Source organism: Lepus europaeus, chromosome 6 (genome assembly GCF_033115175.1).
Source record: "Lepus europaeus isolate LE1 chromosome 6, mLepTim1.pri, whole genome shotgun sequence".
In the NCBI taxonomy this organism is placed as follows: domain Eukaryota; kingdom Metazoa; phylum Chordata; class Mammalia; order Lagomorpha; family Leporidae; genus Lepus; species Lepus europaeus.
The window spans coordinates 37185690-37257778 of NC_084832.1; the positions used below are offsets into that span (position 1 = coordinate 37185690).

The following is a 72089-nucleotide window of genomic DNA, read 5'->3' on the forward strand; positions in this document are numbered from 1 at the left end:
AATTATAAATAGATGCTCAGCAAATGTTTTCTAATAAACATGTTAACATTTATGATACAATACAAATTCATACTATGCAGATGAAAACTGTGCCTGGTGTCCCAATACATGACCTTCCATGAACCTGAAAAAGAATTAGAAAGCTATTGCTAGTTATCAAACAAGATAAGCTCTTCACAAAAAAGAGGGAAGAATAGAACTGCAGCTTTAATTTTGGGCAAAAGTAATATAAAACACAAGTTAAGTCAAAGTTTAATCCACATAAAGTTTAATCAGGTTAATGAAAATATCAAAATTTTTCACTTAGTGTATGGCAGCAGAAATTTAATGTTTGTTGTAAGTAATACAGTATTTGGTGTTTCCATTATTGACAAACTATGCTGCAGAAAGAGCGATCGCGTTAAATCTTAATTCATCAGGGTCACGTTCCATAAACTTCTTGCAAACTTCTATGGCATCCTATGGGGAAAAAGTATAATTTTTCATTTATAAACATGTATTTTATTTACAAATGATAAATAACAGTTCATACTTTTCTAATTCATGCTGATTTTATACTGCAGACTTCTTTTTTCCGAATGAAAATAACACCAAAAATGTGAAAAGTTGGTGGCCTAATTTTCCTAGTACCAAAGTATAACTAAGTGTTTTTAAATTGCTTTTAGGAAACTTTTAAACTGAAAACTACATATTTCACTGATTCTGAGCCAAACAACTTGTCCATATTTTAATATCTCTAAAAACAGGATCAAGGTACAATTGATGATATTTTGAACTCAATGAAACATGGGGTGTAATGAGCAACTTTTTCAATACTACTTGTCTTTTTCCAATTTGACAACTGTTCACATAAAGAGTTTTCTGGAAACTCCTCCAATTATTGTAGATTTCTAACATCAATTCAGATTTTTCTCTTTGGGTTTTCTAATAAGAATGAGGACAAAGAAGCATCCATATAAAGAGAAAGGATCTTTACAGATATTTCAAAGATGACAAAGAATATTAACAATACTTAAAGTGAGCCAACAAGTTTTATTGTTACCTCTAATAAAGTTTCATCACTAGTTTTTCCATGGTTAATTGGAAATGGTTTCCGCCCATCTGTGGAAAACAAACAGTTGAATGCTTAGCTGTTTTGACAGGATAATGTACTTTCAACTTGCATTTTTCTCTTCCCAGAGTGAGACAAAAAAAGTTCAAAAATAATTTAAATAATGTCCTGCAACAAATATTATAAATGTGCCATTAATTTTTACTATTAAAGGTTATCAGAGCTCGGCTTTCAAGTCTGAAGGCCTCTGCTGTCCTCATGAATAGAATTTTTAATAAATATTTGCTTTAATTTCCTGGGAAAAATGTGCAAAATTAGCATAAGTCAATTTTTTAAAAGTTATCACCCCAGTTTTTACCCTGAGAAATATAAAAAAAATTTTTTTCACCTTAAAAGCTAAATCGGAAGATCTTAAGATTGACATGCTTGGTGGAGTAGCAGGTTATGCCTCTACCTGCAATTCTGGCATCCCATGTAGGCACCAGTTCACATCCTGGCTGCTCCACTTCCAATCTAGCTCCTTGATAATGTGCCTGGGAAAGAAGTAGGGGACGGCCCAAGCTCCCTGGACCCACTCGAAAGACCAAGATGAAGCTCCTGGCTCCTGGCATCGGCCTGGCCCAGTCCCTGATGTTGCAGTCACTGGGGAGTGAACCAGTGGGTGGAAGATCTCTCTCTGTTTCTCCCTCTCTATTTCTGTAACTCTGCCTTTCAAATAAATAAAATCTCAAAAAAAATTTGACATTTTTACCCCAATAAAAGATAGCCCTGCTGTTGTGGTTTACATAGTACTACTATATATCAACTAAGCAGTTATGTAGAGCAACAATACAAATAACCTAGAACTATTTTACTAATTTCTAAAACAAATAACAAAGTTTACAATCACCTTGATTAACTAGCATTTTAACGTCGAAAAACATCTGAGTTTATATAAATTCATGCTAACTGAAACTGATAATCTATCTGATTCTAAAATCTCAGATGTTTTATATGAGGTGCTGCATCAAAGTCAATAAATAAAACATACATCTTCTGTAATTCCATGGTTTCCAAGCATAAAAAAAAAAAAAAAAACTTTTAAATCAGCTGCATACATGGTGATAGAACTGGATTAGTGGATACTACTTTATTTATTTTTTTAAAGATTTATTTATTTGAAAGGTAGAGTTAAAGGGGGAGACAGAGAGAGAGAGGTCTTCCGTCCTCTGGTTCACTCCCCAAATGGCTGCAATGGCCAAAGCTGTGCCGATCCGAAGCCAGGAATCAGGGGCTTCTTTTGGGTCTCCCACATGGGTGCAGGGGCCCAAGGACTTGGGCCATCTTCTACTGCTTTCTCAGGCCATTGCAGAGAGCTGGATGGGAAGAGGAGCAGCTAGGACTAGAACTGGTGCCCATTTGGGATGCCGGGGCCCCAGGTGGAGGATTAACCTACTGCGCCACAGCACTGGCCCCAGTGGATGCTACTTTAATTTCTATATATTATACAACCAAAGTTTGGGATCCCTGTTTTTGGGCTAACGTTGAAATAAATATTCAAAATACTAAGGAAATGTATCCATAAATTATAGTGCCTGGGACCTAATACTTAAAGTTTTATGAGAACCATAAAGGAAATAGCTTTCTATAACTAAACATTACCTAAGAACATATACTTGCAGGTATTATCTTTTTAAACTGCATATTTCTTGGTAACATGATAAAGCATATCCTTAAATATCCATTTGGGGGGTGGGCCAGCAGAGGGAAGACCTTTCTCTCTGTCTGTCTCTCTCACTAACTCTGCCTGTCCAAAAAAAAAAAAAAAAAAAAAAAAATTCCTTTATGGGGTTTAGCATTGTAGCATAGTGGGTTAAGCTGCCACTTGCTATATCAGCATCCCATACAGGCAACAGGTCATGTCCCAGCTGTTCCACTTCCGATCTAGCTCCCTGCTAATGTGCCTTGGAAAGCATTAGAAGATGGCCTCAATGTTTGGGCCCTTGCCACCCACTTGGGAGACCTAGAATAAGCCGCTGGCTCCTGGTTTCAGCCTGGCCCAGCCCTGGCCATTGTGGCTATTTACAGCAAACCAGCTGATGGAAGATTTCCCTGTCTCTCCTTCCCTCTCTGTAACTCTTCCTTTCAAATAAATAAATAAAGCTTTAAAAAATATATATCCTGGGGCTGGCATTGTGGAATAGTGGGTAAAGCCACCTCCTGCAGTGCCAGCACCCTATATGAGCGCTGGTTCGAGTCCTGGCTGTTCCACTTCTGATCCAGCTCTCTACTATGGCCTGGGAAAGCAGCAGAAGATGGCCCAAGTCCTTGGGCCCCTCTACCCGCATGGGAGACCCAGAGGAAGCTCCTGGCTCCTGGCTTTGGATCGGCACAGCTCTGACAGTTGCAGCCAACTGGGGAGTGAACCAGCTGATAGAAGACCTCTCTCTGTCTCTCTCTGCTTCTCTTTGTGTAATTCTCTCTGTGTAATTCTGACTTTCAAATAAATAAATAAATCTTTAAAAAAATAAAAAATAAAAATATACATCCTTTTTGTGGCAAATGCTTTTTTTCAATATCCTATGTATTCTTCATTTATAAGAATTTATTACACTCAAAATATACACCCCATTTTGTACTGCTGCATTTTAGTTTCTGCATGAAAGCAAAAGTATAAATAAATAAAGGTTTTTTACCTCTTTAACCAAATTATAAAACAATATATACTTATGTTTAGTATAATTTATTATTAGACTCTAGAGAGCTAATCGACTCTAGGTTTTCCTTCTTATGCAAGCTACTCTTAAGTAATGTATAATTAATTTCAAACATGAAAGTATAGATTAAAATTACTAAACAATTGATCTTAAAATGTCAAAATAGAAACAAAATTAAACTGCATACTATTTCATACATAGCAGCTTAGAGCAAAGATTATCATTTGTATTATCATTGTAATACTGAGGATGGCTAACTATATCTTATGGGCCAAATATAACCCTCATCAGTTTTTACATAACCCTTAAGAATGGTTTTTTCAAGGGCTAGTGTTGTGGAGTAAAGTAGGTTAAACCTCTGCCTGCTGCACTGGCATCCCATATGGGTGCTGGTTGGAGTCCTGGCTGCTCCAATTCCAATCCAGCTCCCTGCTGATGACCTAGGAAAACAGCATAGGATGGCCCAAGTCCTTGGGCCCCTGCACCCATGTGGGAGACCCAGAAGAATCTCCTGGCTCCTGGCTTTAGATTGGCCCAGCTCCAGCTGTTGCAGCCATTTGAGGGATGAATCAGCAGGTGGAAAATATCTCAGTGTCTGTCTCTCCCTCTCTCTCTGTAACTCTGCCATTAGAATAAAATAAATAAATCTTTTCTAAAAGTGTTTTTTTTGTGGGGGAAGGTGTTGTGGCATAGGGGGTTAAGCCACTCCTTGTGATGCCTGCATTGCTACTGGAGTGCCAGTTAAAGTCTCAGCTACTCCACTTCCAATACAGCTTCCTGCTAATGCAGAAGATGGCCCAAGTACTTGAGGGGGCCTGCCTCTCATGTAGGAGACCAGGAGAGAGCTCCTGGCTCCTGACTTCAGCCTAGTCCAGACCTACAGAGGGGGTGAACCAGCCGATGGAAAATCTCTTTTTCTCCCCATGACCCTGTGGGCTCTATCTTTCAAATAAAAATATAAATCTTTAAAAAGAAGGAGAAGAAGAAGGAAGAGGAGGAGAAGAGAAGAACAACAACAACAACAAGGAACTTAAAAAAGAGACAAGTGTCTGGCCTACCAGTTAAGACACCCACATCTCATATTAGAGTGCCTGGGTTCAAGTTCCAGCTGCACTCCCAGTTTCAGCTTCCTGCTAATGCACACCCTAGGAGGCAGCAGGTGATGGCTCAAGTGGTTAGGTCCCTGCAACTCACGTGAGAGACCTGGATTATTTGAGATCCTGGCTTTGGCCAAGCCTAGCCTCTGTGATTGGGAACATTTAGAAAACGAACCAGTGGATGAAATCTGTTTGTCTCTCTGTCTCTCAAATGAATAAAAAATTTTTTAAAAATATATGATGGAGATGGTATGTGGCCCATAACACCTAAAATACTTACACTTGTTTTTACATAAAAGTTTTGCCAAACCATGAGACCAGAAAGACTAAACACTACCACTGTACATTTAAGAAAATGCAGGCCCTGGAGAAGAATCCTTGGGGCTCACAGACTCACCACTACAGGCTCCTTCTAAAAAAGGCAGGGAGGGGTGGGCGTTGTGGCACAGCAGGTTAAGTGAACATCACACTGGATGCCTATATTTCATATCAGAGTGCCTAGGTTTCAGTTTCCACTCCCTTACTGATTCTAGCCTCTTGCTCATGTGTATCCTGGGATGTCATAGGAGAAGGCTCAAGTACTTGGGTCCCTGCCACCATTTGGAAGACCTAGATTGAGCTCCTGGCTCCCAACTTTGTGTTTCTCTCTGCCTTTTAAATAAGATATAAATAAGTATATCACCACCACCATCATCATCATCATTATAAAATGTCAGACAACTTTGGAAAAAGAAAGATTCTAGAAGTCTGTAGGATTTTAGGGGAGGAACAGGTCACATACAAAGAATCAGGAAGCAAAATAACTTTAGAGTTCTTAATGGCAATTCAAGTAAGCTAAAATACAACAGAGCAAGACCATCATAATTTGAAAGAGAATTATACTCCAGCCTAGAATTTAAAGCTCAGCCAAGTTATACAATGATAGACTTCAAGGTCTGAGAGTACTTACTTTTTTCCCATCTTTCCTTTTGGTAAAGTACTGGGGGTGGTATTAAAAAAAAAAGTGAGTGAGCAGAAAAAAGGATGAGGGCGACATGGCATCCAGGAACAGGTGTTTCAACAGAGGAGTGAGTCAAAGGGCACCCCCAGGATGATGACTGAGACACATCCCATGATGACAACTGTATGTAACGCCCAGGGCACAATCTGCAAAGACTGGAGCAGAAAAGGCACGGAGAAATGTCTCCAAGGAGATGCAGTTAATAGAAGGACAGATGGTCTGAGACATTGAGAGGAGATTTAGATTGTGGAAAAAGAACCTGGGAGAGACTTAGTGTTATGTTACTCCCCAAATTAAGTCCTCCCCGACTCGCCCCAAAACAAAGCCAACAGCAAAACAAGAAAATTATTAACTCTGGAGAAATAAAAAAGTTAAGGAGAAAAGTACATTGGTTATGGCTCAATTGAGAATAATGTTTCTGTGGTCAGAATAAGATAAACAACTCTTAAGTACATTTAGGAGAACAGGAAAAGGAAAGTATGTATGTTGATGTATTTTGTAATTGGGAGGGAGGGGTAACAACCATAACGGAAAGCTTAAATCCTCAACTTCCACATGGAGAAGTCAACAAATAACATTTAAGCAACTTCTACCTCCAACCATGGCACAGAAACTGGCATTGGACTAGGAGTCCTGCTGGAAACAACTGAAAACATGAGCAAAACATATGAAACAGTTATTTGTCAAGAGTGGGAAACAGGTGGCCCAGAACTGTAGGTAAGTCCTACAATAAGACCAGCTTTCTGCTGGCAGACATTACTGGATCCCGGTGTGGAAAGAGAAATCTGAGCAGAACACAATATTCTCAATGTCAATGATCTGAGGAGGAAAAGAGTAGAATTTAGAGACTGGGGTAGCTGGAATTTGCAAAAGAACTGGAAAAAAGCAAACCAGATACTTTGGAGAGCTATTGCTTCCTCTAGACCAGTGCATGATCAGTGTGCCAGGTGGGTGTGAGGAGTAGTGAACCTGGGACTGAACTTTGGATCAGTGTGGTCAAGAGACTGTTCATTTACAAGGGGAATGGGTAAACCAGAAAATATATGAAGAATAATAGGAACCAGATTTCTCACTTTCAGGAAAGGGAGTTAAATCATAAATATGGAAAGAATGCCAGAATAAATTCATTGTACTATGTTAGAATTACAATTTAATTTTTAAATGTATTTGTATTTATTTGAAGGGCAGAAAGAGAGAAACAGACTTTACATCTACTGGTTCATTCCTCAAATGCCCACAACAGCCAGGCCTGGGCCAGGCTAAAGCAAGTCTGTTTCTCTCTTTCTGCCATCTTCCGCTGCTTTTCCAGGTGCATTTGTAGGGAGCTGGACTGGAAGTGGAGCAGCTGAGACTCAAACCTGCACCCATATGGGATGCTGGCACTGCAAGCCAAGGTTTTAATCCACTGTGCCACATCACCAGCCCCAGGGTCCTTCCTTCTAACTGCCCTTTTAGCCCTGGAGTTCAGAGAGCTATCTAACCAGCCAAATTGAGTTTTTAAAACAACACTTTCCTTCCCATTGAAATTAATGGATTTTTTTTTGATCCCAGTATCTTTTAGATGTTATTGTTTGCTCAATGAGTCTCTCAATCCGAAAATCACCATCACTTTTATAATCTCTGGTTATGGACTATATTTATTTTTTATCTTGCCTTTTATAAATCTACTTTTTTAAAGTTTAAAAAAGTTTGCTTATTTATTATGTTGTCTAATGTGAAGTGATGCTATAATTAGTACTGAAACAGTATTTTTACACTTTGTGTTTCTGTGTGGGTACAAACTGATGAAATCTATACTAATTATATACAGAATCGATCTTCTGTATATAAAGATAATTGGAAATGAAAAAAAAAACTGGTGTTAAATTGGAAATGGCATAGACAATTAATTTTTAAAAAATATCATGTAGGATCTCTGTCTTTAATGTGCTGTACACTCTTATTTAATGCTATAACTAGTACTCCAACAGTATTTTTTCACTTTGTGTTGCTATATGGGGGCAAACTGTTGAAATCTTTACTTAATATATACTAAACTGATCTTCTGTATATAAAGAGAATTGAAAATGAATCTTGATGTGAATGGAAGGGGAGAGGGAGCGGGAAAGGAGAGGGTTGCGGGTGGGAGGGAAGTTATGGGGGGGGGGCATTGTAATCCATAAGCTGTACTTTGGAAATTTATATTCATTAAATAAAAGTTTAATAAAAAAAAAGTTGCTTATTTATTTATTTTAATTTTTACTTGAAAGGCATAGAGAGAGAAAGAGAGAGAGAAACACACAGACAGGTCTTTCATTTGCTGATTCACTCCCCAAATGATGACAACAGTCAGGGACTAGGCCAAGGCTAAGTCAGTACCAGGAACTCAATCTGGTGCTCCACAGAGATGGCCAGGATCCAAACACTTGAGCACATTAGCAGGAAGGTGAATGGAAGCAGAGTAGCCAGAGCAGTCAAAACTGGAAACAGGCAACTCCAATATGGAATGCAGGCATCCCAAGTGGTGACTTAAGGCCCACCCCCAAATCTACTTTCTTGAGTCAACAGAATGTATCCAATAATTCTCACTAGTCTCTTTACTTCATTTTCCACTTGTTATTCCATATTTACAAAAAATTCAGAATAGAAACTTTGCTTCCAGCAGTTAGACATTTGACATCCCCAGTCACTGTTATGCCATTTGTGCATATTTTGTAGACAGAATTAACAAAGTATAGCTTCCAACTGTTCTGTGAATCTATTACATACTCCCATAACATTTTTCATTTTAGTTTTGACTCCTACTAAAATTACTCAACTATTGCAGACAACAGGGCTGTGCATTTCTTTTTTTTTTTTTTTTTTGACAGGCAGAGTGGACAGTGAGAGAGAGAGAGAGAGAGAGAGAGAAAGGTCTTCCTTTGCCGTTGGTTCACCCTCCAATGGTTGCTGTGGCCGGCGCTGATCCGAAGCCAGGAGCCAGGTGCTTCTCCTGGTCTCCCATGGGGTGCAGTGCCCAAGCACCTGGGCCATCCTCCACTGCACTCCTGGGCCACAGCAGAGAGCTTGCCTGGAAGAGGGGCAACTGGGACAGAATCCAGCGCCCATACCGGGGCTAGAACCCGGGGTGCCAGCGCAGCAGGTGGAGGATTAGCCTAGTGAGCCTCGGCGCCGGCCAGGGCTGTGCATGTCTATAAACATTTTTCTTTTCCTTTTCCCCATTAATAGAGCCATTTATTTTCAATGAAGTATATGACCCTGTTGCTATATTCCAAACACAAAATCCAACTCTATTTTATGGATAAGTTTCAGTCAATTTAAGTTCTTTTGGAACTCTTGTGCATTTAAACAAGTTAAGAAAAATCAAAGCGGCAAACTAACACAGAGATAGCAAATGAGAGGTAAGAGAACAAAAAATCATGGTATCTAACATTACTGAAAGGGACTTCCCTCTTGTTTCTTTATTTGGCTTTAAATGCAAGGAAGCTTTGTGGAAAAGGATGAGAAGTACCTATAATAAATACTGCCTATCAATTATGAAAAAAAAAGTTAGACTTTTCCTCTGTCTGAATACATTCATTAAAATTATGTAGTCTCCTCTAACATGCCCTGAAATAGTCCACATATAGCTAATCCTAAAACAAAATAGGATAAAGTGAAATAGGAGCAGATATAGGCCAAAATCCCAAGTAACTAATCTTGGGTACTCTGACATATGCCTGAGGAAATTACTACTAGAAAACAGAAGCTTTTAAGACAAAATCTTAAAAAAAAAGAGAGAGAATACACAGTGACAGATAAGAAGCCTGAAAATTGGCAATACTCATTACTGAATTTAAAAGTTAATCATTATACTGCACTGTTTTAAAATTAAAGGTAGTTCTTCCAAATGTTGATGCGTATTAGCTCAATAATTGATAGTGACTGCTAAAGTGACTTACAGAAGTTTCCTATAATGGTTTCTACTTTTCTGCTTTGCTAAAATGCAAAGGTGGTATGTAAGCATTCTCAAACTGTAAATTGCTTAAATGTCAAAAAAATTACCTTTTCTAGAAAAATATCTTGGAAGGAAAACATGTCAAGTCAATTTTATAGGGCAATCAATTAATTTAAATAAACATAATAAATAGTTCTTACCTAATTCATAGAGATGCCCATCTACATGAACTAATGCAATAAAATGAAGATCTACTTTTTCATCTATATTTGGTGCCTGGAATAGGAGGAAAAATACATATTAAATACACTAGTAGTCAAATAAACCAACCAAGTCCATATAAATACATACAAGTAATATGAAATAACATAAGAGAACATTTTTGCAACATAATTCAAGGTTTTATCATTGATATAGTGGTCAAAGGGTGGCCATGCTGATGTTTGTGACAATGTACTCATCCATCACAAAATCACCCCTTTCTTAGTCTCTACTGATTTAAAGACCAAAAGTTGTGTTCACCTTGGAAGCCACGGTATCAGGCACAATACCTGGTACATTATATATGTACAACACATACTTGTTGAATGAAACAAATGTGTTAACTGATTTGTGTAATTTAAAAAATTTGAATAAAGTTTGAAAATTTTTAATAATGTATAAACAGAGTTAAAGAAATTCCTTTTGGTTAATTTTTAAGACATCAAGAACATGAGTTACTCCCTTGATGATCTGAACTTTTAAACAATGCAGAGTTGGCTTAGAATTAACTAATTATCTTAACTCATTCTATATTCAAAAAGTTTAAACATGAACAGATGTAGGAAAATAGCTCAGAAGAGCAACAGGAAGAGAAAAAGGTTAAAAGTGAATTAAAGTATAACTAACCGTGGCTTATGATTTTTTCCTTTACCATGACTCTCAATGAACAATTTGAAGTTAAAACTACACCTGGGTTTTCTTAGCTTATCATATTCAATTTGGATGAACAAAATCTGTTTCTTAGTTAATTTTTGTAACATTAATGCATTAATTAATTAGCACTTTCTATGATATGCAGTAACCATACAGCTAACACTACATAGTGTTACTGACTACTAGATGATTCTGTTATCCCTCAAATCTAAATGATTTGGAATAATATACAATCACAGTTAAATCCAAGTTGAACACAAATTTTAGAGGGAAAAATTTTTAAGAGGCATAAACCAAATTATATCTCATACTACTTAACATCCTTTAAGTAATACAGATTTTATCTTAACTCAAAAATTATACTTTTCACCCTCAGGTAATGATATATTTTTAAACAGCTGTGATATGAAGTCTTCTTACAGAAATTCAGTGACAGAACAAGCATGACTATCTTAGATTTACGGAATACTTCTACAAGATTTATAGGTAGTGGCTCATCAAATTGTACATTATTCCTTAGAGATTATTACTCTGAAACTACGAATAGAAGAAATTCAATATAAATTAATGTGGCAAACTAGCACTTTAATCCAGAACTACAGAATGCCAGAGTTGGTAGGAATCAGTTATCCAGTTTTAGTGTTGCTCCATTACTGCACTCCTCTCTACCACAGCCCCACCTTGTGGCAGCCCCTCCTATGACAAGGAACTGCCACTAGGTTTTGAGGCAGTTCATTCTGTTGTTAGATCATTCTGTTAGAACTACTCTCCTCATCCTGAAGCTAAAAGATGGATGTCTCCTGGTATTTTCCCATCATCATAGAAAAAAAAAAAAGGTTAATAACTTGAATTTGATATTTCTTCAAATACTTAAAGACAATTATAATGAGTACTTTTTTTGTTTTGGTGAGGCAATCAAAAAGTACTAGTGATTACTCAATCCAACACTCTCATTTTTGAATCAATGACCACACCAAAAGAGAATCCAATTTGTGAAGGCTGTTGGCAATTACATAAACTGTAAATTAAGTTCTATTACAAAAATATTAAAAAGAGTTCCTTATTCAGCTATGAAAAGGCTTTGTTTTACTCATTTTAAGATAATTTTCCAACAGGATATCACATATTTTAAATCTTCTGACCTAATATGTTTTCATGAAATATGAATTTCATATCCTCTCTCCTCAAAAATGAAACATCTCCTATCGTCTGTTTTTATAAGTTGCTAGTAACTACAATTGTGCCAGAGGTAAAAGCAGTACAGTTGGAATCAGAGAACTGAATATGTTCCCAATCCCTGTGAATCTCTAATAAATGTTTAAGGTTTCTAAAAACCTCAGTATCTATTATGAGCTTTTTCCATTGGTCAGCTTCAGTCAGTCAGAGTCTAAAATTTGCAATTATTCAATTGCTTAAAATAGTTCTATGAAAAAAATAAAAAGCAAATCACAGCATGTCTTCTGTTTCAAAAAAATGAACAAAAAATAACTAAATAAAAGAGAAAAACAGAAGCTATAGATTAGAACCCTTTTGCCTATATTTCACACAAGAGCACTTTTAAAAATTTGTGGAAATGGAATTAAAAGGTATATTTGTTTTGGTGTAAAAACTTTTGAAATCCATGCCTTTGAGGGGTCTTATTAACTGTTATATAAACCCAATAAGGTAGGCAATCTGATCATACCCATCTTACTCTCAAGAAAACACAGCACAGAGGTATTAAGCAACATGCTCTAGGTCACAAAGCTGTTAAGTGATGGAGTCTGGATTCACATTCAGGTAGTGTGGTTCTGGAATCCATGACCTTAACCACTATGCACTGAAAATAATAGAGTTTTTTTAAGGCAATGGAATTAATATGGAGCAAAGATCAACATCACATAAAAACAAAACTGAAAATGTCAACATTTATGACATGTTCATTTATACTTATAATATTTTAGGTACAAAAGAAATTATTCATATTTAGAATTAAATGTGCTCAGTTCAGAAATGACAGAGTTAGGATTTTACTTTGATCATCTAATATCTTTTATCTCTCACTGTCAAACAGCACATGGCACAGTAAGGATGCAACAGATATCAAATGGATGAATGAATAAAAATGATAGATGAATACTGTGATCCCATGAGAATGAAATACAGAGAAACACCAATCTGTTGATACTCAGCACACATGAGAGGCTATTTGATGACCATACTGATATCTGGTGGAAGCAAATGTCTAAAGAAAACTATCAAGACTCCATTTCACAGTTTGAGTATAGCTCTAGAAGGGTAAGTAAGGAGGGAAAAAGAATGTTCAGCACTAATTTGTGTTTTTAAGTGCTAAATGTTTGTGTAATCAGACTTCCTCTGGCTTCAAAAGTAATGATGATTTAAGAAATGTCAAGTTTCTCATAAATGTATGACACACACCAAATTTTTCAGGAACTGCAATTCTAGGTAGGCTCTGCCAAACCAGTTATTGCCTTTAATATTCTAAAACATAGAAAAACAACAGCTGCAGTTGCTTTATTGTGTAGTTTGTGTCAATTACGAGTAGAAACCATCATCAATCTCAACATTTTAGAAAATGAGCAAGATGATGAGAACTAATGTACTTTTTAAGAGTTTGCTGATATTACCAGCCTACTAAGAGAACACATAAAATTTGTAGGAAGGCCACATCAAAACACAAGAACATCTTCACTTCCTACTTGGAAAAGATCTTTAGAAATTGAAAAGTCAGGGAAGATCAGATCAAGATTACACCATGTACCTGAGCCACCTCAGGGAATAAAATAGCTGAGATGAAACACCCTACACCATGAAGGATTTAGATTGAGGATAGAGGAAGTAAAGTGAATCCAGAGCATGGCAAGAGACTACTGTCATGCTCAGAAACATGAAAAAAATAAAGTAATAGATGGCAAAGAACTCAGGATGCACACAGCTTTTGTTGACCTGAGTCAACTAAACGAAATCAGAAAGCTGAAGGGCAAGAGAACACATAACTCATTTTAAAAACTGACAGGAAGTTAAACATTATTATGAATGTCCATAAGTGCTCATCAAAAGCAGGCGCCCTGATGTTGGCAGGATATGCAGTGGAAAGATGGATGTTCACCACAGTACTGGCAAAAGTCAAGCTAGACTGCAAAGCATTGAAGTATGCCTGCAATCTTACTGGGGGAGAAAAAACTAATGGTTGAGTGAACCAAGAGAAAAGCACTTTGAAGACTGAGAGTTTCAAGGAAAAAAAATGGACTGCCCTTGTCACTGGGAGAAGAGATGGAAGATTGACTACACTTACAACAGAATGGAGACCCAAAGATGGTAGGCGTAAGAAGGGTCGCCAGCGACGAAGACGGAGAGATGGACTGGTTGCCTTTGCAGGGCCTACATGGTTACGTTTGACCCAGGGCAGGGATGCATGGTGACACAATGATGAGGCCTTCGTTCTGCAGTGGCTAGAATGAGGCTGTGATGAGGATGGCGAGGACGACTACATAATTAAAAAAGAAAATATTTTACTTAGACCACGTTACTGAGTGATCATTTATTCTTAAAAGCAACGTATGGTCATACTTGTATTCCTATGGTCTAGTAATTTTAATAGCTCAAATCTAGTACAAAAGTCATGTGAATATTGGTTAAAACAGAAATGTGTAAATATAAAATCAAGTACATCAGGTTATATGGCATAGCTTCTATAAGTGCACATCTGAAATATTTATACATCCTCATTTGCATAGCACAGACTCATGGAACTGAATATTTAAAAGCCACTAAAACGGGATTGTAAAACAATTTTTTTAAATGCAACACTGTGTAACGGTGTTTTACTGTGTAACACATGTAAAACAATGGATAATGAATAGGCATAGGAAAAAAGTAACGTGATGGGCATTGGTAAAAAGAATTCCTTTAGAGGGCTTAAGTTCTAAAGAGAAAAAAAACTTTAAAAGATAAGCAAGAGTGAAATTAATTTCACTGAAGCTGATGACTTGAACAAACCATACTAATACTTGGGCTGACAAGATAAGTTTTATGGAGAATATGATCTATTAGGCATCTTGTAATGAATATAACATTAGTTAATATATGTACCACTTATTTTATACTTTATTTTATACACTATATATATATAGTGCTTAAAGATACACACACACATACACACACACACATATATATATATATGAATTCATTTAAGGGTTGGGATTCAAATCCAGGAAATTGAGTTCTTTTTTTTTTTTTTTTTTTTTCAGTCTAACGCTCTCCCAGCTGAGTTATTTCAGCTCTAGAAAATCAAGTTCTATAGTCCAGTGATCTTAATGACTATGGTGTGAAACTCAAGTGACAAAGATTTCAATGCGAACTTACTAGAGCACATTCTAATGAATAGAGCAGCAACTCTCACGAGGTCTGATATTTTCAGATTCACTTTATTGAACACTATTTTACCACAAAAGCTAAATGTGGTTCAACAATTTGTGATAAAATACATATGGGTGCAATAACTAACTTATTAGTGATAAATGAAATGATTTTATAATTGTCACTTTTACTAAATTAGTACCATTACATGAAACAAAAAATTTAAACCATGACAAAATTATAATAAACATGAGACTAAAAAGAACAGTAGTATATATCTTTGCTTAGTGATAAGATTTCACTATGACCTATTCTCTCTTTTTTTTTTTTTGACAGGAAGAGTGGACAGTGAGAGAGAGAGACAGAGAGAAAGGTCTTCCTTTGCCGTTGGTTCACCCTCCAATGGCCGCCGTGGTAGGCGCGCTGCAGCCGGCGCACCGCGCTGATCTGATGGCAGGAGCCAGGTGCTTCTCCTGGTCTCCCATGGGGTGCAGGGCCCAAGCACTTGGGCCATCCTCCACTGCACTCCCTGGCCACAGCAGAGAGCTGGCCTGGAAGAGGGGCAACCGGGACAGGATTGGTGCCCTGACCGGGACTAGAACCTGGTGTGCCAGCGCCGCAAGGTGGAGGATTAGCCTATTGAGCCGCGGCGCCGGCCAACCTATTCTCTTTAAGAAAATGAGGTTAGTCTTCTAATCCTGAAGTTCTATGAACCTCCTTAGTATTTTCAATTTATGTAAACAATACATTAAACTAAAGCTATGATTTCAAAGTTAAAAAATAATTTTGTGTGAATACTTCATCTGCTTATAATAAGAATAAAAAATATAAGTGAATCCTGTATTTGGTTTTAAATGGGGATAAAGATGTATTTAATACAGTGTTCTTAGTCTACTCAGAAGTGGCCATGTTCAATATTATATTTAAATAACAGAGGGGAAAGAGGGGTAGGGAAAGAGGACAGGGAAAATGAAAGAAGGAAGTAGGGGAAAGGGAGGGGCTGGGTGACTGACCAGTAGTGAGGAGAAAGGTTTTTTTCTAAGAGCTTGGGGAGGTGAGAGAGATTACTAAGTGAAAGAATGTATATAAGGTTAGGAAAGGTGAAATTAGAGAGGCTTTCTAGATGAGAATAAAGAACAGAAATGGGACCATGTTACTCATTCAAAGGAGCTGGTGAATGATGAGATTCCTGGGTCAGCAGAGGACTTTATTACTCATAGCACAAGGAATATGATCCTCAATTTGCTTGTGTCCACTCACATGAGGGTAATGCAGAGGGTCTAGATGGATGTTGGCACTTTCCAACAGGAAAGATACAAGGAGCTTGTAGAAATGCTATTTTGGGGATCTCTCTCTCTCTCTCTGTAAGTCTGCCTTACAAATAAATTTTTTAAAAGTCTTTAAAAATAAGAACCTTAAAAAGTTTTTCTTTCAGAAATAATTCAAATTTATAAATAGTTAAGAAAAGTAAAAATTGGATAGGCAATACCCAGATTTGCTCTCACTTGCTGTATCAATTGCATTTGTACTGTCTTACTCTATGTAATTGTTCCCCCTGAACCATGTAAAAGTAAATTATATACCTCATGGCCCTTTATCCATCTATACAATCCATATAATCCATACAATCATCACCTGGTATCCATGGAGACTCATTCCAGAGACCTCTGCAGATACCCAACTTTTAGGATGCTCAAGTCTCTTATAGAAAATGGCACGGTACGTGTATATAACCTATACATAATCTAGAAATCTCTGTATTAGGTATCACAAGCACTCTAAAGTAAATCTAAGCAAATAGTTGTTATACTGCATTATTTAAGGAATAATGACAAGAAAAAGTGTGAACATTTTTAGTACAAATTTTTTTTCCTCATATTTTTGTCTGTACTTGGTTCAATCTGTGGACGTGGAACCCAAGGATACAGAGGGGCAACTGAGGTCAGTATTTCCTGACTGGTATTATTCCTATTATTGATATAATACTTTTGTTTAATCTCTTATCCACATTTCATCAATTTATCTAGTCACAGTCTTTATAGTAGTATTCCCCAGGATGTAACCTAGAAGCAGATATTGAATTACTCATCATATCATTTTAGTACTCTTTAAAATGGAACATTTCCAACAGTTCTTGTCTTTTAGGGCATTTTAAATACCATCTCTTCCCTAATTTATTCTCACTAATATTTTTTCCACTTATTACTCCAGTAGATAATTTCTCTGAAAGTGCAACACTAAATCACTCTTGTCAATGCCTCTGCTCCTCTCCTTGGCAAATGCTTGAAAATTCAGTCTGAGAGCATCATGGGTCACAAGCTTCTCTTGGTGGAAAACTATTGCCACTGCCAGTGTCACAGGGAAAACACCAGAACAGAATAGAAACACTGGAGAGGAGCAGGGCCAATTCCAAACAGAAAATCCAGCAGGAGACTCCCTTGCTGGTCATGTGGGTACTGGCAGAGCTTTCATCCCAACCATAACCATATCATATCTCAGCATATTTGAGGTCCATGGAGTCAAAATGAAGGAAAAGACCTCTTATGCTAGTTTGAAAAAAATAGGTTGTTTTGGACAAATTCTATCTCTCACTTAACACCTGTTAGGCAGAATATCTGGGGAACACTGAGGTAAGACACTAACAGATATTTTCTATACAAAAAGTCAAGCTCTCTGGGGCCAGCACTGTGGTATAGCAGGTAAAGCTGCTGCCTGCAATGCGGCATCCCATATGGGTGCCTGTTTGAGTCCCAGCTGCTCCACTTCTGATCCAGCTCTCTGCTATGACCTGGGAAAGCAGTAGATGATGGCCCAAGTGCTTGGGCCCCTGCACCCATGTTGGAGACCAGGAAGAAGCTCCTGGATCTGAAGCTGCAGCTCTGGCAGCTGCAGCCATCTGAGGAGTGAACCAGAGGATGGAAGATCTCTCTCTCTCTCTCTCTCTCTCTCTCTCTCTCTGTAACTCTGCCTTTCAAATAAAATAAAATCTTAGAAAAAAAAGTCAAGCTCTCTGTGAATTCAGACAATTTTATTCCTTCCTTCCTTCCTAATCCATTTTGTTCTTTATTCCTTTTCCAACCTTAATATATTGTCTAGGAATCTAGTATCATTATGAATTTCATCTCTGTCTGCTTCTACAGTTTTTCTTCCTTCTGCTTTCTTTGGGTTTAAGTTGTTCACTTACTACTTCAAGGTAAAAATTTAGATAACTGATTTGAAGCCTTTTTTAGTTTCTACTTATAAGTTAATGCTATACTTTCTTTCTAACCCTTGCTTTCTCTATTCTACTGTAAATATCTAATGGTACACATTTTTCTCTAATCTCTGCTTTAGTTGCATTCTATATATTCTTATGCACAAGGAATTTTCAAAAAGTTCATAGGAAATGCACATTATGAAAAAACCATTTGTGGTTTTGCACTCAAATGAACTTATGATTCCATTTTTCCAGGCTTATTGAGGTACCCCTAAATTTTCTAATTTCCCTTGCAAATTTGTCTTTGATCCATGAGTTCTTTAAAGTTCTGTTATTTAACTTCTAATTATCTGAGGATATCTGAGACATTTTCATTGATTCTTAATTTAATTTTACTATAGTTAGAAAACATTCTTTGAATTATTTTAACTTTTAAAATTTTGTTAAGGTTTATTTTCTGAGCCAGAATATGGTCCATCCTGGTAAACATCTCATGAGTACTTGAAAAGAATACATATGCAGGGGCTGGTGTGGTGGCAGAGCAGGCTAAGCTGCCACTGTGACACTGGCATTTCATGAGAGATCAGGTTTGAATCCTGCATGCTGTGTTTCTGATCCAGCTCACTGCCAATATGTCTGGGAAGGCAGCAGCTGATGACCAAAATATATGGGCCCTGTTACCCATGTAGGAGACCCATATGGAATTCCTGACTCTGGCTTCGGCCTGGCTCAGCCCAGGCAGTAGAAGTCATTTGGAGGAGTGAACCAGCAGACATAAGATCTCTCTTTCTACCTCTCTGACTTGTCACTCTGCCTTTCAAATAAATAAGTAATTTTAAAAAAATAAAGAATATATATTCTGCTGTGGTTGTATGAAGTGTCCTATGAATATCCATAGGGCTAAGCTGCTTGACAATGCTGTTCAAGTCACTCATGTCCTTAACTAATTTCTGTGTTCACTGTTCTATCAGTTCCTGAGAGAAATGTTGAAATCTCCAACAGTGTAACAGAGCATTTGTTTACCTCTCTCTTTAGTTCCTCAGTGTTTGCCTCACATATTTAGAGTCTCTAATTTTCACCTGCAGGCACATTCTTTATGTGTATTTATGTTGTTTTCATTCTTAGGTAATATCCTCCTTTACCACGGGTGATATTATTCTTTGTTCTGAAGTCTGTTTCATCTATTATTAATATTCCAGCTTTCTTTTGATTAATGTTTGCAATGTATAACTTTCCCCATTTGGTTAACTAAAATCTTCCCATCTATTTTTGGGCCATTTTCTGATGCCATTAGCAGAGCTAGATCAGAGGTGGAGTAGATGGGACATAGCTGCCACCTATATGGGATGCTGGCATTATAGGCAGCAGCTTTACCTGCTCACCACAATGCCAGCCCCTAAAAATTATTTTTATGAATTTCTGACCTATACTTAGGTTTATTGTTTATACTTTTTTACCTTTTTTAGTAATTGCCATAGGATTTACAATATATATCTCTTGTAACAGTTTACCTTCAAACAATATGATACCCTCACAATAGTATCACCCCCATTTCTCTCCCTTCCATCCTTTGTGTTCCTGTCATACATTCATTTTTACATATGTGATAAATTTGTAACACAGGATTACTATTTGTAATTTAGCTAGTCAACTAACTTAAAAATATGAATAAGATTTGTTTTATATTATTTACCTTCACTCGTTCAATTTTCAGCACTTTCCAATTTTTGATATGGATTCAAGTTTCTGGTATTACTTTACATTTGTTGCAACATGGATCAGCTAATACTGGGTTCTCTTGGTGTTTATTAGTCTCAAAGACATCATTTCTCCTTTATTTTGGAGAGTTAATTTTGTTCTACTGAATCTTTTCAGTACTTTTAAAAAGTATCATTCCATAGTGTTCGACCTTGTGTAATTTCTGTTGAGGAATTTGCTATAACCCTTATCTTTGTTCTTCTGTATGTATGTATCTAGCCTGTTTCAGAGGGTAGAAATAAATATCCCTATCTAGTGTCCCTGGGATTCTTGAAGGTTTGGTTTGAGGTCTTTAATTATTTTCAGAAAATGGTACATCTGTATCATATCTGAGTTTGGTCCACATGATAGCTCTGGCTTTTGGCAGTATGTTGGTGCTCTTGTTTCCCTCTTTGACTTGTAATTTTTGACTAAAAATCAGATACCCTGTATAGGAACATAAATAACATTTATGCCAAAGAATAGGCATACCTCATCTGCTAGGATTTTAATCTTTTGTGGCTGAAGTGTTTTAGTCAGGTGTTAAGCTCTTGGAGTTTTATTATTGTTATAGTTACCCTCAGCACACCAGTCAAATTCATCCAGCATTAACTTGTGCTTGGCATGGAATCGGGTTCCCAGATGCCTTCTTTTTCTTTCTTTCTTTTTTTTTTTTCAAGATCTGTTTATTTATTTGTAAGTCAGAGAGAGCTACACAGAGAGAGGGAGAGAGAGAGAGAGAGAGAAAGATCTATCTGCTGGTTCAGTCCCCAGAACTGAACCACACTGGCTTGGGCTAGGCCAGGCCAAAGCCAGGAGCCAGGAGCTTCTTTCAGGACTTCCATGTGAGTGGCAGAGGCCCACACACCTGGGCCATCTTCCATTGCTTTTTCCAGGTACGTTAGCAGGGAACTGGATTGGAAGTGGAGTAGCCAGGACATGAACTAGCACCCATATAGGATGCCAGTACCACAGGCAGCGGTTTTACCCACTCGCTACGCCACAATATCAGCCCCAATGTCTTATTTTTCAATGGTTTTATTCCACAAATAAGCTTTAGCCTTTCCCTCAAAGTCTATGCTATAGACAGTCTCTCTCTGTTATTTACTTGTCTCCACACTTTCATCATCGCTTCTTAGTATAATGGTGGGGATGTTGAAGTACTCTTTGTTGTTCTGATTCGGCCTCTGTCACAGATAGGTCCAGTATCCCCAGATAATAAGGACAAAGCTTGGCCGGCGCCGTGGCTTAACAGGCTAATCCTCCACCTTGCGGCGCCGGCACACAGGGTTCTAGTCCCAGTTGGGGCGCCGGACTCTATCCCGGTTGCCCCTCTTCCAGGCCAGCTCTCTGCTGTGGCCCGGGAAGGCAGTGGAGGATGGCCCAAGTGCTTGGGCCCTGCACCCACATGGGAGACCGGGAAAAGCGCCTGGCTCCTGGCTTCGGATCGGCGCAATGTGCCGGCCGCAGCGGCCATTGGAGGGTGAACCAACGGCAAAAAGGAAGACCTTTCTCTCTGTCTCTCTCTCACTATCCACTCTGCCTGTCCAAAAAAAAAAAAAAAGGACAAAGCTTATTTGGGATTCCTTCCTCCTCCAGTAGTAGGGAGTCTCTCATAGAAGCTCCCAGGCCCCCCTCCAAAGGAGTGATTTTTCTCTGTTCCTTTCTCCAGGAGGGGTTCTTTGTCCGAGGGTCCTGGGCTTTGTTCTTTAGGAAGGAAGATTCCATGCGTGACGCTTTTCCCTCAGTGGCATTTGTTCCCCTTCCCTAAGTCTGCACCATAGAGCCCCCTCTAGCCTTGTCTCAGGTCTAACTCACGAGAACCCAGAGAGGTCCATGGAAAGGCAACACGAGGTCTCCTTTTGAGGACACTGACAGGAATTTTTACAATCTTATTGCGGCCTACACCTGGCCTTTTGTAATCTGTTAAATTTTTTTGGCTATTTTGTTCCTTATAGAAAGGAATTCTGCTTATTACTTATATATTTTGCACATCTATCCATCTCAATAAGTATATCTCAGCATCATTTATCATGTCAACACACTACACCTTAAATAGATGAGTCAGACATATGTTACTGTGCCTTTAGATTGTTTCCAGTTTAACTATCAATGTAACAGATTTTCACAATTATCCTATAAGGTAGAAATTATGATCATTTCTACGCTAAAGAGGAAGATACAATTTCTTTCCAAATATTATTAGATTATCTATGGATGATTTTAGCCTTTTTGTTCATCACGGTTTTCAAGGTAAACCTATATAAGAGAGGAAGGAGGGGCAGGCACTGTGGTGCAGATAGTTAAGGCACCAGCTGGGTCATCTGCATTCCATTATCAGACTGCCTGGTTAAGTACTGGCTAATCTGTACTTTTTTTATTTTTAAGATTTATTTTTATTTATTTGAAAGGCAGAGTTACAGAGAGAGGTAGAGACAGAGACAGAAAGGTCTTCCATCCATTGGTTCACTCCCCAAATGACTGCAAGGACTAGGGCTTGGCCAGGCCAAAGTCAGGAGCCAGGAGGTTTTTTGGGTCTCCCACGCGGGGGCAGGAGCCCAAGGACTTGGGCCATCCTCCATTGTTTTCCCAGGCACATTAGCAGGGAGCTAGATAAGAAATGGGGCAGCTGAGACTTGAACTGGTGCATATATGGGATGCTGGTGCTGCAGGTGGGGGCCTTAACCAGCTGTGACACAGCGCTGGCCTCCTAATCTGCATTTCTGACCCAGCTTCTTGCCAATGCACCTGGGAGGCAGTGGATGATAGTCCACATATTTGAGTTCCTGACACCTAGACAGAGTTCCTGGCTTCAGCCTGGTGTAGCTCTGTTGCAGGGATTTCAAATAAATCTAAATAAATAAATGAAGATGAATGAAAGAAGACAGGGTGCTAGCTCCAAAAATACACTTTACCAAATGAGTTCTACACATTTGTGTGTGTGTGTGTGTGTGTATTTGGCTAGTGTTCTACATTATTAAAAACAGGATGTATGTGGGTCATTAGTTTGGCACAGCAGTTAAGACACTGCTTGGGACACTTGTATTCCATATCAGATTCAAATCCCAGCTCCATTCTCAATTCCAGCTTCCTGCTAATATGCACCCTATGAAGTAGTAGGTGATGGTACAAGTAGTTGGATCCCTGCAGCCCACATGGGAGATCCAGATTAAGTTCTCAGCTCCTAGCTTTTGCCTGAATATTGTGGACATTTGGGAAGTAAACAAGCAGATGGAAGATGTCTGTCTCTTTCTCTCACTCTCCTTGTCTCTCTGATTTTCAAATAAATAATGTGAAGTTTTTAAATGGATGATATATTATTGTACTATATATTATGACTATTTCATTTGTAATTGCAAAGAAAGCTTTTGTTTACTATCTTACTGTTCCAATTCCATCATACTTAGCATTGTTTTTTTTTTTTAAAAAAATGAGGGGCTGGCACTATGGCACAGTGGGTTAATCCTCTGCCTGCAGCACTGGTATCCCATATGGGCACCAGTTCTAGTCCTTTTTTTTTTTTTTTTTTTTTTTTTTTTTTTTTTTTGACAGGCAGAGTGGACAGTGAGAGACAGAGACAGAGAGAAAGGTCTTCCTTTTGCCGTTGGTTCACCCTCCAATGGCCGCCGCGGTAGCGCGCTGCGGCCGGCGCACCGCGCTGATCCGATGGCAGGAGCCAGGTGTTTATCCTGGTCTCCCATGGGGTGCAGGGCCCAAGCACTTGGGCCATCCTCCACTGCACTCCCTGGCCACAGCAGAGAGCTGGCCTGGAAGAGGGGCAACCGGGACAGGATCGGTGCCCTGACCGGGACTAGAACCCGGTGTGCCGGCGCCGCTAGGCGGAGGATTAGCCTATTGAGCCGCGGCGCCGGCACCAGTTCTAGTCCTGGCAGCTCCTCTTCTGATCCAGCTCTCTGCTTTGGCCTGGGAAAGCAGTAGATGATGGCTCAAGTCCTTGGGCTCCTGCACCTGCGTGAGACCCAGAAGAGGCTCCCGGCTCCTGGCTTCAGATCAGCCCAGCTCCTGCCATTGCAGCCATTTGGGAAGTGAACCAGCGGATGGAAGACCTTTCTCTCTTTCTCTCCCTCTCACTGTCTGTAACTCAAATAATAAATAGAATCTTTAAAAAAAAAAAGAAAAGAAATATGTTGAAATATAAAACATTAGAACCAACAGTGTTTAGTCATTTATTTCTACTTCCTAATGCTAAATGAATACTTACATGTTACCTTGAACTTTACAATTTCAAAAGATAATTAATAATACAGAAATTACACTATACAGCACATACATTTTCAGTTCCCAAAAAAGTTCATATAATTCAGGAAAAGATTTTATGAAGTATCATTTCAAGAGATTAGAGTACTTTGTAATGAAATGTACTATTATGGAATCAGGAAATTCTTGGGCTTTCTTCTTAGAAGCATGGAGATTAAAAACAAACACATCAACTTTTAACTCTTTAATATTAACTATCTATTCAGCTGCTTTAGTAACAGCTTAAATTAGGCCTGCTTTCAAATATGAAAACTGAAACTGTGAGCTGGTTCTTGAGCTAAGTATCTAATTTTTCAAATTATCTTCTATACTCACTAAATACATACACACACATACACACACACACACGGTTTATTCCAGAGTATTTCAGAAGTAGAGTTTTAATAAAGAGCTCACTGTCTCATGAGCTTTCTCATTTCCTAGTAACTTCCATTAGATTTTCTATTTTCTATTTTCTCCAATAATTTCTCCATCAGTTTTTTTCTTTCTCCACTAGCTTTTCAATTCTGGTGAGGAGTACAAAAATTACTAATAATTATTTTATTTCATTAAAACTACTGAGATGGGGCTCGTGCCGTGGAATAGAGGGTTAAGCTGCTGCCTGTAGTGCCAGCATGCCATGTGGGAGACCTGGAAGAAGCTCCTGGTTCCTGGCTCTTGGTTTTGGTCTGGCATAGTCCTGGCCATTGCATCCATTTGGGGAGTAAACCAGCGGATGGAAGATCTCTCCCTCTCTCTTTCCTTCTCTCTCTGTGTCTCTGCCTTTCAAATAAATAGATAAATTTAAAAAAAAATAAAAATAAGTAAAATAACCAACATCAATGCTAGGACATTAACAATGATTTGTACCCCTCTAATATGCAGATATTGCAAAAGTGTAGTGTAATTTCATGTACACCACTTTACGTGCAATATAAGCTTGCCCATTATAGTTTTTAAAAAATCTAGCATGGGCTTTTCTGAAGCCCCACAATTTTTTTTTTTTTTTTTTTTTGACAAGCAGAGTGGATAGTGAGAGAGAGATAGAGAGAGAGAAAAAGGTCTTCCTTTGCTGCGGGTTCACCCTCCAATGGCCGCCGCGGCCAGCGCGCTGCAGCCGGCACATCGCACTGATCCGAAGCCAGGAGCCAGGTGCTTCTCCTGGTCTCCCATGCGGGTGCAGGGCCCAAGCACTTGGGCCATCCTCCACTGCCTTCCCGGGCCACAGCAGAGAGCTGGCCTGGAAGAGGGGCAACCAGGATAGAATCCGGCGCCCCGACCGGGACTAGAACCTGGTGTGCCGGCGCCGCAAGGCGGAGGATTAGCCTGTTGAGCCGCAGCGCCGGCCCCACAAATTTTTACAAGCAGACAAAATGTTCTTGAGAAGGAATGCTAAGGAATTTAGAGATTATTTCATGAAAGAGTTGGGTAGATTCAGTTTAAGAGACTTTTAAGCATTCTGATTCTGACTTAACTCCCTTCAGAGTTTTTAAAAAAGAAACAGAGTGAGCTCTGTGGACACAGTCTGTAAGCTTCATGGCAGTGTTGTGTTTTTTTAATATGCATAGCACAAGGCCTTGGCAGACTTGCTCCAAGCCACATAACTAGTGACTGTCAGAGCCAGAGGCAGACCCATGACTCCTGGCTCCAATGTCAGTGTTTTCCATCACACGCAAAGCCACTCATCCATCAAATGTCAACTAAATTAACTGAATCATAGAGGCACGTCTATTACTATCTTTATCTGTGTTCCCCAACCACATTTAAAACATATTCTCTAGTCATCAAACTTACAACTAGTTCAGAAGGGAAAAAAAGCCAAACCAAAAAAATTTCAGGTCCTAAGAGGACAAATTACTTTCTTTCATAATGCATACAGTATATTTCATATAGTTTTTAAAAATTAAGGAATTATTCTTTAAATTATTTAACAATAAGAAGGAATTAGAAATACTATGAATATTAAGAAGAAATGATGCAGACCTTTAAAAAAGGCAACAGAGGGTCTACCTGAAGTGCTTCCTTATTAAGAAATCAAGTGTGGGACTGGAGTTGTGGCATAGCAGATTAAGCCACCACCTGCAATGCTGCGATACATGTGGGCATTCCTTTCAGATACAGGTCCCTGCTAATGTGCCTGAGAAAGCAGCTAAAGATGGTGGGGCCGGCGCTGTGGCGTAGCAGGTAAAGCCACTGCCTGCAGTGCTGGCATCCCATATGGGCTCCAGTTCGAGTCCTGGCTGTTCCACTTGCAATCCAGCTCTTTGCTATGGCCTGGGAGAACAGTGGAGGATGGCCAGAGTCCTTGGGCCCCTGCATGCACGTGGGAGACCTAGAGGAAGCTCCTGGCTCCTGACTTCAGATCGGCACAGCTCCAGCCGTTGCGGCCAGTTGGGGAGTGAACCAGTGGATGGAAGACCTCGCTCTCCCTCTGCCTCTCCTTCTCTCTCTGTGTAACTCTGACTTTCAAAGAAATAAATAAATCTTTAAAAAAACAAAAGGATGTGGTCCAAGTGCTTAGGCCCTTGCCACCCATATGTGGGAGATCCATATGAAGCTCCTGGCTCCTGGCTTCTGCCTGGCCCAGTCCTGGCTGAGGTGGCCATTTGGGTAAAAATCTCTCTCTGTCTCTCACTCTCTATAACTCTGCCTTAAAAAAAAAAAAAAAAAAAAAAAAAAAAAAAACAAAACACTTTAAATAAAAAAAAGGAAGAAATCAAGTGTTTCATACCATATCAGAAGCACTTAAGACTAAAGTATTCTGAAATGCTAAAATAAAGACAGCAGATTTTGGCTTATACCCAAAGCATTTTCTCAATTAAACTGGCATGTTGTTATTAAGAAAAACATCATTAGAACCATGTAATTTCCATGAACATGAGAGATCACTAGCTGGTAGATACTTAAAATAATTACTGTTTTCCAAAATCTAAAAAAAACATAATTAGAACATAATTATCAAAAGGCAGTCATTGGTTTAAAGATAAGATTTCAAGTTCTATATAAGAAAAAACCCACTACACTAAGCATTGACTTAGATATAAGGGTATGAAAGAACAAAGTATTCAGCACAACCTGATCATTTGTAATTGATTACATAGGGGTATTTGCATTAAGTTAACTGCAATTTTAAATTTCAAAATTTCATTTTCTTTTTGTTTTAGTAATTTTCATTCACCCATACATTTTGTTGCCTTAACAGCACAGAAGTAGTTGCCAGCTGTGTGACCTTAGGCAAGTTAGTGACTTCAGTTTTTCCACCTATAAAATGGGGCAGTATATATCTTATGGTATTGAAAGGATAAGATCAGGGAAGACAAACATGTAGCCTCCCATCTAAAATGAATTCAGGAAATGGTAACTATCACTATAATAAGATGCCAGACACACTTTCAAAGTGGTGAGAATTAGAAAGGTGAGAATACTTGGAAGCAGGTAGGCACCTCAAAAAATTCCTACTGTATTCACCCATACATGACGCTTAAGGACATCTAAGAAAATTCTCACTGACACTGTACCATGCAGAAATAGTGCCCCCATCTTCCAACAACCCAGTCATCTCATGGTAAAAATTTTTTAGATTATCTGCCTATAATATTTGTGGCTCTCTTGTACAGAGTACAAATAAGAACACAACTCATAAAAGAACAAGATTCAGCTCATTTTAAGGGAAAAATCTGGAGCCAGCGCTGTGGTATAGTAGGTTATGTGTCTGCCTGCAGCACCATCATGCCATATGGGTGCTGGTTTGTGTCCCAGCTGCTCCTCTTCCAAGCCAGCTCTCCACTATAGCCTTGGGAAGCAGCAGAAGATGGCCCAAGCACTAGGCCCCTGCACCCGTGTGGGAGGGCTGAAAGAAGTTCCTGGTTCCTGGCATCAGAGCAGCTTAGCTCCAACCACTGTGGCCAACTGGGGAGTGAATCAGCGAATGGAAGACCTTTCTCTGTCTCTCCCTCTCTCTGTAACTCTACCTCTTAAATAAATAAATAAAATCTTAAAAAAAAAAAAAAGAACAAGAATTTTAGTCCTTTTATTACATGACCCTTAGAAATTTTGATTAGTTTTATCAATTTTATAAAAAATTGATAAAATACACACTTGATGATAACAAATTTAACAGTTATTCCTTGAAAATGGCATGGCCTTTCAGATTTCGAAACAGCACTCAGTCTAAAAATTAGCAAATAAAAAGGGATACATTTGGGATCTTGTCTAAGTATGCCAAATACTATGAAAAGAAGGTATGTGCACACACATATGTAAGGGCATATATATGTGTATATATATATATATATATATGCATGAGAATATGTATACCCATACAACAAATTTAAAATAAAAATTACAAATTAAGTCTAAGTGGAATTCCATGGATTTTTTTTCAAATTAAATTTCAGTACAATACTTCAGATTACAGCAAATGTAAAGCTCGAACTTATTATAGGAAAGTAACATGAGATCAACGCGAGAGATGAAAACTTTCCTACAGAGTATCCATGTTCAGTTGGCAAAGAAGTCAAAGTCAGACATGGGCTAGATATCAAAACACACAAATACCACTATATATTCCATGGAAAATCTGGATAATGGCAAATTTCTTTATTCTGTTCACTTAATATATCAAGATGGCCACAGACTCTGAGATATTCTTGAAAAACTGTTTTCTCCTCCTACTGGATATGTAATTCCCCATGTATGAGGTCCATTTTAATAGCCTATATCTCTATACATTACATGAAAGTCAAGTTACCATTATTAAGCTCTCCAAACTAATTCCCAGAAATTCTTGGCCTTACGATTTGAGAGTAACCTCAAATAAGGTTCTAATTTATTACAAGTGAAAATAATCTTCAATACTAACATTATCCTCCATTCTAGAAAGTTTTGGTTTCAAATAAAACAAACAGAAAAATCTGCCTATCCCAAACATAATCCCTCAACTCTATTTTTATTAGTGAAGGGATTTTGGATAGAAGAGTTACATCTAGTCAGATCTGGGAGCGTAAACAAGATAAGTAGCTTAACTACCTCCATTTCTAAAACTCTGAAACTGAAAAAGTAGAAAGAGAAAAAAAGAGAAAGAGGGAGAGGGAGAATCAAGGAGGGAAGGAGAGGAAAAGACAGAGGGCAGGAGGATGAAGGAGAAGGGGAAGGCTCTACCTGAGGAATAATTCAATGCAAAAACAACAACCGCCTAAAAAGACAGACACAAAAGTATAAGAGCAAGGACAGAACACTGACAGCATTTCTCAGTTTAAAGAATGGAATAAAATGGGGGCCCGGCACTGTGGCGTAGCAGGCTAAGCCTCCGCCTGCAGCGCCAGCATCCTATATGGGTGCTAGTTCTAGTCCCGGCTGCTCCTCTTCTGCTCTTCTGACCCAGTTCTCTGCTATGTCCTGGGAAGGCAGCAGAGAATGGCCTGAGTGCTTGGGCCACTGCACCTACGTGGGAGGCCCAGAAGGGGATCCTGGCTCCTGGCTTTGGATTGGCTCAGTTCTGGCTGTTGTGGCCATTTTGGGAATGAAACAGTGGATGGAAGACCTTTCTCTCTCACTCAAATAAATAAATAAAATGTTAAAAAAAGAAAGAACAGAATAAAATGAAGTTGCCCCACAAATATTTACTTTCAGTCTTGCTGGAATAAAGAAAATGAAGCATGGAAAACAAACAAATCAACAAAGAAGATCAGAAAGCTACAGTGTCATACATGTTAACAAAGGTAGGGAAATGGCCTAAACTGCATGACATTTTACATCAGTATGTCACTTACTGTTTCCATCTAATTCATCCAAGAAAGTTAGTAACTCCAATTTTATATTATGTAAGAACTAAGTTTCTTCCTATTCAAAGAGAAGAAAAGAAGGAAATAAATCCCTAAGGAAAATAAATTAATATGTGAGCATTTTAATTTATGTGCATATAAAATATATTTTGCTTATTGAGTTTTGCTATCATCTTGTAATTCTAACATACTGAAAATAACTAGGGGCCAGCACTGTGGCATAGTGGGTAAAGCCGTTGCCGACAGTTGCAGCACCCCATATGGGTGCCAGTTTGAGTCCCAGCCACTGCACTTCCAATCCAGCTTTCCTATAGCCTGGGAAGGCAGTAGAGGATGACACAAGTCCTCGGGCCCCTGCAGCCGCATGGGAGACCAGGAAGAGGCACCTGGCTCCTGACTTCAGATCGGCCCAGCTCCAGCAGTTGCAGCCAACTGGGGAGTGAAACAGCAGGTGGAAAGTCTCTCTCTCTCTCTGTGTGTGTGTGTGTGTGTGTAACTCTTTGCCTTTCAAATAATAAATAAATCTTTAAAAAAAGAAACTATCTAAAAACTGTACTTCAGAGTAAAATAGAGTCAGGTAAACTATAGTTATACACTGAATGAAAATGAAACTTCAAACTCTTTCCCTCTTCAGTCTGTCCTGTATGGACCAAAAAAAAAAAAAAAAAACCAACCAAACAAAACAAAACAACTCCGAGGATTTTCTTGAACTAAAAACATACACACATTCACACAACATATTTTAATTACGTACAAGGGTACTTCAAATATCTCATGGAAGATATATATTGTGGAAAAAAAACTATGCTTGCATTTCAAAATCTTTTCACCAAAACAAACTTATTTTTTAATTCCATTTTCAACTAAGCTTTTTAAAGTATCCTCATGAGGCCGGTGCCGTGGCTTAACTGGCTAATCCTCTGCCTTGCGGCGCCGGCACACCGGGTTCTAGTCCCGGTTGGGGCGCCGGATTCTATCCCGGTTGCCCCTCTTCCAGGCCAGCTCTCTGCTATGGCCCGGGAAGGCAGTGGAGGATGGCCCAAGCGCTTGAGCCCTGCACCTGCATGGGAGACCAGGAGAAGCACCTGGCTCCTGGCTTCAGATCAGCGAGATGCGCCGGCCGCAGCGGCCATTGGAGGGTGAACCAACGGCAAAAAGGAAGACCTTTCTCTCTGTCTCTCTCTCTCACTATCCACTATGCCTGTCAAAAAAAAAAAAAAAAAAGTATCCTCATGAACACATTTATGATCACCTGAAGCTGTAAGTTACCTACTACTTACCCAGTGGTCAAGGTAAGCCTTTTTATAGACCAATCACACCAACCACGTATTTCACTGTAAACTAATTATAATTTTATTTCATGATTTAAATTCATTTTATAAACTTTTACTAAAGCTCTCTGGAATATCATTAGCAATCAAACTTTATTTTTCTCTAGAATTCAACACTGGTAAGAACTGAACACTGTCCAAAGCTATTGTCTCCACAGAAGTAAAGTCTTACTGTTTTTTGTATTTATAGCTGCTAGCACAGTAGGCAGTCAAACAGATTCTAATCAGCCCCCCACAAACTACAGGTTCCATACCTATTGTTTCAACCAACTGCAAATTGAAACTATTAGAAGAATAAATTTTTGTTTATACTGAACATGCAGACTTTTTTCTTGTCACTATTCCCTAAGCAATACATTTATATAGTACTTACATTTTATTATTAGGTATTATAAGTAACCTGAAGATGATTTAAAGTTATAGGAGGATGGGCATAGGTTATGTGCAAATACTAAGCAATATTCTAAAAGGGCTTGAGCATCTGTAGATTTTGGTATCCTTGGGGATTCCAAACCTTGGAACCAGTTCTCCTCAAATATTGTGGAACAATGGTATTTGGCTGATCAAATGAAAGAAAAAATATTTCACATTACAAGAAACTTCAATATGTTCGTTCCTTTGAGTCATGAATTCTACATATAAGAAACTAAAAAAAAAAAAAAAGATTTATTTATTTATTTGAAAGGCAGAGTTACAGAGAGGGGAGAGTCAGAGATCTTCCATTGGCTGGTTCACTCCCCAAATGGTTGCAACAGCCAAGACTGGGCCAGGACGGAGCCAGGAGCCAGGAGCAGAAGCTTCTTTTGGGTCTCTCACGTGGGTGCAGGGGTCCAAGCCCCTTGGGCCATGTTCCACTGCTTTCCCAGGCACATTAGCAAAGAGCTGGATCAGAAGTGGAGCAGCAGGGACACAAACCAGTGCCCATATGGGATGCTGCCACTGCAGCCACAGCTTTAAACTGCTGAGCCACAGCAAGGGCCCCAAGAAACTATGTTAAAGAACCTGGGATGGCTTTGCGGAATAGTAGGTAAAACTGCCACCTGTGACAATGGCATCCCATATGGGTGCCCGATCATGTCCCAGCTGCTCCATTTCTGATCCAGCTCCCTGCTAATGGTCTGGGAAAAGCAGCAGAAGATGTTCCAAGTGTTAGGGCTTCTGCTATCCATATGGGAGACCCAGATGAAGCTCCTGGTTCCTGGCTTTAGCCTGGCTCAGCCTTGGCTGTTGGGGCCATTCGGGGAATGAATCAGGAGACAGAAGATCTCTCTCTCTGTCTCCCTCTTTCTCTTTAACTCTGACTTTCAAGTAAATAAATAAATCTTAAAAAAAAAAAAAAAACCTGGGATGAATTCTCAAATAAACAAAGATATTTAATGATGTTATATTTTGAACTTGAGAAACTGAAAATAATCTTAACAACAAGAGTTAAGGAAATAGAAAATAAATTATGGCTTACTCACATGATAGTGTACAGTAATAAAGACTTAGAAAGATATTGTGATGAAATAAGAAAATGTTCATGATGAAATATTAAGATAAAAATCCCACAAAATTGATCAACTGCTTTAAAGACACATACAAAAGCCGGCGCCGCAGCTCACTAGGCTAATCCTCCGCCTTGCGGCGCCGGCACACCAGGTTCTAGTCCCGGTCGGGGCACCGATCCTGTCCCGGTTGCCCCTCTTCCAGGCCAGCTCTCTGCTGTGGCCAGGGAGTGCAGTGGAGGATGGCCCAAGTCCTTGGACCCTGCACCCCATGCGAGACCAGGATAGACACCTGGCTCCTGCCATCGGATCAGCGCGGTGCGCCAGCCGCAGCGCGCCAACCGCGGCGGCCATTGGAGGGTGAACCAATGGCAAAGGAAGACCTTTCTCTCTGTCTCTCTCACTGTCCACTCTGCCTGTCAAAAATACAAAAAAACAAAAAAAAAAAAAAAAGACACATACAAAGAAAAACTGAAAGTAAGTGCAGATGTTCCTCAACCTACCAAGTGGTAGCCCAGTAAACCATGGTAAGTTGAAAATACCACTAAGTTGAAAATGCATTTAGTCCTAACCCAGCAAACATCATTACTTACCAGCAGAGTATACTGTAGGTGACTTTACTCTCAAGATCACAGTTTGACTGGAGGCTAAGGTTCACTGCCACTGCCCAGCATTGAGAGAGCACCCTACCACTTATGGCTAGCCCAGGAAAAGATCAAAATTGATAACTCACATCATCAGAAGGCAAGGATAGTCCATATTCATAAATGCTAAAAATATTTTTGCTGTATTTTCCATACTGGCATGCTTATTGAAAAATATTGAATTATCTGGCCTGGCTTCACGGTTAACATGGACAAAAAAGAAACTTTTCAAAATTATTTGCTAGATAAATATCAACCAAGCAAAGGTAAAGCCTGAAGGCAAACAAAACAATCTTTTAGATTTACTGTCCTCATATTTTTCAGACGGTTTCCATTATTGCACCAGTGATATTTATTCCCAATTTTTAAAATACATATGGGAATAATCTTCTTTGAATAGAAAAGCCTTAAAATAAGGAAATCTTTTAATCTGCTATGAACTTCAGTGGAAGCCTAGATCACATCAACTTGGAATTTCACGTAATCCATTGTTCTACAAGTCATCCTGAAAGGATTGGTAGGAATGGATGTATAAATTTGGTGCATTGCTTGACTGAGCATATGTGTATCTAATTATAGTAATTTCAAAATTGGTAATTATTTGTCCATTAAAACATTCAGCATATTTAGTATAGGGCCAATACATGCTAGTGTATTACCATAATATATATGTAACTAACATCTTAGTTGATGGTTGTCTTTATATATCTCTTATTAATTTTTCTAACATAGTTTTTCAAAATCAAATCAAGAAACCATTGCAGAGAAAAGAAATTCATGAGAAACTGATACTATCAATTCACCATTTCTCACTCAGGCTGTTTCCTATCACAAGCTAGAGTACATATCAGAACTTTATGGGTGGGAGGGAAGTTATGGGAGGGGGAAGCCATTGTAATCCATAAGCTGTACACTGGAAATTTATATTCATTAAATAAAAGTTAAAAAAAAAAAAGAACTTTAGACTAATACAAAGAACTGTTCTTAACAGAATATTTTGAAATCAGCTTATCAAAATGTCATTGAAAGTGATTGTTTGGAGATAGGGGATAAGGGGAACACTGGGATTACAACTGTACTCTGCAGCCAGACATTCTGATTTCATAATTGAAGTTCAAGGCCACTTAACAGGGATGTGACCTTGAGTCAAGTGGTTAAACCTTTCTGTGTTTCAGTTGCTTCATTTATAAAAATGGGGTAACAACATCTATACCTCATAGGGCTGCTATAGGACTCAAATGGCATATAACACCAACTACTTCTGTAGCATTATTAAAGAGAAGCAAATCCAGTAGCACTTTTATTCTATCCATATCTAGAATATAGTACAAAATGGTGCTTACAGCAGGAGGAAAATCAAAGAGAAAACAAAGAACTCTTTCCAACACTGATAATTTAATTTCCTCATATTGCACTGTTGTTCTTTCATCTTTCTAATCTTAAGTGAAAGGTGGAAGAACTAACTTTCAGTGTAAGTTAATGAATCACACATGAGGTATAGCTACTATTCACGTTTCTGTACTTGTCAATGTCTACAGGACAATCATGGTGCAATGGAAGGACGGGGAGAAACATGAAAGTAAATAATCACATTCTATCAGCATATCATAGCTGACCTTCTGAAAAAAGTACTGCTATTCTGATGGCTCAACTTAGTGAATCCTCACTTAGTCTAAAACCTCAGCATGCATTAAGGCTTCTGCCTCCTCTATTCCCATAAAAATGTTCTGATAGTACCAATGATGTCAGCAATGATGGCCACTGATAATACAACTGTATCATTACTGGCTCCTCTTCCTCTACTCATTTTTAAAAAATTTTTTATTTAAGTTATACAAGTTTCATGTATTTCATATATACAGAACATACTGATACTTCCTAACCTATCCTCCCTCTACCACATGCCAACCCATCTTCTTCCTCCCTCTCCCATTCCCACTCTTAATTTTTATATAGATCTACTTTCAGTTTACTTAATGATTGTAAAGTTAACCCTACAATAAGCAAAAGAGTTCAACAAATAGTATGAGGGAAAAAAAATACTGTTCCTCAACAGAAGAGACAAGGGCTATAAACAATCATTGAATCTCAAAATGTCTATTCCACTTCAATACATTACATTTTAGGAACTCTAATAGTTACCTTGGATCAGGGATAATCTCTTCTTATTCTTTTAACACCTATGAGCCCCAGGGATTTATTGTTAGTCCCTGACTACTCAGAAGGGTCTAACTACTACTCAAGTATAAAAGACTTCATCTATCTCCCCCTGATTTCTAGACCCTTACACAGATAACAAAAAAAATAAATAAATAAAAAAAACCCTCATCCTTAACTCAATATGCTGAAAACTAAACACATCACCTGGGGTGGTTGCCTGTTGCCTATAAAACCCAAGCTCCTCTTAATCTGGTTTTATTGTATAATTTTGGCCTCATCTTCTCCCAACTTCTTCTCCCACCCAGATTCATTTTCTGGATACTTAATTAAATAAAATTACCATGTAATATTTATTGAATGCTCATTAAACACCAGGCAGCAATTCATATGATTAACTCATTAATCTTGATAGCACTCCCATAATGTTGATGCTATTATCTCAATTTACAATAAGGAAAGTATTGGAGTCAGTATGCAAGGCAAGCGTACATGCTGTGCTTTCACACTTATATTATGCAATTTCTTATAAATGCCTATGTATGGCCAGCATTATCCTTAGTATACAAAGTGAAATGACAAACAAGGCCCAGGTTCCCATGGAATATATATTAAGGGAGCAGAACAAACAAAAGGAAGAAAAAATTTACAGTAAATTATTAAAATGTGAAAGAAAAAAAAATAAACAGGACTTTATGATAGAAAGTAAGGCAGGCAGACCTACTTCATAGTGATGAAAGAAGGTTTCCCTGAAAAATGATTTTTCAAGTCAAGACTTGAGAGATGAGAAGATACCACCCCACAAAGAGGAAAGACACACACACAAGAGGACTAGGTCATTGGAAAGCAGAAAGATAGTGTTGCGGACTGAATTGTGCCACATTCTCCCAATTTGTATGTTGAAGCCTTTACTTCCAATGTGCCTATATTTGGAGACAAGACTTTCAAGTAGGTAATTAAAGATAAATGAGACCATAAGGCTGAAGCCCTAACCTGACAGGACTGCTGTCCTTATAAGATGAGGCACCATATCTTTCTGTCTGTCTCTCTTCATGTGTCCTGAGAGGAAAGGTCTAAAAGTCAGAAAGAGCACCTCACTAGAAACCAACCAGTTGCACCTTGGAAATCTTGGATTTCTAGCTTCCAGAACAATGAGAAAAAAAACATTTCGGATGTTTAAGGCATCCAGTGGTATTTTGGTACACCTGCCTAAGATCTGGGTATTTGGTAGAAACTGATAAAACCACCAACCTGGAATATAGAAGGCAATGGAGATAATAATATGCCCAAGACTCTTAAGCCCATGGGTGGTAGCTTAAATCTAAAATGAAATGACCAGAAAAATAATCCCTGGTACAGGAGTTTAGTTACTTGATTTGGAAACATAAGGTATGGATTTTGTTCTCTCAGTGACTGGGAGACTAGAAATCCACTATACTTCACCCTGGAATGAAAAAAATCATCTCACAAAACAAAGACCTGAATCTTCTCAAAATGTTAACAATGTCCTATGGAGAAACAATGGCTAACAGATATGTTTTGTGTATTTACTCAGGAGACTACAGAAAACCAAGAGTTGGCCTCTTTAGGTAGTTACACTGCCAAGGTCAGTTCTCAGCTAACTGTGGTGTTGTGCCAATATGCGAAGAACAGCTGAGTAATCTGGACCATGAATAAATGAAGCTGACACTAATCCTAGGCCTGGCCAGCACCATGGCTCACTAGGCTAATCCTCTGCATGAGGCGCCAGCACCCTGGGTTCTAGTCCCGGTTGGGGCGCCGGATTCTGTCCCAGTTGCCCCTCTTCCAGTCCAGCTCTCTGCTGTGGCCCGGGAAGGCAGTGGAGGATGACCCAAGTGCTTGGGCCCTGCACCCGCATGGGAGACCAGGAGGAAGCACTTGGCTACTGGTTTCGGATCAGCGCAGCGTGCCGGCCGCAACATGCCGGCCATAGAGGCCATTTGGGGGGTGAACCAACGGAAAAGGAAGACCTTTCTCTTTGTCTCTCTCACTGTCTAACTCTGCCTGACAAAAAAAATAAACAAATAAATAAATAAATAAAATCCTAGGCCAAGAGCCACAGTAAGAAAGATATGAAGCGTCTTCAAATAGTTCATAAAGAATACATATTATGAGAAAAGTATGCATGCAATTCAAAAGATGTTTGCACCATAATAAATATCTCATAATTCCAATTTCATGAAATTTTTGTAAGTATTCTCATATCAACAAAATTCATCCAGCTAAAGCACCATCAGTTATACCAGGCATCATTTTATGTTCCACTAAGGGAATAGACTAAGAAAACTATGATATCAATTGTATGACAAATTCCAATTTCAGAATTGTTAAAACTTAAATAACTGGGCTGGCGCCGTGGCTTAACGGGCTAATCCTCCGCCTGTGGCGCCAGCACACCGGGTTCTAGTCCCGATAGGGGCACCGGATTCTATCCCGGTTGCCCGTCTTCCAGGCCAGCTCTCTGCTATGGCCCGCGAAGGCAGTGGAGGATGGCCCAAGTGCTTGGGCCCTGCACCTGCATGGGAGACCAGGAGAAGCACCTGGCTCCTGGTTCAGATCAGCGAGATGCGCCGGCCGCGGCGGCCATTGGAGGGTGAACCAACGGCAAAAGGAAGACCTTTCTCTCTCTCTCTCTCTCACTATCCACTCTGCCTGTCAAAAAAAAAAAAAAAAAAAAACACTTAAATAACTGAAGAATAATATTAAAATAGCTAAAATGTAAACAGCTAGAGAGAACATACACAAAAGATTTTAGAAAGGAAAAAACATCTCAAGACCTAATAATCAGGAACTGCTTCATATAAAAGGTCATATTTAAGGTAACTGTTGAAGAGTGGGCTGAAGTAGGAAGCAGAAAAACTGAAAGAATATTTGCAGAAAGAGGGAACGGTGAGAAGAAGAGCAACAATAAAACAAGAGATGCAGGTCAGCATATGGCACAGCAGGCTAAGCTGCCGTTAGAGATGCTGACATCCTATGTGGGCTCCTGTTTGTGTCCTGGCTGCTCTGCTTCCAATTCAGCTTCCTGCTAATGTGCCTGGGAAAGCAGAGGAAAATGGACCAAGTACTTGAACCCCTCCTACCCACATGGGAGACTGGATGGAGTTCCCAGTTCCTGGCTTTGGCTTGGCCCAGCCCTGGCCATTGCAGCCATTTGAGGAGTGAACCAGCATCCAGATAAAAGATCTCTTTTCTCCTTCTGGGTCTCAATTCTCTCTCTCTGTAACTCTGCCTTTCAAATAAACAAACTAATCTTAAAACAAAGCAAAACAAAACCAAAAAGTCCTAGAAGTGGCTAGAGAGAAATATTTAAATATTAAATATTTAAATATTTGAAGCTGTTGCAAAGTTAAACAACGTAAGAAAAACCTTAAACAGAGCTGGGTTAAAGAGGTTGAAGCTAACTGCATAGGTTTGAGGAAGGGATCTCAAATACTTTTTATCATGCTAATACATTCCAGCACTGTAATACACATAAAAATATGGCTTACTCTAGTTGTGATTCTTAACTATGGAAGAAAATAAAAGAATAGAAGATTAATCTTCATGAGAGTGTAGTTTGAAAAGGCCAGAAAATTCTAACTCCACCTCCATACTACCTTGAGAATCACTACTTTATGCAGTAGGAAACACTAGAAAAATTTAAATAGCCAGCTGATTCAAGTCACATTTCAGGAAAGGTAATCCAGTAGAATTGTATAAAAGTGAATGAGAATTAGAAGAGATGCTGAGGGCTGAGCATTGTGGCATAGTGTATTAAGCTGTCACTTACAATGCCTACATCCCATATTGAAGTGTCAATTGCAGATCTACCTATTCATATGATCCAGCTTCCTGCCAACGAATTTTGGGAGGTAGCAGCTGATGGCTCAAGTGCTTGTGCGTTTGATACCCACATGGAAGATCCAGATGGAGTTCCAGGCTCTTGGCATTGGCCTAGTCCAGCCCTGGCTGTTAACAGGCATTTGGGAATGAACCAACAGATGTCTATCTGTTGTGTGTGTGTGTGTGTGTGTGTGTCTTTCTCTCCTTGGCTCGCTCTCTGCTGCTCTGACTTTCAAGTAGATGAAAACAAAAAAAAGTAAGCATTTCAAAAAAAAAAAGAACAAAGATTGAAAATATGCCCAAGAAGCTGATCTTTCAAACAAAAAGTTAAACAAAATTGCATTAGATTAGTGATAGTAGAGAAAATGTATAGTCACACTATTATAAGAAACAGAGAAAACAAAGGAATAAAAAAGTCTAAAACAGATGATAAGGTCCAACAAGGACAAGTGCATTCTAAATTACTGGTAGCTCATCCAGGTGATGTCTAATAGGCATCCAAGGTTGGTGAGAATGAGATTACAGGGCTAGAAAAAAAGAGATGTGAATATCACCTAAGAAGATGTATTTAAAGCCATAATTTGGATGAAACTCCAAAAAGCAGCAAGAGAGGGTATGGTAAAAACAAACTTTATTTTGAAGTGACTATATTTTAAAGCAGTTTTTATATTTAATTGATTTTTTTTTAATTTGAGAAGCAGAGAGACAGAAAAAGAGAGAGAGAGAGTGCTTCCATTTGCTGGTTCACTCCGAATAGGACTGAGGCCAAAGCCAGGAGACTGGAATTCCATTAGGTTTCCCACATAGGTGGTAGAAACCCAATTACTTGAACCTTCCCAAGGTCTGCATTAGCAGGAAGCTGGAATTAGGAACCAGGACCAGAAGTCAAACCCAGGTACCCTAACATAGGACACAGGTGTCATAATTGCCCCATTATCAATAATTCAAAACTATAAATTTGTACCCATCTATCATCATTAATTTTAACATTACAAATTTGTAAGCCAAACCATAATGAAGATTAAGAGTATGCTCAGGATTATAGAAAGTGATACAAAAAACAAAGGATTTTATTAATTTCCAAGCTGGTACTAAGGACATTTAGATGTGACACTTCCATGTCTGTTTGTATAAATATTGTAAAAAACAAAAAGAAAAACAAAAACATACCTTTCAAAGCAATACCAAAAGGAAACCAGGAAAGTATGACATAATTATAGAGAGAACTATTATCTTACTTGCTAAATGATTTTAGTGTAAACATTCACAGTTATCCTGTTTAATCTAATAATTGTAGGGGGTTAGAGTTGTGGCACAGCAGGTTAAGCCATAAGCTGCAATGCCAGCATCCCATATGAGCACTGGTTCCAGTCCATTTCCAATCCAGCTCCCTGCTAATGCCATTGGGAAAACAGCGGAAGATGGATCAAGTACTTAAACCCTTGCTACCCAGATGGGCAACACAGAGAGAGTTCCAGACTCCTGGTTTAGCCTGGCCCAACCCCAGCCATTGTAGTAATTTCAGGAGTGAACCAGTGGATGATTTTTGATTTTCAAATAAATAAAATAGATAATAAAAAAGAAGAGTGTAGTTATATCATCTTATAAAACTTTAATTTTTTTGAAGATAGAATGTTTTACAAGTATTTTCAAAGCATAATGTTAGTTTGTATATGCAAATGTGTAGTTTCAAGTCACATCTGGAAAAAGAAGTCTGTAATTCTCTGGTAGTAACACTTAAGTGTGCTACAAACACACCGTACAGCTTTAATTAAATTCTACTCATTTTGACTAAAATACTTTTTGACATACTTCCCCCAATAATAGAACAGTGAAAGTTGTAGAGAAGGAAAGAGACAGGAGAGAAGAAATGGAAGGAGAGGATGAGAGAAACCAACAGGATGAAAAATGAAGCAATGAATTGACCCAGCTGAAGTGGGTAACAGGAAAGAAATGCTGAAGATCATCACACTGCCCCAGAATGGACGTACTGAGCAAAGAAAATGATGTGTTTTTTTTTGTTTTTTTTTTTTTTTTTGACAGGCAGAGTGGATAGTGAGAGAGAGACAGAGAGGAAGGTCTTCCTTTTTGCCGTTGGTTCACCCTCCAATGGCCGCTGTGGCCGGCGCATCGCACTGATCCGGAGCCAGGAGCCAGGTGCTTCTCCTGGTCTCCCTTACGGGTGCAGGGCCCAAGGACTTGGGCCATCCTCCACTGCCTTCCCGGGCCATAGCAGAGAGCTGGCCTGGAAGAGAGGCAACCGGGATAGAGTCCGGCGCCCCAACCGGGACTAGAACCCGGTGTGCCGGCGCCGCAAGGCAGAGGATTAGCCAGTTAAGCCACGGTGCCGGCTGAAAATGATGTATTTTTTCTGGAAGCTGAGCATGTTAAAAATCACACTGGCCATCGAGCTGTACGGCAGTGGAGATACATTCCTCAAAATACTTTGAACTCAAAGGAATCTGATAAGGAAGACACGGCTACCTGTTAACCAAAGCAAACAGCACACAATCCACCATCTGTCTAAACGATTAGACAAACTGAGATGAAGATATCAAAGCTGCATGCTAAGAGCTTGTCAAACCTGCTTTTGTGCTTTTGCATAAGCAAATTCTCCCAAAGAAAGAAAAAGACCAAGTAAATTCCTAAAACTACATGGCCTACAATAACACTATGGTTAAATGTACACGTAGTAGAAGAATTTTGAAAAAATATGAAATACCTCAGTCTGACCTTCGTGGGCACTGGTCTCATGAGTCACTCGAATGGCCTGTAAGAAGAATACAAGGTATTTATAGGAAAAAGCTATCATATCCAACTTTTTAAATGAATGCAACAACAAAGTTTAACATTTAAAATCTTATAAACAAACAAAAAATTGATAGGAATTTGGGAACAGTTTAATATTGATATTTCAGGATGCTAACTGGATAAAGCAAATGAACTGCTGTTACTTTCCAGCCCACAAATCTCTGAATTTATTCAGAATTTGTTAATTAGACACAAATCTCTGAATTTATTGTCTACTTATTAGACAATAAATATCCAACTATTTGTAATTTCCTGGGGGGAAGCAGGGTAATTTAACTTACTTAATTGTTAAAACCTGCCAACAATTAACACTATTCAAATGAGACTGGAATAAAGTGAGCAGCTCACAGACAGGGAGCAAAGAAGCTGATCTCATCTGCTTCTCCAGGCTCCATGCGCCTCTGCAGTTCTGCCTGTATTTATGCTTAATCATGCAACTTCAGTCAGCAGTTTAGAAACGCAGAGCAAAAAGCATGCATTTGTCAGAAGCTGGTATATTTGGTTTCCTGAACTTTCAAAAATGCTCTTATCATCCCCTCTGTTAGCAAAGATGCAGAGAAATGGGCACTACAGTATACTGCAGGTGAAGGACAGTCTTTCTGAGTGGCAGCTTGGCAGTAGGTATCAAAGCCTTAAAAACACCCCAACTCATTTGACCCAGTGAGTTCTCTTCTAGGAGTCTGTACATTTACAGATAATTGAACATAATTATATATAATTAAGGATATTTGTAGATTTAGTACAATGATGTACCTTGCAGGTTTTTTTAAAAATAATGAAAAAGGGAGAAACTATTAAATTTATTTATTGGTTAAATAAAACACTATTCAATGGAAAGCTATACAGCCATTAAATGATAAAGTCAAATATATACTTACTGGTATGTAACACATTGTGATAAGTTTAACGAAGAAGCAACTTATAAAACCAATATTAGAGTGTGATCAATTTTTTTAAAATTGTATATATACATATATACTCCCTGTAGAAAATATTAATGGTAGCTACTTCTCATTGGTGGGATTACTAGAGGCTTTCTTCCTGTTTATTTTATTTTTATATAAAGACATTTCATGAAATCTCCAGGTTTTCTAATGAAAAAGCCACTTAAAATAATTAAAGCTGATTAGATTGCTAAATATGATCTAATCAAATAATTTAATGGGAACAAATTCTGCACGTGGCATTAGTTTAGTCAAATAATTTGCATATTATACTGTTAGTGCCAAAGAATTTATTATCTACTAAATAATGTTATTAGAAGGTAAGACACAAATGACAACCAGAGAATGTAAGCAGCAAGGTGCATCTGATTATGTTTTTAAATAAAGATTAAGAAAACTTGAAAAAAAAAAGTCAAGACACCTTCAAAAGAAAAACCAACCTCAAAAATGCTAAACTTCAAGGAACCATTGTAAAATAGTGCTATGAAATGAGACAATCACTGAAAATTACGTTAAGTGACCCAGCTTTTACGCTGATAAAATTGCTATGGTATATTGTGTGGTCTAATGTCTACCTTTAGATCTTTGTTTTTTCCTTTCACCTTCAGTCTAGTTCTAAATGCCCGGTGAAAGACATATAAATTATTGCCAGAAATACATTTATTATAGGGAGAAAACAGCAAGTAACAGTCAAACATAAGATGTTTTATTAATTCATAAATCAAATTACTTTTATATGCCCCTTCAGCTCTGGATGCAGAAAAGAAGTAGCAATTTATCAATATTTATGGCTATTTAGATTAAGTTACCTGAGAAGTACAAAAGGTTTTCTTAATAGACAACATAAAATCCATAATTACTCAAAACTAGTTTCATGACAAACTCCCTAAAAGAATCTACAATCCCACAAAACTTTGCCCACATACAAGATTGAGAAACAAAGAAGGTACCGACGTCATAGTTCTCCAGGTATTTGGCTCGTTCTTCAGGGCTCATTGACACAGACTCTTCCAGGAATTTTTTCAAGGTTGATCCAGATTCTGAGAACATCAAAGATGACAAAATTGAAAAGCCTTGATATCACAGAGACTAATTTATGGAAATATTAGAAGTATGCTGTTTTTTAAACAAAATACTTTTATTGGTTAATCAGGAATATAAGAATATTGGGATAAATGACAGGGCTTAAGTTATAGGTTTATTTGCGGAGTCTGTTTATCAACAATATAAAGGAAGAGAAAGGATTACTGTTTCTTCCTATAGTACGGAAGGTCGGGGGACTGGGAGAGCCTGCTCATACTTTATAGTTTGAAAGAATTAGAGCACCCCCTAGTGCTCGTTGACATTAGCTTACCTAAAGGAGGTAAAATAGCAGTAAGGAAAAGTTATTTACCAAAGTGCATCTTGTCTTTATTGTTCGCAATAGCATGGATCAATCCAATTGTTCCACAGGCATTGCTGATTGTTTGCTTCATGAAATATACTGATGATGTCACGTCCTGTCCCTGAGATTTTATTTTTTCCTCTTCTTCTGTTCTGAATATTTCATACTATTAAAAAAAAAAAAAGTCAACAGTCTACATGTAAAATGTAACACAAAAACGAGTCAGGGACAGGTGTTTGGCGCAGTTATTGAGGCACTGCTTGGGACATCAGTATCCCACATTAGAATGCTGAGGTTTGAGTCCCTAGCTTCCAGCTAATGTGCACCATGAGAGGCAACAGGTGATGCTCAAGCACATTGGTTCTTACCACCACTGTGGGAGACCTGGATGGAGTTCTAGGCTCCTGGTTTTGGGCTAGCCCAGCCCAGGCTCTTGTGGACATTTAAGGAGTGAACCAGAGGAAAGATCTCTCTCTGTATCTGTCTTTGCCCCTCTCTGTGTGTCTCTCTGCTTTTTGATTCAATTTTTAAAATTTGTTATAAAACAAGAATTCAAGGTGGCATTTGGCCTAGCAGTTACTATGTCCACAAAATCAGCTCTAGCTTATGGATAATACATATCCTGGGAGTCAGTGGTGTTGGCTCAAGCAATTGGTTTCTATCACACATGTGGGAGACAACAAATGAAACACTTCTTAAAAATGAAGATTTAAGTTTTTAAAAAATTAATTTATCACCTACCAAGCTGACAAAATACAGAAGAAAGAACAATAGTACTCAGTGATCATAAGGATATGGGTGAAAATGCATTTTACTATGCCGTTATTAAAAACATACAAGCAGGGCGGGTGCCATGGCGCAGTGGGTTAATCCTCTGCTGCGGCGCCAGCATCCCATATGGGTACCGGTTCTAGTACCGGCTGCTCCTCTTCCAATCCAGCTCTCTGCTGTGGCCTGGGAAAGCAGTGGAAGGTGGCACAAGTGCTTGGGTCCCTGCACCCACGTGGGACACCGGGAGGAAGCACCTGGCTCCTGGCGTCAGATGGGTGCAGTTCCAGCCGTTGCGGCCATTTGGGGAGTGAACCAACAGACAGAAGACCTTTCTCTCTGTCTCTCCCTCTGTCTGTAACTCTACCTCTCAAATAGATAAATAAAATATTTTTTAAAAATACAACCATATTAGAGGATATTCCGCAACATTTATAAGTACTTTAAATGCTTATATCCTTTAACAGCAATTTCCTTTGTACAGCTTTAAAACATAATCTTAGAAATGTGCAATTACATTTATATAAACATATATATGGATATTTCAAAAAGTTCATTAAAAATGTAATTCAAAGATAATTTTGGTACCAAAAAAAATTGAAATCCGTTCATAGTTTTTTCATAACACACATTTCCATACTTTTTGAAGACCCATTATCTATATAATCTCATCATTTTTTTGTACCAAAATAAGATTAGTTTTGAATTCCAATTGGCCATGAAAAACTGAAGTACTCTCATTTAGTTCTAAGGACATTAAACTGTAAAAATCCTAAATATTTATCAGTGGAGATTTGATTGTATGCGTATTTTATGCCAGATGATAATAAATACTATCAAGTATTTTAGAAGAATAAAGTAGATGTACATATTCTGACTTGGAAATCTGTCACACAACCATGAGGGTTTATAAGTTAGTATATATATATTTGATTTCCATTTGTGTTTTAAAAGAACTTACACAACGAAAAGTCTGAAAGGGTATGCAAAAAACTAGCAAACATTATCTTTGAACCAAGAAATCATTGAAGGACTTGCATTTTCTAATTTTGATTTTTAGGTGGCTTATTATTGCAAAAATATTTTTCTTTTTAAAAATACTATAAAGTTTTACTGTATAGTCATACAACATTCATAATAGTCCCCATTATCTGTAATAACTGGTTATAGAAGCAATTTGGTACAATAACCAAAGTCAGAAGTGAGGCCGGTATAGTTGACTACCTGGCTATAGCATTATTAGCTGAGTGACTGTGGCAAATCATTTAATGTCTCTATACCTCAGTTTCCAGATTGTAAAAAGGTGTTAAACATAACAAAGAGTTTTTAAAAAGTGAGGATAGTATAATTGTTTTGTTTATTGTTTTCTCATAATTTTCAGACTCCAATAGAAGTCAAAAAACCAAAAATCCCAGGCCATATCTGGCCCACTACTTGTTTACATACATAAAGTATTTTTTATGTATTGTCTATGACTGTTTTCAAGGCAAAGTTCCAAAAGGCCTAAAAAGCCAGAAGTATTCACTATCTGGCCTTTTCCCAGAAAAATCTGCGGGACTCATAGAATGACAAATGCCCTAAACAACACTCTGGCCTCAGAATCAGACCTTAAGGCATTCAGATCTGGCTAAAAATCCCATAAGAGCATTTCCGTCACGGAAAGCCAAGACACTGTGGCAAAAAAGGACCTAAATGAAAGATCTCTGTGAGTGAGGTTCCAGTGGAAAGAAGGGGCCATCAAAGAAGGAGGTACCTTTCTCTGAAGGAAGGAGAGAACTTTCACTTTGATTATGGCCCTGTCGAAATAAGGTCAGAGTTTGTGGACTCAAGAGGCTTCCATAGCCTTGGCAGCTCATAACAAAAGCCATTGGTGTTCACTGAGGTCATAAATAAGAGTGTCAATCGTTAAATCAACAACAGGAGTCACTGTGCACTTGCTCCCCATGTAGGACATCTATCCTTAATGTGTTGTACTATGAGAATTAATGGTGCCAGCGCCATGGCTTAACAGGCTAATCCTCCGCCTAGTGGCGCCAGCACACTGGGTTCTAGTCCCGGTTGGGGCGCCGGATTTTGTCCCGGTTGCCCCTCTTCCAGGCCAGCTCTCTGCTATGGCCCGGGAGTGCAGTGGAGGATGGCCCAAGTGCTTGGGCCCTGCACCCCATGGGAGACCAGGAGAAGCAACTGGCTCCTGGCTTTGGATCAGCACGATGCGCCGGCCGCAGCAGCCACTGGAGGGTGAACCAACGGCAAAAGGAAGACCTTTCTCTCTGTCTCTCTCTCTCTCACTATCCACTCTGCCTGTCAAAAAAAAAAAAAAAAAAGAATTAATGGTAAAACTAGTCTTCAAACAGTACTTTATACTTTGTGTGGATGCAAACTGTTAAAATCTTTATAGAGTTGATCTTCTGTATATAAAGATAATTGAAAATGAATCTTAAGGAAGAATGAGATGAGAGAGGGAGCAGGAGGTGAGACGGTTTGAGGGTAGGAAGGCAGATATAGGGGGAAGAACCGCTATTAATCCAAAACTTGTACTTATGATATTTATATTTATTAAATAAAAGCATTCTAAAAAATCTGCTGAATCCTTATAAAAAAGAAAATAAATGATGTCTACAGAAAATACAGAATTAAAAAACCATGAATATATCTGCACTAAAATATGACTTCATGACTGTGCTTCTAAATCAAATTTTTAAGTAGTGTTTTCAGAATAAACTCATGTAAATTCAATTTATAAATACCGTGAAAGGTTCAGTATGTAAGTCTCATGCTGAAATGTTTTGATATAGTTTAGTCTATTGGTATTTAATACTAATGTTCCTGGCTGAGAAACCAAAATAAGATTTTATAACTTTTCAAGATTTAATGAAAAAAAAAAAACTTAAAACAATACAAAATAAGTGAAAAGAAAAATGGAAAAATAATGAGGCAGACCAAAGAGAAAATAGAAGGTCAAGGTCAAGAGATACAGATATCATAAACAAGTAAACCTATAGCTTCTTTTTTTTTTTTTTTGACAGGCAGAGTGGATAGTGAGAGAGAGAGAGACAGAGAGAAAGGTCTTCCTTTTTGCCGCTGGTTCACCCTCCAATGGCCGCTGCGGCCGGCGCATCGTGCCGATCCGAAGCCAGGAGCCAGGTGCTTCTCCTGGTTTCCCATGTGGTTGCAGGGCCCAAGCACTTGGGCCATCCTCCACTGCCTTTCCGGGCCATAGCAGAGAGTTGGCCTGGAAAAGGGGCAGCCGGGATAGAATCCGGCGCCCCAACCGGGACTAGAACCCGGTGTAAACCTATAGCTTCTTTACATATGATTCATTACCTGATAAGTAAGATTATTTAAAAACACAAAATTCAATGACAACTTCAAAAAGTAATGAGGTATCTGACAATTCTTTTGTTACTAGTATGTTTCAGTCATTCACAACTACTTATTTAATTTAAAAATTAGAACTTGGAAGACTGAAACACTTTGTATTTCATAAAACATGCACTAGATATCTTCTGAATGACTTTTGTTAATACATTATTTATGAGCTGAAATAGAGATCTACCATAACTGTTTAGTGATTTCAAAAAGTGGGATCTGCCAGTTATAGTCTCTCCTTAGGTAAGAATTTATACTTAATTATATAAATACTTTAGAATTGTGTTCTTCCTACCAATAGGCACAAATTTTTTCAGTTCTGATTATCCATTAAATGATGAAGTTCTATTGATAAACATAACATGCTTTTTAAATACTGATGACTCACTGAATGAAGGAGATCAAATTCAATTTATTCTTTATTGAAAAAAAGGGTACATCATAAAAATCAATGTTTGGGGAAATTTTCAATTTTGATCATAATATTTGTATCACATCAGCTCAGACAGCCTAAGCTTTAAGAAACCACTCCTTTTTTCAGTTTTTGCTTGCTTGCTTGTTACTGCCCTTTACAAATAGGGATTTTTATCTACCAGCTTACTTCAGTAGTCAATGCTTCAGACCATGAGAATAAAAGGAGTTTTTGTCTTAACTCTTTCATAAATTTCAGAATAATTACAATCTCACCACGAAAAGTAAGGGTTTGATCTAATATTGAAAAATTTCTAAAATTCTAGGACTATTACTAGTAACAGCAAATAAGAAGAATTACAACTTCGCCCTAAAAGTAAGGGTTTAATCTAACAGTGGATAATCACTAAAGAATTTCAAACTCTTAAGTATCTATGAATATTACAAGTAATGATAAATATGAAGAAGTACCACTTCTTTGATTCAATATAGTCACGGGCTGCATAATGACATTTCAGTCAACAACAGACCACAAATAATAAGTGATCCCAAAAGATTATGATGGAAGGCCCAATGTTGTGGCACAGTGGGTTATGTGGCTGCTTGTGATGCCAGCATCCCATATCCGAGTGCCAGTTCAAGTCCCAGCTGCTCCACTTCTGATCCAGCTCTGGCTCAAGCACCTGGGAAAGCAGCAGAAGATGGTGCACATGCTTGGTCCCCTGCCATTCATGTGAGAGACCAGGGTGGAATTCCCGACTCTTATCTTTGGCTTGGTCCAGTGCCAGTCATTATGGCCATTTGGGGAGTGAACCAGTGAATAGTTTCTTTCTTACTCCAGCTTTTTTTCTCTCTCTCTCAATCTCTCTCTCTCTCTCTCTCTCTCTTACTCTGTATTTCAAATAAATGAATAAATTGTAAAAAAAAATTATAATGGAGCTGAAAAGTACCTATCACCTAATGAATTCATAGCTGGTATAACATCATAAGCATAATGTGTTAGTCACATGTTCAGGGTAATAATGGTATAAGCAAATCTGTTCTGTCAGTCACATGAAAGCAAGGCACATACAATTATGTATAATACACAACACCTGGCAATGACTAGGTTTCTGGTTAATGTATTTACCATACTATATTTTTATCACTTAAAAAAATCATTTACTATAAAACAGCGTGCTCTACTAATTCAACAATAGCCTCATACAGCTCATGTTTACCACCTCTCTTGAGTGCATCAGGAGACTGGCCTAGTGCTTGACCTTTGTCATCTAGGTTTGTGTCAAGTACACTCCATGATGTTCACACAATGAAATCAGCTGATGACACATTTCTCAGAATGTATCCTCATCATCAAGTGACCCATGACTGTAATTTGTTTTGCAGAACTCTCAAATAGAAGAAAGAAAATGTTCAATGTTATTTATCTTGAACTAGGGCTAATCAGTTATGGCACAAACAAAATGATCCAGGTATTCCCTAATTTTTAATTTCTGTTAGATTTGGCTACATTTATTCCTGAAGGTAGATGACTTGACCCTATATATGACATTTTCCCCCATATTATCCCAAGCATGTACTCCCTTTTTACAGACACTGAGTTCTTCCTATTATTTCTAAGTTTGAATATAAAAATCAGAAGGATATAAACTCAAAAGCTGTTTTACAATGCATCAAAGTTCTGACTCCATCAAATATCACTCTAGAACAAAGGACTAAGATATGGATATTTGAATTCAAATACAGAGATCTAAAAATAACTATTACAATCACCAACACATGCTAAATCTCCCAATTAAACTGTATTTAAACATAGTGATTCCCACCCAAATCAAGTTAATTTTGAAAATAATGTAATTAGTGTCATTTCCCCTACTTCCTTAAAATTAGAGACTTTCTAGTATAAATTTTTTTTTAAGAAGGTGTTACCTCTGGCCGGCGCCGTGGCTCAATAGGCTAATCCTCCGCCTGTGGCGCCAGCACACTGGGTTCTAGTCCCAGTCGGGGCACCAGATTCTGTCCCGGTTGCCCCTCTTCCAGGCCAGCTCTCTGCTATGGCCCGGGAGTGCAGTGGAGGATGGCCCAAGTGCTTGGGCCCTGCACCCCATGGGAGACCAGGAGAAGTACCTGGCTCCTGCCTTCAGATCAGCGCAGTGTGCTGGCCGCAGTGTGCCGGCTGTGGCGGCCATTGGAGGGTGAACCAACGGCAAAGGAAGACCTTTCTCTCTCTCTCTGTCTTTCTCTCTCTCACTGTCTAACTCTGCCTGTCAAAAAAAAAAGAAGGTGTTACCTCTGACCTTAGAATCAGCCCTTAAGGCATTCTGGTCTGGCTGAAAAGCCCATAAGAGCATTTCAGGCATGGAAAGCCAAGACACTGTGACAAAAAAAAAAAAAAAGTCCTACATGAATGATCTCAGTGAGGGAGATCCCAGTGGAAAGAAGGGGCCATCAAAGAGGATGCACTTTTCTCTGAAAGGAGAACTTCCACTTTGCTTATGGCCTTGTCTAACTAAATACTGATAGAGACTGTGGACTCAAAAAGCTTCCATAGCCTTGGCAGCTCACATCAAGAGCCTCAGGTGATCACTGACATCATACATAAGACTGCTAATTGTTAAATTAACAACAGGAGTCACTGTGCACTAACTCCCCATGCAGGACTTCTCTCCTCAATGAGTTGTATTATGAGAGTTGACTGTAAAACTAGTTCTCAGTCTTGTGTGTGCATATGTGTGTGCATGTGTGTGTAAATTGCTGAAGTCTTTACTTGGTATAGAGTTGGTCTTCTGTGTACAAAGTTAACTGAAAATGAATCTTGGGGGCCGGCGCTGTGGTGCAGTGGGTTAAAGCCCTGGCCTGAAGTGCTGGCATTCCATTTATTTGAAGACAGAGTTAAGATAGAGAGGTAGAGACAGAGAGAGAACGGTCTTCCATCTGTTGGTTCACTTCCCAAATGGCTGCAATAGCCAGAGCTGAGGCAATCCAAAGCCAGGAGCCAGGAGCTTCTTCCAGGTCTCCCATGTGGGTTCAGGGGCCTAAGGACTTGGGCCATCATCTGCTGCTTTCCCAGGCACTTTAACAGGGAGCTAGATAGGAAATGGAGCAGCTTGGACTTGAACTGGTGCCCATATGGGATGCCAACGCTTCAGGCTGGAGCTTTAACCAGCTGTGCCACAGCACCAGTCCTCTAGTATAAATTTTTTTAATTATATATTTTATATATTGAAAACTTGACTACATATCTTTTATTCATGTATTTTCAATAAAAATTTAAAATTATTCTACTACTTAAAATTTCTTAATAATCAAAATGTGATTCAATGTCTCATCAACACAGTTGTAGCAAATTAATATTTTATAAAAGAAAACTAAGCTTAAAAGTCTAACTTAAGTCTCTTTTGTCTCTCTATAAATCAAATTCTAAATATCATCTCTTAATAAAACATGCTAAGATTTCCTCCTTGCCTAAACTGCCTGATTTTATGCAAGAGGGGGACGACAATTCGTTCTTAAAGACTGTGTGTATGTGTGTGTTTAAATATTTATTTATTTACTTGAAAGTCAGAGTAACAGAGAAAGAGGAACAAAAAGAGAGGAAGAGAGAGAGACATGGATAGAGATGGAAAGAGATCTTTCACCCCTCACTTCAATTCTCATATATCCACAACAGCCAAGGCTGGGCCATGCCAAAGTCTGGAGCCAGGAACTCTATCCTTGTCTTCCACATGGGTGGCAGGCAAGTATTTGGGCCTTCCCAGGCATATTAGCAGGAAGCAAGTTTGAAGTACAACAGTCAAGACCAAAACTGGCACTCCAAATATGGGATGTGGGCTTCTGAAGCCGTGGCTTATACCTCCACACCACAATGCCTGCCCAAACACTATATGTTTAATTCAATAATGAAAATGATTTTGTCTTTATCAGAAATCTTATATCTTACTTAACACTTACCTTTTCTGTAATAGGGAAGAGAAGTAACACTGCACAAACTGGTCTTGGTACCATGCTAAGAAGTTCAGGATCCATTCCATATACATCAACAAACTGCCAGTTAGGATGCAGACCTAATTGCTTGAGAAACTAGTAAAAGAAAAAAAATACAACAGAATATTAACTTATAAATGAAAAAATCAGTCTAGTGTTAACAGGGAAATGATCAACAAGGGTGTACTTTGTACTACGTATCTAATACATATAAAGGGATGTAATACAAATATTACTGATGTTCAGAAAGAATACACTCAAGTAGCATACATCAAAATATCAGGTTGTACAACATAATGCATGAAATTTTACTTGTCAATTACACTTTAATAAGGCTGGGGTAAAATGATACTGTAAACCAGGCAAAAAAAGATAGAAACTTATTTATATGATATAACATTTGAAATTCATAATATATGAAACAAAATCCCTTTTTCCAAATGCATTACACTGGGATTAAATGTAACTGCCAAACTTCATCAAATATATACAAGTTGGCTTGGCAGATGTTAAACTCATTTCCAGAACCTGAAATTTAAGATGTTCTCAGTTCTTGCAAATAATTATTTCAGTAGATCAACACGGCTTATTCTGTTTACCAAAAATTATATCTGAGGTCTAAAGATAGTTAAGAATTAAATCAATGCGCAACAAATAAGATAAGCCAAAAAAACTAAGTGTTTTGTGCGAACATCAGAAAATATTGGCTTTCTGACCACTCGTACACAATAAAATCTACTCAGAGTCAATGTCTCTCTCTTATCTGGCAAATGACTATAACAAATGATTAGTGTCTTTTAAAATTCTGTGATTTCATTATAAAATATCAGACCTTAACCTATAATACAAAAAAAAAAAAAAGAAATAAAATGAGAATGATGTCAATTTCACCATAAATTCTTCACAATTGTCTGTATTACAAGCTGATGATTTTTTAAAAGTAAATCATCACAGAATAAATTTTAGATGATAGGAAAAAATATAAGAAACAAAAATCATATTAAACTGCATCATTAGGGCACGTATTGTGGCTCAGTGAGTTTACACACCACTTGGGACACCCCTATACCCTAGTGGCATACTGGTTCAAGTCCTGGACACTGCACTTCTCATCTAGCTTCCCATTAATACATCCTGGGAGGCAGCAGAAAATGCCTCCAGTACTCCCACCTCTGGCACCCAAGAAGACCTGACTGCTATAGGCACTTGGGGAGTGAACAAGTAGGTGGTAAGACCTCTCTCTGTCTTTGTCTCTCTCTGTCACTGTGCTTTTCAAATAAACAAAAGTAAATAATAAGCATTTTTAAAATGCATCACTATATCTTCACCTCAAGAATACATGATAGAGGCCAGCACTGTGGCACAGCAGGTTAAACCACACTTGCAATGCCAGCATTCCATATTGGAGCACCAGTTCAAGTCCCAGCTGCTCTACTTCTAGCTCCTGGCAAACGCAGAAGACAGTGCAAGTATTTGGGCACCTGCCACCAATGTGAGGGACTCGGAGTTCAGGCTTTTGGCTCTGGCCTGGCCCAGCCCTGGCCATTATGTCCACTTGTGGGTGAACCAGCAGGTAGAAGACCACTTTCTCTCTCTGTCTCTTCCTCTCTCTGTCACTCTGTCAAACAAAATAAAATCTTAAAAATAAAAAATACATGATAGCTCTACCAATCTAACATCAGCTGAAAATTTAAAAATATTAAAAGGGGGTACCTTGGGCAACTGCCTCTGAAGAATAACATGTACTTAGACCATTAAATGAAGTCCTGCGAAACCAATGGAAGCCACATCATGCAACCTAAACAGTATATTCATCTCACTCAGTTTCTGTAAGATAAGACCGTCCTGTTTAAAAGGTTACTCTCCATTTCCTTCATGTATCTCCCTATAGAAGAGACTCAACTTAATGGTCAAGATCATTGGCCAAAAACAAAGTCCTAGGACAGGCATTTGGCCCAGCAGTTAAGATGTGGGTTAGATGCCCATGTCCCACACTGGAGTACCTGGGTTTGTTCCCCGGCTCTGGCTCCTGATGCCAGTTTCCTGCTAATGCAGCCTTTGGTAGGCAATGGCTGAAGCAAGCTGGGTTCCTGATACTCATCTGGGTGACCTAGACTGAGTTCTCAGCTTCCCAGTTCTGGCCATTGTTGGTATTTGGGGAACAAGCCAAAGGATGGGAGCTCGCTGTCTGTGTGTCTCTGTCTTTTGACTTCTCAAACTTTCAAAAAAAAAAGAAAGAAAAAGAAAAAATAAATGTACTGAATTTTAGGTCTCTCCTGGCAGAATGTACTCATCTATTTAGTTACACAATCTAGAACAGTCCAGGGCTATGGAAAACAATTAGTTCATCTACACCTATCCATTCTACATATGACTCCTATTCATGACTCTATACTTTAATAAAATTCAGTAAAACACTCCCAATTACTTCCTCTTCCCTTCTTCATGTCCTCCAAATTTCCTACCCCAGGTCCTTCACAATAATCAATTCTCTCTACAAATCAAAAAAGAATAAAAACTGACTGAAAGTCAAGGGAAGAAATTCATACTAAAGTTTTTAATCCCACTGCCTAGCACTGTATCTGGCCAAACCAGAGACCCTCAAGTTATATTTATGGAGCTGAAGAGTATACTTAGATTCTAATAGATAACTTAGTCACACCTATACTTCCATGTATGTCAGCAAAGCCTATGTTCATAGTGAATTCTTAATAAATAGATTTCTTCTCAACTTAAAGAGGTGGGAATGACATATTTAGCAACCATCTAAAGCTGGCATGCATTCAATCAACTCTACTATCTGTACAGAATTGACTGTCCTAAAAAGCAAACCATTAAAGAAATTAAGATAGACCCAAGTAACAGGATTCAAATTAGTTACTGTCAACCAAAGTAATACTGCTATAAAAATACACTTAAAATTCCTCTGATGTTATAGAGATACATGCACACTCATCCCCATTTCTGCTAAAATTACTGCAGGACCAAAAAAGTGTACTTTGTCAAGGACAGGTAACAATTCTATGTTTTGGTTTTCTATATCTTGTTGTAAGGCACTTCCTTGCAAAAAGTACCAAGTCTATATTAGCAAACCAACATTAGGGTTATGGAGATAGAGAAGTTGGCTTTGGTTTTCAACCATTTGGGTCTAGATCTCTGGGATAAGCAGAAAGATCCCGAAGCATCTGAGTAAAGTCACCCTAGGTCGGATTTTTGCTTTCTTCCAGCAGTGAACTCTTCAAGTGTACTTTGCTTAGCATGCATTTTGGGGTTTCTTTCCTCAGAAGAAACTCTGGAGTGTATAGTAGGATAATCAGTTTATTTTGAAATCTCTTTTTTTAAAGTGAGAGAGAGAAACAACTGAACAAAAAATTCTCCCCAAAGTCATAGTCATAAAGTTATAAAACAGGTAAAGCTGCCACCTGCGATGCTGGCGTCCCATTTGGGCACTAATTCAAGCAGTAGCCATCTGGGCAGTGAACCAGCAGATGGAAGATTTCTCTCTGTCTCTTTCTCTCCCTCTCCCCTTCCTTTCTTTCTATAACTCTGGCTTTCAAATAAATAAATAAATAAATCTTTCCCAAAAAGTTATAAAACAAGATGGGATATATAACAGAGTAATTTCACATCAGTGATGCAAACTAAAAGTAAGTTAAACATTTTAGTGAAAAAGCAGTCTAGACAAAATGGGTAATTTACTATCAAGTAGAGGACTTTTCCCTGTGAATCAACTCCATGTCAGTCGAAGCTAACTAGTACAGAAAGCACCAAGATCCAGTGCAGCAACTGTAGTGACATTGGTATCCAACTGAGACACAATAAATGAATATGATTATATTTTAACCAGAAACATACCTTATCTTTCTACGCACATCACCAATCAAATATGATCCATGCACAGAAATCCAGTCCAATTAATATCTATTAAGTACATTACTATGTCTTCTGACTGCAGATTGTCAGGAGTCGGACTCACACTGAAATCATCATATGAATAAAAGCGGCTTTCAACAGCACACGGGAAAAGGCAGGCAAGAGGGTCTTCAACTGAATCCTTTATTTTAAAAAATTCTTGAAAATGTCTACTTTCATAACTTAAAAAACAGAAATATGCTTAAGATACCCTACCCAAATGAAGAAAATGAGAAGGAAATTCTCTAAAATATAAACAGCAGGTAGTTTGCATGGTATAAACCCAACTTTTCAATTTCCAGCACCTAAAAAATGCTATCTTTATAACAGTTAAATGTGGTTTGTAACAATGTGCAAAATTGACATATATGCATTTTATTTAAATTTATAATGCTGGGAGTAAGTCCAAAAATGATAGTCTTAAACCTATGCCAAAAATCATTTCTCCAGACTACTTACAAAGAAAATGTTCTATATTTGCATTTTCAAAACCATCTACATACTTAACTGGAAGCATCTTGTTTACTCAAGCAATATAAAGGATTTTGCAACTTCTACTACCAGTCTTCTGGTTTTCTACTTAAATACTAGTTAATAATGCAACAAAAAATTCTGACTGATTAGCTCACTAAATTTCAACAATGCCTTGAAAATGCTGGCCAATCAAGAAAAGCAATTAATAAATTATATATATAGCCATAACAGAAACTCTAGGCAACTTATTCATTTTATTCTAGGGCCTAAAGAGAAATTCCCCACCAGATAAAGGATATTTTACATTATTTTAAAGTATTTTTTGAGACTATCATGTGTCAGGAGCTAAGAGCTTCACTAAATCCCCCTTAACTCCCACTGGCAAGGCAGGTTTCATTAGGTCCTTCTCCCAGTGAGAAAACTGAGTCTGAGAAGTTAGGTGGGTTTTCTACTGCCAGAACTCACGTGGAAGATTCTCGATGTTCTGGTATCTGTTTTCTTTGCCAACCTCATCTCTCAATGTTCAGAGTATTTTTCGGTGCCTTGTCCTCAACTTGATTCAAAAATCTGTAACTATATTTTTCCTAAATATTTTGCACACAAACTAGATTATTCTCTCTGAAAAATCGTTACCCTTGCCTGAGAATGAATTATTCCTCATTCTTCAGGTGACATATTACAAAAACTCTGATTTTACAAATTTTTAAACACAGAAAAGTTAAATTTATTTGCCTTTCAAATTTGTTTTAAAGTTACTTTTTCCTGTCTTTAATGAACTACTCAGGACAGCCACAGATTCTGCATTATTATTAATGTTTTAATCATTTGAATAATGACAGAAATTATACTTAACTAGTAATTGCTTAATATTCCTGCCAGTAAGAGTATACTAACATTAATTGCTAGATTTAGAAATATGACAATCTAGATTGCTAAATTTAGAAATATGACAATCACTAATAGTTAAATGTGAAGTGGTACTTTGGAAACTAGCTTAAGAGATTGAATAAAAAATAAGACAAAAATCAAATGATTTAAGTACAGAAAGAGGAAACACAGAAAGTGTTTTACATGGGGATTAAGAAAAAAGGGGATTCAGTTCATGCAGGCTTGGTATGAACTAACTACAAAATTGCCAATAAAAGTGATATAGTACTAGTGCGTTTTAAAAGCAGTACCGGGGCCGGTGCTATAGTGGGTAAAGCTGCTACCTGCTACGCCAGCATCCCACATGGGCGCCGGTTCAAGTCCCAGCTGCTCTACTTCCGATACAGCTCTTTTCTATGGCCTGGGAAAGCAGTAGAAGATGACCCAAGTCCTTGGGCCCCTGCATCCATGTGGGAGACCCAGAAGAAGCTCTTGGCTCCTGGCTTTGGATTGGCGCAGCTCCGACCATTGCGGCCAACTGGGGAGTTAACCAGTGGATGGAAGACCTCTCTCTCTCTCTCTCTGCCTTCATTCTCTCTGTGTAACTCTGACTTTCAAGTAAATAAATCTTTAAAAAAAAATAAATCAAAAAGCAGTACCATTCTAGACAAAAAAGTAGCAGCCCAGTATATTCAACACAGACTATTCTGCATGGAATATGATATCAGCTCTGGGAGGCATATTTTCTGAAGGCCAGTGAAGAGAAAGCCTAAAGGAAGGCGATCAGGAATGACAGGGTTTCAGAAGACACCATGGCTGAAGATCTTGGGCATGCTCAGAAGACTTGAATTATTATGACCCCTTTTCCTAAGGAATTTTAGTAATATTCATGGAAGAACAATTAGATTTACTAATTGTATGGCTTCTAAGAAAGGATAATTAGAGGAAGTTACCAAAAAGCAGATTTTATTTCAATAAATAGAAATATAATTTTTCTGATTATATATTATTATTTTTATAATTTGAAGTCACCTTATGAGACACAATACTGCTCACTGAAATATTCAAGCAGAGACTTCGGGGTCACATTAAAGATCATCTTGAGGCAGATTTTCTGGAGCGGGTAAACAGCTTTATAAGATCCACTCATTCTTCTGCTTGTTAGCTGAAAGCCCTTTATGAGTCAGGAGCCACTCTCCATACTTCAGACAAGTCCCTGACCTCACAGAACTTAAGAGCCTAGTACTAAGATGCACACAGTAAACCAGCAAACATGTTAACAGGATAATTTCGAAAGATGGCAAAGTATTATGAAGAAAATCAGACGGGATGACTGAACAGATTTGGGCTATACCTTCACCGTACAGAAACTACTCAGAGTAGAATGATTCAGGCAAAGGACGAGCCGGTGCACAGACTGAAGCACAACCAGGTTGGGCATCTGAACCTGAGGCATGCCATGAGTGGGAGAGAGGTGGGCCATGGTAACAAGCTAAGAGCCTTCTAGAACAGGCACGGAGAACCACCAGAGTGCTTTATGCAGATGTAGAAAGGAGATCTGCATTCTCACAGGACCACTATGAGTGCACACGGAGACCAGATTTTAGATCGGAAAAAGAAGAAAAACTAGTGAGGAGGCTACTGCAGTTGTCCAAGCTAAAGATGGAGGTGACTAATGTTGTGCTGTTGAAAAGGAGAGAATGGCCAGATCTCAGATAAATTTTAAAAGACATGTCCATAACAGTTACAGATCAAATGGACCTGAGGAACGAGGGCAAAAGCATATTAAAAGTTAAAGTGCTTGGTCCCCTGTACCCTCGTAGGAAACCTGGAAGCTCCTGGCTCCTGGCTTCAGATTGGCTCAGCTCTGGTTTTTGCGGCCATTTGGGGAGTGAACCAGAGGATGGAAGACCTCTCTCTCTCTCTCTCTCTCCCCCTCCCTCCCTCCCTTCTTCCCTCCCTCTCTGTAACTCTTTCAAATAAATATTTTTTTAAAAAAGCTAACATTCATAGGGTACATGCTTTGTTCCAGCTACCGTTCTGTACATTTTACACAGAATTTAATGCGCACAAAAATTTTTTAAGATTAGGAGAGACTATAAGAAGTTAAGAGGAGTGGGGCCAGCGCTGTGGTGCCGCGAGTTAACACCCTGGCCTGGAGCGCCAGTGTCCATGCTGCTTCAAGATCTGGCTGCTCTACTTCCAATCCACCTCTCTGCTATGGCCTGGGAAAGCAGTAGAGGATGGCCCCTGCACCCACGTGGGAGACCAGAGGAAGCTCCTGGCTCCTGGCTTTGGATCGGCGCAGCTCCAGCCGTTACGGCTGACTGGAGAGCGAACCATTGGATGGAAGACCTCTCTCTCTCTGCCTCTCCTTCTCTCTGTGTAACTCTTTCAAGTAAAACAAAGAAATCTTAAAAAAAAAAATTAAGAGGGGTTAGCACTGTGGCATAGCAGGTTAACGCCCTGGCCTGAAGCACCAGCATCCCATATGGGAACTGGTTTGAGTCCCGCCTGCTCCACTTCTGATCCAGCTCTCTGCTATGGCCTGGGAAAGCAGTGGAAGATGGCCCAAGTCCTTGGGCCCTTGCACCCATGTGGGAGGCCTAGAAGAAGCTCCTGGCTCCTGGCTCCTGGCTTCAGATCGGCGCAGCTTGGGCCATTGTGGCCATCTGGGGAGTGAACCAGCGGATGGAAGTCCTCTCTCTCTCTGCCTCTGTCTCTTCCTCTCTAACTCTGTCTTTCAAATAAGACAAATAAATCTTAAAAAAAAAATTAAGACACTGAAGAACAAAAAGTCATGAGGGATACTGATCTGCGTTTTTTCTTGTTAGAGTTTGTCTGATGTCAGAGTAATGTTGGCCATAAAATGAGTTGGGAAGTTTCTCCCTTCTTTGTATGTTTATGCAGAATCGGCATTATTTCTTCTTTAAACAATCATTGTCAGAAATGCAGACAAATCATTTGAGGAAATTCAACATTGATCCGTAATAAAAATTCACAGCAAACTAAGAGAAGGGAACATCATTAGCCTGGTACAAAAGGATCTACTAAAAACTTTTAGCTTATGGGGAAAGAGCAATGTTTTCCCACTAAGATCAAAAACCAGACAAGGATGTCCCATCTCCCTCTTATTCAATTTTATATGACCCTAACTACAGCATAGGACAAGAAAAACAAACAAAAAAAAAGACATACACATAAAGGAGAAATAAAACAGTCCATGCAAAGAGAGCATGTTTATATCCAACAGCACCTATGAAAAGGAGGAGACAGATAGAACTAATAAATTAATTTTCCAGGGCAGCAAGATACAAAGTCAACATATAAAAAAATCAAGTCTTCACATAGCAACATACAACCAGAAATTGAAACTTTACAACAGTACCATTTTCATGTTCAGCAGCACCAAAAACCATCAATTAGTATAACTCTACCAAAACAGACCAAGATCTACTGAAACTACAAAACACTGATGAAAGAAATCAAAGACCTAAATGATAAGATGCACCACCTTTACGAGTTACAAGACTAAATTATAGCTAAGATACTAGTTTTCCCCAAGGTCTATCTGCAGATTTAACAAACTCACCATCAAAATCACAGCAGGACATTTTGTAGAAACAGACAAGCTGATTCTAAAACTTGCACAGAAAGGCAAAGTAACTAGGAGAGTCTGAACAATTTGGAAAATGAAGAACAAAGTTGAAGAATTCATAGTATTTGATTTGAAGACTTTCTATAAAACTACAGAAATCAGAAAAGTGTGGTACTGGTAAAGGAACAGACACAGACCAACAGAACAGAAATGAGCTCAGACATATGGTAAACTGATTATTCTCAAAACTATAGAAGAGTTTTGGGTTAGGTCTATGAGAAACATGCTTTCTTTTTTCCTACGGCACTAAACCACACACTGCAAACACCAATTTCTTCAGCCTTAAGATTTTTCTTTGCAAAGGAGACAAATTATGTAAGGAAAAAAAAATGAAGAGTGGATTTCAAAATGGCAAAAATGAAAGGAAAAATGCACCAACAGAATAATATAAAAAGTATGTGCTGGGTTTTAAGCTCTGTACACTTCTAGATGTCATAAGAAGTAAAGTCACAAGGCCAGCACTATGGCGTGGCGGGTAAAGCCACCACCTGCAATGCCAGTATTCCATATGGGCGCCAGTTCGAGTCCTGGCTGCTCCACTTCTAATCCAGCTCTCAGCAATGACCTGGGAAAACAATGGAGGATGGCCCAAGTCTTTGGGTCCCTGTACCTGCGTGGGAGACCAAGAAGGTCCTGGTTTCAGATTGGCCCCGCTCTGGCCACTGTGGTCATTTGGGGAGTAAACCAGCGGATGGAAGACTTCTCTCCTTCTCTCTCTCTCTCTCGTTCTGGCTCTCACTGCCTCTGCCTCTCTGTAACACTATCTTTCAAATAAATAAATAAATCGTAAAAGAAAAAAAAGAGGTAGAGTTGGGAGAATGGTAGTCATTTCAATAACATGATACTCTCTGCTCTCTCTCCTCTCTCTCGCTCCCCTCTCTCCTCTCTTTTTCCTTCCTCGCTCCTTCCCTCCGGCCTGCTCAGTTTTCCCCAATAAACTCTTTCCCTTAAAAAAAAAAAAAACATGATAAATTTGAATAAGAAATTAAAGATAATTCCCATCAACCTACCTTCTTTATGTAGGGAATTTGCTTCAAATTTGGACACTGAAAGTCCGTTTTCAAAGCTACATAATGAATCTGTGTATTGGTGATGAAAAGACAGACAGAGGGGAGGAGCAGTAAATTATATGATAAACAAAGAGAGCAGTAAAAAGTAAGCGAGCTGTTGAGAATACAAAAACAAGATGACAAGACAGACCTCCGCACACCAAAAGCGTACACCTCACAGCACTTAAATTCTTTTTATCGACTATGATTAGACACTCCCTCTGCCCTCCACAGACCTCAACCTCCAATACCCAAGACGAACTTTAAGGGTGGTGGGCGACAAAGAAGGGGGTGGGAACTACTCAGGTGAGCTCTCTGGGGTAACAAAACACAGCCAGATTCCCTGTTTGAAAAGACTGGAGGAGAAAGGGGGCGTGGTGAGGAAAAGCAGCGACCTGCTGGAGCAAGAGATGAGTGGAAGATGATTTCACAGTGCAGGTGGTGGATGCAATACAAGGGCTGGGTGGGCGAGTTTACAAAGCTTGGAGTCAGGAAATGCAGGCAAATTAGTCATCCAGAAGGTCCAAGGGGAGGAAAATTATGGAACTGGCGTCTGCAGGTGGCAAAATAGAGAGGGAAAAGGGATAGGAGTACAGGGTGAAAGTTCCTCCCATCGCAGAGCCGGGGACCCCGGCGGGCTGAAGCAGCTGGGAGCATCCCCGGGAGCCAGGTGGCTGGGAGACGGCCCTAAAAGGGGCGGACCCGCCCACAGCAGAACCCGAAGCGCCCTCACGGTATCAAATCCCAGAATCCTTGGTAGCGTGGAGGCGAAGGCCAGCAGGGACGCTGACCGAGAAGGCAGAAAGGACTCCGGGGTCCAAAGCGACAGACACCTCACTCACCTGGTTGGTGACCTGAAACGAAAGACAGAACACGATTTAGGAACAAGCTGCCCCGCACCCAGCCAGCAGCCCGGCTCCCTCCGCCCGGCCGGCGACCCCAGCCCAGGCCCGAGCCCCGCCCACCTCAGGATTAGCCTCCAGCGGCAGCCAGCGCTGACCCTCCATGATCGCTCTGCCCGGCCCCTCTCCAGCTCTGACAGCCGCCGCCGCCGCTTCCGCCCCCGCGCGCCCTGACCTGGGCTCTTCCAAGTCCCCAACATGCAGGGGGAACACAGAAGGATGAAAAGAAGCCTGACAACGCCCTGGCTCCTTTAGCACCCCCCTGAAAAGCCAAAGATCATATAACTGTGTTTTAAACTAAGACAAAGTAGAAAAGAAAAGCAGCACCTGCCACTCCGCTCTTTCGGGACAAAAACAAAACCTGACTCCATAGCACACTCCCCTCGAACTTGGATTCTCCCAATCCCTGCCGAGCGCCCGCGTTCTACGCATGCGCCATGTGCTTGTGTGGGACCGCGTGCTCCCCGGCGCCCTCCTATTCTTGCACCGTCAGCTAGAGGCGCTAGGGGGCGCGCCTCTGAGTTCCAGTCAGCCAAGGCCGGACGAGTCACTCCACCCATCAGAAGGCAGCAAGGCCTGTGTTGCGCTTTATGAAAAGGTCCTCTCTGCTGTTGCAGACCGTGGAGCTTGTTATGTATCTATTCTGTCCTGTTTGACAAAAAAAAATAGGTTGCGTACCTACTACTGGACCACGTACTGAGTGTTGGGACCCAAAGCTGTACCCTGTAGAGGGGAGGCAGACAAGAGAATGGAGAATCACCATAAAGCATGGTTCTTGTGCGGTAGTGATCGCATAAGGTGTGCTGGAAGTACAGAGAAGAGCAGCGAAAGGGGGAAGGGAGCTTCCGGAATATTTCCTGGGGAAAGTGGCTTGCTAGAGTGAACCCCTAAGAGGTACTGCACGTTAGCCAGGCAGAGAGGAGGGAGAGGAGGATGCCCTAAAGAAGGGAACGGGGTTGTGGCAAAGCAAATTAAGCAACCACCTACACCACCAACAACCCATATGCGTGCGATTTTTGAGTCTGGTTGCTCCACTTGTGATCCGGCTCCCTGCTAATGCAGTTGGGAAAGCAGCAGCAGATGGCCCAGCTCTTCTGGCCCCTGCATCCGTGTGGGAGACCCAGATGAAGTTCTAGGCCCCTGGCTTCCACCTGGCCCAGCCCTGGGTGTTCCAGCCATTTAGAGTGAACCAGCTGATAGACCATTCTCTCTCTCTCTCTCTCTCTCTCTCTCCCCCCCCTCTCTCTCTCCCTTTGTAATTCTCCCTCTCAAATAAATAAATAAATCTTTTTTAAAATGAAGGGAAGCTGTCCGTGACTGCAGAGCCTGCTAGAGTGAAGGTCACTGGTTAGAGATGATGCTGGAGAGAGAAGCAGGAGTAACCCTGGGCTTCATACAGAAAACAGCAGGGAAACACTGAAGGATTTTAAGAAGGAATCATGGTCTCTGCTCCATTAAGCTATAAATTCCGGAAGGTCACAGCAATGTCTTTTTTTTCCTCTTTACACTGTTTCCCGAGGATCTGATACACAGTTGATGTTCCATAAATATTTGCAGAATGATTGGCGTTATCAGGTATGCAGAAACATCGTTTGTCAATAATGTGGAAAATCTACAGGAGAGAAATGCTGAGAGAGTGAAGGCAGTAGCCATGGTGATGGAGAAGCAAATCCAGACAAAAGGGGTTACCCTTTGATGAGCAAGAGAAGAGTCATCAACTGATAACTCCTGAAAAATGACCTGGAATAGAGTGCGTATTATTGCTCTGCACCCAAGAGAGGTACTCTGGGGAGAGAGTCACTAAGGAAGTGAGAGATCTTTGGTTTATGCTGAGGTTGCTTTTGTTGGTAAATTCCATCTCTCCTATTTATATTTTGGCTACGTTTTTCCACATCGGTGGCATTTCCCATAGCATGACTCCTCTTTCTCCTCTTTGTCTTTATCTGCTGGGTTGCAACTACACCCACCCAGCTCTTTGACTTGGTATAGCGACAATTGAGCAGCTTTAGTTGCATAATCTCTTGCATTGTGTGACAGGATCTCAGTCTCTACCAGAGCCCAGGAGCACATTGCTTTTCACATGAATTTCTGCCAGATGAATGCTTTGCTCCAGACCCCTAAGTTTCTGTGGTGTGACAGCTTACCTGACACTGCACATACCATCTTTATGCACCATGGTCATCGCGAATGTCATTGGATCTGCCGAGACATTTAGCCAAATATAAGGGCAGCTGGCATCCCAGCATGGACTCTTACTTGAGGACCCATTCAAACTGGTAGCCCTCCGTGCTACTGAATAAATGTGTTGGAGTTGTTTTCCCAAGTGAAGTAAGTATAAGCCATCTCCAAAAGCTGAAGCAGCCCATCACTGCTCTGCCTCTTTCCCATTAGGAATCGCAAGGTGCAATAGTGTCTTTCAACTTGGTGAGATTGACCTAGTACACATAAGACCTTTGGGCCCATAAAGGTTTCACAAATGTATCAGGGATCTAATCTTTGAGTGGTTTAACTTCCACCCCCTAGCATAGATGTACCTCCCATAGTATCAAGAGCAGTATTTCTCAGAGAGTTAGATAGTGTGAAATGCACATATTGATTCAATAAGTTGGAGATGGGGCCCAAGACTTGGCATCATTGGCCCCAATTTTTTAACCTTCCTTTTACCCACATCCTTAGCCATGTAACTTTGAAATGTTTTGTACTCAGGAACAAAGTTTTGTCTATCCTTATTATTTGTGGATTCTGTATTTTGAATTTGTTACTTGCCAAAATTTATATGTAACTCCAAAATCAATCATTATGGCTCTGTTGCGGTCATGCACAGACATGCTTAGAGTGGAAAAAATCTGAGTTCCCAGTTGAGGTTGAACAAGGTGATATTCTGCCTTCCTTTTTGAACTCCCATGTTGGAAAGAAGTGTCCTTTTCCTAGTCTAATGCAATGTTTTTCTTATTTTTGTATTTTTTAGTGATGTCACTGTTTAAAATGGTTCCCAAGTGTGTTCTCAAGTGCTGTCTATATTTCTGTATTCTTTTGCCCATAGTTGAATATTAATGAATCAGAAACACTTATATCTATAAAATAAATATTGTGGTTTTAAACAGAAAAACACCTAAAATAGGATGATCTATTGATCATCTGCTAAAGATGCAACCAGAGGCTCACGGGAACCCAGCCTGAATTTCCTCTAAGAGCAATGATTTCTTTATTTGCTGACTCAGTGTTTGTGACAACTTTATAGACCCTCAGCTCAAAAACTGCTCAGCCTATTCTTCTGAATATGAAAAATGTCATCATGGGGCAAGATTTCATTCAATGTCATTTTACAATTTTAATTATTCATTTTTCTTTTTATGGGAAAAACAGAGAGACAGAATTTGTCTCTTGCAGCTGCTGGTTCACTCCCCAAATGTGCAGAATAGCTAGGGCTCTGCCAGGCTGAAGCTAAGATACCAGAGCTCCATCCAGGCCTTCTGAGTGGCAGGAATCAAAGTACTTGATCCATTACCGGCTGTCACCGAGGGTGTACATTAGCAGACAGCTGGAATCAGAAGTAGAACTATGACTCAAACCCAGGCACTCTGATAAGGGATGTGAGCATCCTAAGAGGTGGCTTAACAGCTGCACCAAAAGTCACTCCAATTTTATAGTTTTAAATTAAAAACTGTTTGCCTATGCATTGTATCATAGTGACCAGCCACTTATTTATATAAATCCATTCACTTTAATAATGACAGCATAATTTTGATGGTATCAAAAAATGTCAGGATTTATCAGAATCTTCTGCTTGACTAGATGCATAGTTTCATTTTTTTAGCAAGTGGTGAATCACGCATCTTTGGAAATTCAGTAGGTAGTGTTCAAAAGACAGGAAGAAGTTTCTGACAAACTAATGTTTGATGCCTTCTCAAGAGTACATGTGACTCAAAAACTCCCCTTAATCATTGTAAATTTATTTATTTTATTCTGAGGGCTTTAGTGGTTTCCAACCTTGAACTGAAATAAGCAACATTTTTGCTATGTTTGCTCAAGGCTTTCCACCTTCTTTTAGGATTGTAAATTATTTAATTGCTTTGCAAGAGAACATAAAACTGTGGTCATTCCTTCAATAATTCACATTTGCCTTACCACTACAGCTTTACAAGTCCACGCTTGTGATTCCATGTGGTTTCCATACCACATTTCATTAATTAGAAAGGCAGAGTGATAGAGATGAAGAAAGAGTGGGAGAGTGAGGGAAAGAGAAATATCTCCCATCCACTGATTCACTTCCCAAATTGCTGCAATAGCCAGGGCTGGGCAAGGCCAAAGTCAGGACCAGGAACTCCATACTGGGTTTCTATATGGATAGCAGGGCTCCAAGTGCTTGGGCCATCCTCTATTGCCTTTCCGGGCATATTAGCTAGAAGCTGGATCAGAAACTGAGTAGCTAGGACTCGAACAGGCCATTCCCACACGGCATGCTGGTGTCACCAGTGTCAGCTTAACCTGCTGTGCCACAACACCAGCCCCACCCAGTAACTTTTTGTTATGCCAAATCACAGCTTAATCTTTTAAAAGACACTTTGAATAGTAATTACACATAGTGTGGATAGAGCCAGCAATACTCATCACTAAATAGCAGCGTTGAAGGGCTGTGACTGAGTGGAAAGAGGCACCTGCAAAAACAACTGAGTCATAGCCGCTGCCTGGCTAAGCCTCGTTGAAGAAGCCATCTGATGCAATGTGCAGAATCATTTCTGAGACATCAAATGGGAAAAAATAGGTGTTGAAGAACTGATGAAGTGCAGACCTTGTACCACACTTGACTTAAGTTTGTCACCACAATTGTAATCAGCCCAGGGAGTCTTCCAGGGCTGCCCCTGGGGATATGAGGCTCAATCTGTCGGTAAACCTGTAACTTTTTCACAGCAAATTACCTAGACAGTGCTCTATGTCATTTATTGTCCTAGGACTATAGGCTGACTGTCTTCCTGCTATGGGTATACATAGCCTATTATCTGGCTTCAGCCTGCATTGCATTGCCAAACTACCATCCCTAAACACAACTTTTTTGCAGTACCCAAAAGCAAACCAAAGCCTTACATAATCTGGCCTAATCTAGCCTCAGTATAAAATGATAACTCTCCCATTTGGTCAGAAATCATAACTCCCGTGATTAACTGTGTTTTCATAAGCCAGGAACTTAAGCTATTTGGGTCACATGTTTCAAAGAAGAGACTCTGGAAGGTCCCTTTAACTCAAAGATTGAAAACTGTGTCAGGCAATTTTCAAGTCAATATGTGAATTGGCCAGGTGAGCAAAGCAATGTGAGGCCTGTGACAACTGGAAAAGGGAAAACCTTTCTAAAATGACTGCTTCAGAGCTTCTGATATGGTTTTTTTTTTAACTATGTTTACTATGTTGGTAGGCCAGATTTGGTACACACACACACACAGAATGAGAGAGAGAGAGAGAGAGAGAGAAAACTTCCATCTGTTGATTCACTCTTAAAATAGCTACAAGAGCTGTAGACTGGACCAGGTCAAAGCCAGAAGCCGAGAACTCCATCTCGGTCTCTCACATGGCTTTCAGGAGCTCAAGTATCTAGGCTACTATCCATTGCTTTTCCAGGCACATCAGCAGGGAACTGCATTGGAAGTGAAGCATCCAGGACTTGAACTGGCATTCCTACATGGGAAACCTGCATTGCAAGAAGTGGCTTAACCTACTATGGCACAATGCAGAAACCAAAGCTAAGAATTTTAAGCCCTGGTTATGTCTTGGCAATGTCTTTGATTCTAGGATGAGTGATCACACTTTCTCCCAGTTCTTTTTTGCTTATGCTGCTCATTGATTACCACCACCACCACCACAACACACACACACACACACACATACACATACACACACACACATTCACATTTGTTCTTAAATGGCCTAGAGTATGGATACAACACTCAATTAGCAGAAAACATTTAAAAAGGCTTCAGCAGTTACTCTGGAATTTCTCTGGAGTTCTGTCAAGTTAGAGTGCAGACTGTAAATTAAAACCAGATTATTTGGAGTTTTCTCTATTAGTAGATGATGTTGCTTAAGATTCCTGAGCTCCTGTTTCCCCATCTTTAACATGGGAATATGTTTGATGTAGATAACCTACAGGCCTCTTTGGAAGGTTGATTCCATGAAGGTAACAGTACTTGCTTGCTATGTAGTCAATAGTTATTATGTCCAAGAACTTTAACTTTAATATGAGCTTTATATACATAATCTCATTTATCCTTTAAATAAAGGCCTGGCAAGGCAAATATTACTGGCCCTATTTTTACAGATAAGAATTCTAGGGGCTATTGTTGTGGTGTAGCAGATAAAGCTGTTGCCTTAGGTGTTGGCATTCTATACTAGTTCTAGTCCTAGATGCTCCACTTCTGATCCAGTTCCCTGCTAATAGACTGGGGAAAGCAGCAGAGGATGATCCAAGTGTTCTAGTCCCTGCTACCCATGTGGGAGATGCTGATGAAGCTCCTGTCTCCTGTATTTGGCTTGGTCTAGTCCTGGCTGTTGCAGTCATCTGAGGAATGAACCAGTGGATGGAAGATCTCTCTTTCTATCACTCTGGCTTTCAAATAGATAATTACCTTTTTTTAAAATGTCACTTGGGATGCCCACATCCTACATCTGAGTACCTAGGTTCGAGCCTCTGCTCCATTTCTGATTCCAGATTCCCACTAATGTATACCCTGGGAGGCAACAGGTGGTGGCTCAAGTACTTAGGTCCCTGCCACCCATTTGAGAGATCTGGGTTGAGTTTTCAGCTCCCAGGTTTGGCCTCGCCCAGCCCTGAGTCCTACAGGAATTTGAGGAGTAAATCAGCAGATGGGAACTCTTTGTCTGCCTGTCTCTCTGTTTCACATAAAAAAGAACAAATAAATGAACAAAATAAAGGGAAAATTTACTGAAGTTACATGCTGAGTGCTGGAAGAGGGACTTACATTTGGGCATAGGTGATGCTAATGCCCCCAGCGCTTGATCATTATCCTCCACTGTACTATTCTCCTGCCGTTGCTGTAACACATGACCAATTTAGTGACTTCGAACCATACGAATCTATTCTCTTCCAGTCTGAAGGTCAGGATGCTAGCTGTTTCTCACTGGGCTAAAATTGAAGATGTTAGTAGGACTCTGCTCCTTCTGGAAGCCATATGAGAAAGATCTATTTTCTTTCCTAATCCAGCTTCTAGAGGCAGCCTGCCTTCCATGGTCCCATTCTATACTGAAATCCAGGAAAGGCCAACAAAGTCCTTATCTCATAGTATCACTCTGACATTCTTGTCTCTTGCTCTTCTGTCTTTAACATTTAAGGACCATTCTGATTATATTGGGCTCACTTGGATAACCCAGGAAAATTTCCTTCTTTTAGGGTCAGTAGACCTTAATTTCCCCTTGTCATGTCATAGTATAGTCATAGATTCTGGAGATTAGGATGTGGATATCTTTGAGTAGCCATTATTCTGTCACACATTCACTGATTACATAGTATAGTATAGTACAGTATAAATAAATGTGCTCTGTGGATATGTATTGGCTTTCTCAACATCTTTTCATCCAACTTTTGTTGCATTATCCTTGCCTCTGTCTTTAAAAAAAAAAAAGGATTTATTTATTTGAAAGGCAAGTTACAGAGAGAGAGAGAGAGAGAGAGAGAGAGAGGAATTGTTCAGTCCATCTCCTGGTTTGCTCCTTAATTGACTGCAATGACCAGGGCTGGAGCAGGCTGAAGTCAACAGCCCAGAACTGCATCTGAGTCTCCCATGTGGGTGGCTGGACCCCAAGCACTTGGGCCATCTTCTGCTGTCTTCCCATGTGCATTAGCAGGGAACTGGATTGGAAGTGAAGCATCTGGGATTCTAATGGGCACCCACATGGGATGCCAGTGTTGCAGGAAGCAGCTCAGCCCACTGTGCCACAACACTGGCCCCACCTCTATCTCTTATAGGGTGTATCTTCTCACTCCTCCTATTGCTAATTAGGCTCAAGGATCACACGGTTCTGTTCTTTAAGAACACCACATGGGCCTTGGGCAAAAATAGTAGTGCATCACCATC

At 39.3% G+C, this 72089-nt stretch overlaps 1 protein-coding gene across 1 annotated transcript; it reads right to left on the reverse strand.

Annotated features, from left to right (window-relative positions):
* Window positions 1–225: 225 nt before the first annotated feature.
* UCHL3 (ubiquitin C-terminal hydrolase L3) lies at window positions 226–53239 on the reverse strand. Its single transcript, XM_062195300.1, has 7 exons — window positions 53111–53239; window positions 44621–44777; window positions 44182–44267; window positions 42195–42242; window positions 9961–10036; window positions 1043–1101; window positions 226–459 (listed from the first exon to the last, which is right to left on the reverse strand). The coding sequence occupies exons 1-7, from the start codon at window positions 53183–53185 to the stop codon at window positions 376–378; spliced, it is 585 nt and encodes a 194-aa protein (XP_062051284.1). The 5' UTR covers window positions 53186–53239; the 3' UTR covers window positions 226–375.
* Window positions 53240–72089: the final 18850 nt, after the last annotated feature.

Coding starts and splice junctions, on each gene's coding strand:
- UCHL3 (XM_062195300.1), bottom strand. CDS start 53,185: ATGGATCCTGAACTTCTTAGCATGGTACCAAGACCAGTTTGTGCAGTG. Junction 42,243..44,181: donor AATACCTGGAGAACTATGAC/GTCGGTACCTTC, acceptor TTCTTCTTACAG/GCCATTCGAGTGACTCATGA. Junction 460..1,042: donor GTGATGAAACTTTATTAGAG/GTAACAATAAAA, acceptor TTTTCCCCATAG/GATGCCATAGAAGTTTGCAA.